Consider the following 72,089-nt stretch of genomic DNA (forward strand, 5'->3'; position numbering starts at 1 on the left):
TTATATAAGCATATATCATAGCTTTTACACATAAACATTTAAAAAGCGGTCATTACTCATCTGCATTCACCTGAAGGCCCTGGAACACTGGAGCACTGGATTGGAACTCCAACAGGAAGCATGAGAGAACTCGGAATCAAGGTCTCTTTACTGCTGGGACCTCAAAGCTGTTCTGTCTGAATTTAACTGCCATTCTCTCTGCACCTATGTGCTCTTGAAAGGCTCTCAGTACCGTATCCTCTACCTTTAACCCTACTTCAAGGAGTGACTGATGAACAGCTGAGAAAGATGTGTGATGCTCTCCATGGCTTTGACTTCTATGATCCCATCATTATTTTCTAGGTGAACAAGCAATAGCCATAAAATAGACCCACTAAATTTTTGTGCCAGCTAGTCTGGTGACAACAAATATTTACTGGGTGCCAAAGGTATAAAACATTTCAGGTGGCTGAGATACATATCAAAAAATAGACCTAGTTCCTGCTCTTAACACACAAGCACTGCCATTTCACTTCTGAGTGTTTCTGCTTACTTGTGATGTCAGAGATCAACCTAGAACAACAAAAAGAACAGACGCAGACCTTAATCTGAGGTGTATTTCTGCATAACTATCAAATAAAATTATCCCATAATCCCCTATACTATAATAAGTAATTTTACCCCAAAGCCTGGAAAAGTCCAGCATTTAACCATTAAATGCTCTTTGTATATAGAAAAATAACCGCCAAATAAATGCTCTCATCTTGATATGGGTTTGGTACATGTACGCTAAATGTCTAGGAGAGAATTATACTTATGTCTGCAATTTACTTTGGGGGAAAAAACAGGCTTTTCAATTGTCAAAACTTATTTAATGGTACACTTAAGATTTCTATTTCACTGTTATATAAATTTTATCTTTAAAAAAAGAACTGAGAACTATTAAACTTAATTACATGCATGACAAAAATCTAGAAGTAAAGTACACTTATGCCTGCAACTTACTTTGAAATACATCAAAAAAGAAGGTGGATGGATAGAAAATAAATACAATGTTAATAAACCCAGAGTCTAAGTAGTAGGCACTTTCAACAAACTTCCAAATTTTCTTCATATTGAAATTTTTCAAAGTTTATGGGGGGAAATGATCCTCTATAGCCAACCAATCACAGTTTGCAAATGGGCACTAATTCTGGGACAACATTGAGACACACAGATAAAGAATCCTAAGGTGGAAAAAACTTCAGTAGCAAATAATACAAATACAATAGATCATAGAAGGAAGTGGGGTTTATTTTCTAGACACACGGAAGCAAAAAGGGAGGAGTAAAGAACATTAAGAAACTCACTAATAACACCCTGGAAAGAAAACAACCCTGAGATCAGCAGCTAAAGAGGGTGATCACAGTTTTGCTTTGTTTTGTTTTGAATATCTGCAGGACATGTTTTAAAAAATATTTTTATTACACTGAAAAGAGAAAGATGTTTTGCTTTCTGTTTCAGGGTAATAAATGGCCATCACTGCCTTCTAGGGAGGGGGAATTGCACTGAATGAAGGGCCCCCTACTGTAGAGCAGGTTGGTGGGTTTGGGGGAGTGGGGAGAGGCAGAGAGAGAAAGACACAGAGGATATTGGAGAGGGAACAAGGGAAAGTGGAAGGAGATGGGAGGAGGAAGTAGAGAATCTAAAGTTCCAGGGCTAAGAAGGGGAAAGAGGAGCCAAACAGATAAAGAATGGAAACAAAATAATTCAGTAAAACTTACGATGGTGGGTGGTCAAAGGACATTTTGCCAACTGGGAGGCTGCCCGATTGATTCTAGGTTGTTTGCATAACCACTGTGAAAACTTTGTTGCTATCCCTTCCCCAAATCTCCACTAAAGGCTCTTAAACTCATGAATGTTTTATAAGAGTGGGCTTTTAGTGGACACCAAGCAGGGAACTCAGTTGTTTTTTTCTGGGTCAATGTAGTGCAGAAATCTTGAGAAGGGCTTCAGACTCCCACAGGCCTTTGAAATGAGAGGTGTCCAAGTCGATTTTCTACTGGAGATCTTGGACTCAGGAAGAATGGGGGAGGGAAGATGTTTCTCAGACATCGGTTTATTCAAGGAAAAGCTAGCCTGCATAGAAAAAAAGTTCAAACTCACTTTTTCTTATCCATTTTTAACCCAGAACACCCTCATTACCAGGTTTGGAAATTCAGAAAAGTAATTTTCAGCTTTTGTCATTCAGTTTTTTTTTTTCATGGGACAACACTGCCACCTACTGGTACTTGTAAAAAATACCTTTTATAATAGTTACAAACTTGTAATTGTTTGGCAAACTTAAGAGTCTTTTCATTTGCTGACAAATTCTCCCTTTGTGCTGGAACACAAAAGTATAAGATGAGGTGCTTTGTCCCCAAAGACTTTATATTATCTAATGGCACTTAACAAAAACACCTTCTCACCTTACAGGAGTCAGGCACCATTTCATGGGTAAAACCTTTCTTGACAGCAGCTCCCCATCCTTCTGAGGCAAAAACTGACCACTCCCTACCTTGGGCTCTACTCTACCCTGTACACATGTTGTTCTTAGCACATAAACTATAGTACCTCTTTTACTACAATGTCTGTCTCCCGCAACCAGTCCATAAGCTCCTTAAGATTCAGAAACTGTATCTTTTCTACATTTATATTCCCAGTAGCTGGAACAGAACCTGTATGTTGTAGCTAATAAGCATGCAATAAATAAGTGAATGACAATAAAAAGCACAGGCAAAGCAAATCTCACTCAATACAAACTTTTATTGATTCAAATAATGAGGATGATATAAAACAAGGTATTAATGAGTTGTCATAAGCTCTGAACAGGCAAAGAAGAGCAAACATTTAGCATAAGTTCATTTTTATTTATTTGATGAATCAGCAATGCTGAAGTACAAAGGAATATGAAACTTGTATTATCTGAATTCTCCATATTTGTTACATAACCCAGAATCACAACGTTAAAACTGACATCTACTGAGATCCTCATATCCATTCTGGGAAACTTCTGGGCACACAGACCTCTCTGTTAAATCTAATTCCGTATGAGGAAAAGATATTTGACCATCAGCAAAGTACGCATCTCAGTCAAACAAACAGAACTCCCCCAATCCAAGATGGCAACAAACTATGTGGAAGTTATACTCACGGCTTCCAGGACCAAACTGGAATTACAATTAAATTATAGAAAAATCAACTTGAATAACCAAATGAGGATAAGCTAAATAAAAGTCTTATAACCAAGGAAATTTCAGAAGCCATATCTAGACTGGTAGAAAGGGCAGAGATGTGGAAAGTGCTGGCCCCACTTCCACAGGCAGTGGCTAAAATTCCGGAAGGATATCTCAGCTGCAAAGGTTCCCCCTGAGGAATGTGGGGTCTCAATCCCATGCTGGACTCCCCAGCCCAGAGCACCAGAGCCAGGAAGAGGTGCCTGTACAACATTTGGCTATGAAAATCAGTGGGCATTCTGTCTGCCAGGAAGAGACAGGAGTGAACTAGAGACACCAGTGCCCTCCCAAAAGACCAACGCACAAAATCTCATTTGCAGACACTCACCCTGGGCTACAGTAAAGAGAGAGCAGAATGGACTGGAGTCATGTGAGTATAGAGACTGGGTTTGTGGCTCTGGAGAAAGAGCTGAGAAGATAGCCACTGGGACCCCCAAGGTGAATCACTCTCCCACATTAGAGATGCCACATTTCTTAGGGGGAGCACTCCCTTCCTCACTGTATCTACCTGGGCTCCTTGTCAACCAACAGTGGGTGGCGTCAGCGACCTGGGCTATGGTGTAGAGGTCTGGACAGACTCAATGTTGTCAGTGACTGACTAGTGTAACTTAGGGGTGGGGGCCTTTCCCCCTATTTTCCCATGAACATGCCAGCTACCTCCCCTTTATAGGAGATCCTCTAGCCAATCCTCAGGGCTCCAAGTGGTCCCAACCTTTCGATTTCTGCTGGCCCCACCTTGCCAATGTCTGGACAGAATCCAGGACAGACTGAGTGGGATGACTGTAGTGCACGGCTAACCCCCCACAGCCTTCCCACAAGCCTGACTGGCACCTCCCCCTCACAGGAGATGCACTAGCCCACCCTCCTGACTCCTGGCAGCTGTGACCCATTGAGCTCAGGCTCCTGACAGAATCTTGGACAGACCAAGTTGTGCGGCACTATGACAGTGGCCATTTCCCCTCACAAAACCTAGCAGTGCAGAGCCCTTCCTTTACACAGCCAAGTCTTGGTCTCTTTGGGCCTGATGAACTCTGCTGGCCTCACTCTGATAACTCCCTAAGACCCACCCCACCCCTGGTCTGAGGGCACCCAGCAGGGGGCAGCAAGATTTGGCATACCCTGGGATTTTGCCGAGTGGCCTCAAACCCAGCAGTGGCACTGAGTTTGAATGGGCATCAATTTGATGAACACCACTCACCCCTACCTGGTGACTCACTGAGAACCTGCCTCATGCAATTCGAGTACCTAGCAGAGGCTCATTCAGTGACTAAGCCTATCAGGCAGCCAACAGGCGGTGGCAGTCAGAGGCAAATTTCAGGGTACCTTGGGGCTTTTGCTGACCTGCCTCTGGGGCTGGTGCTGGTAAAAGATGGTGTTGGTGAGCAGCTTGATCTCTCCCACACACACCCAGGCCCAGCAGAGGCAGCCACAAATCATGGATCACTTTGTAGCTTCAAACAGGTTGCCCAGCAGCAGTCACAGGGAGCATCTAGAGTCCCTCCCAAGAGGCCCCAGAATAAACACACCCAGTGCCCAGCTTCAGACAACATCAGAGTAAGATCCACTTAGCATCACAAGCAGCACATCCAAAGGGAGATCTTGGCAGGCACCAGACCCTGCTGAGGAGAATCCCGCTTCTGGATGTCAACACCTGCATAGCAGCTCATACACAATGGTCAGGATCAACCCTCACGGTCGGACAGCCTGAGTGTCTACATCATGTACAAACAGGCAAGCAGCAATCACACTCCATTACAACACCAGGGCACATATAACCTACACAAGGGAAATGCCTGGAGGACCCAGCTCAGACGATCAAGGAGATTACAATCACTGGGTCCCACAGGGCACTAACTACATAAGGCCACCCTGCCAAGACTGGGAGTTATAACAGATCTACCTAATACATAGAAACAAACACACAGAAACACAGAGACAGACCAAATGGGGAGACAAAGAACCATGTCCAAAATGCAAGAACAGGAGAAATCTCCAGAAAAAGAGGTAAATGAAATGGAAGTAAGCAATTTACCAGATACAGAGTTCAAAAAGAGTTAAAAGGCTACTCAAGGAACTTAGTGAGAACTTCAACAAAGAGATGGTGAGCATTAAAAAAGGACATAGAAACCATTTTAAAAAGTCAGAAGTGAAAAATTTAATATCTGAAATGAAGAATACACTATAAGGAATAAACAGAAGGTTGGATGAAGCAGAGAATCAAATCAGTAATTGGAAAACAAGGTAGCAGTAAACACCCAATCAGAGCAGCAACATAAAAATTTAATGAGGATAATTTAAGGGAACTCTGACACAACATAAGTATAATAACATCCGTATCATAGGGGAACCAGAAGAAGGAGATGAGAGAAAGCAAGGGATTCAGAACCTATTTGCTAAAAAATCCCCTACCACGGTGAAGGAAAGACACACAAATCTAGGAAGTACAGACAGTTCCAAACAATATGAACTCAAAAGGCCCCACATAAGACACATCATAATTAAAACGGCAGTGGTTAAAAACAAAGAATTTTAAAAGACAGACAGTTACTTACCTACAAGGGAGCTCCCATAGACTGACAGCAAATTTCTCAACAGAAACATTTCAGGCCATAGGGATTGACATGAAATATTCAAAGTGATAAAAAAAATAAGGACCTACAACCAAGACTAGTTTACTCAGCAAGGCTATCCTTTAAAATTTAAGGTAAAATAAAGAGCTTCCCAGACAAGAAAAAACCAAAGGACTTTACCACCGCCAAACCATTATTACAAGTCTTCTTTAAGAAGAGGAAGAATAAAAAACAGTAGGAACAGTTACAAGAATAAAATGGCAATAAATATGTATCTATCAATAATCACTAAAATGTAAATGGCTTAAATGTCCCAATTAAAACACATAGGGCAGCTGAATGGATAAGAAAGTAAGACCTATATATATGCTGCCTCCAAGAGACACACCTCAGATCAAGAGATACACACAGACTAAACGTAAAGGGTTGGAAAAAGATATTGCATGCAAATGGAAAGAATAAAAAGCTAGGATAGCAATATTTATATCTGACAAAATAGATTTTTAAAACAAAGGCTATAGTAAGAAAATGAAGGACACTCCATAATGATAAAGGGAGCAATCCAACAAGTAAATAGAAACTTTGTAAACATTTATGTACCCAACATAGAAGCACCTAAATATGTAAAGCAAATCTTCATAAACGTAAATGGAGAAATACACAGTAATACAGTCAGAAAGGGATTTTAACATCCCACTGACACCAAAAAATAGATCTTCCAGACAGAAAATCAACGAGGAAAAAGTGACCTTAAATGACATACTAGATCAGGTGGATTTAACTGGTATCTTCAGAGAATTTCACCACAAAGCAGAATATAAATTCTTTTTCAAGTGCACAAGGGATATTTTTTAGGATAGACCACATTAGTTCACAAATCAAGTCTCAATAAATTTAAGAAGATTGAAATCATATCAACCATCTTCTCTGACTATAATAGTATGAAACCAGAAATCAATCGGAAGAAAAAAATGAACAACAAAAAACTAAGATATAGGCTAAAAACATGTTACTAAATAATGAATGGATGAACAAAAAGATTGAGAAAGAAATCAAAAGATACCTTGAGACAAATGAAAATGAGAGCACAACTACCCAAAATGTATGGGAAACAGCGAAAGCAGTACTAGGAGGGGAATTCATAGCATTACAGGCCTATCTCATAAAACAAGAAGAAACTCAAATAAACAATCTAACTTTACACTTAAATAAAATTTAAAAAAACAACAACAAACAAAACCCAAAATGACTAGAAGAAAGGAAATAATAACGATCAGAGCAGGAAGAAATGAAATAGAGTCCAAAAAAAAAAAAAACCAAAAGATCAAAAGCAACCAGCAGCTGGTTTTTTAAAAAGATAAACAAGACTGACAAACCTTTAACCAGACCTATAAAAAGAGAGAGAGTGTAAGAGAGAGAGAGGGAGAGAGTTACAGAGGGAGGGAGAGAGAGAAAGAACCCAAATAAATAAAATCAGAAATGAAAGAGGAGAGCTAACAACTGACACACACACAAAAAGGAATTGTAAGAGAAATATTATGAACAATATGCCAACAAATAGGACAATCTGGAAGAAATGGATAAATTTCTAGAAACATACAATCTTTCACACCTGAATCAGTGAAAAAGCAGATAATCTGAATAGACCAATTACAAGTAATGAAATTGAAGTAGTCAAAACCTCCCAACAAAGTTCTGGACTGAATAGCTTCACAGGTAAATTTTACCAAACATTCAAAAAGGAACTAACACCTATCCTTCTCAAACTATTCCAAAAAATTCAAATGTAGGGAAGACTCCCAAGCTCTTTTTATGAGGCCTGCATTATCCTAATTATAAAACGAGATAAAGACACTACAAAGAAAGGAAGTTATAGGCCAATTTCCCTGATGAATATAGGTGCTAAAATCCTCAACAAAATATTAGCAAACTGGACCCAGCAATACATTAAAAAGATCATACACCTTGATCAAGTGGGATTTATTCCAGGGATGCAAGATTAGTACAATATCTGCAAATCAATAAATGTAATACACTACATAAACAAAATGAAAGTTAAAAAAATCACATCATCATATCAATTGATGCCAGAAATAGCATTTGATAAAAACCCATTTAGGATAAAAACTCTGAAAAGTGAGAATAACGGGAACATTCCTCAATGTAACAAAGGCCAGCTTCATCAGGTGGCTCAGTATGTTGGGCATCATCCCACAAAGCAAAAGGTCACCAGCTCAATTCCTGGTCAGGGCACATGCCTAGATTGTGGGTTCAGTCCACAGTCAGGGTATGTGTAAGAGGCACTCGATAGATGTTTGTCTCTTACATCAATGTTTCCTCTCCCTCTCTTTCACCTTCTATTCCCCTCTCTCCAAAAATAAATAAATTTAAAATGTTTCGAAACTAATGGAAAAAAAAAAGGCCACATATGACAAACCCACAGCCAGCATCATACTCAAGGTGCAAAAACTAAAAGCATTTACCTTAAGATCAAACAAGACAGGGATGTCAGTTTTCACCACTTTTATTCAACACAGTGCTAGAAGTCCTAGCCACAGCAATTAGGCGAGAAGAAGAAATAAAAGGTATCCAAATTGGAAAGGAAGAAGCAAAACTGTCGTTATCTGCAGATGACGAGATATTGCATAGAGAGAACCCTGAAGATTCCACAAAGAAAACTACTAGAACTGATAAATGAATTCAGTAAAGTAGTAGGACATAAAGTAAATATCCAGAGGTAAGTTGCTTTTTTATACACCAACAATGAACTATTAAAAAGAGAAATTAAGATAACAATCCCATTTGCTAATGCATCAAAAGTATAAATAAAATACCCAGGGATAAATTTAACCGAGGATGTTAAAGACCTGCTTTCAGAAAATTATAAGACACTGAAGAAAGAAATTGAAGGAGATAAAATAAGTGGAAATATATTCTGTGGTCATGTATAGGTAGAATTAACATCATTAAAATGTCCATACTACCCAAAGGAATCTATAGATTGAATAGAATCCCTGTCAAAATAGCAATGGCATATTTGTCAGAACTAAAACAAATCATACAAAAATTTATATGGACTCAAAAAGAAAAACCGAGTAGCCTCAGCAATATTAAGAAAGAAGAACAAAGTTGAAGGTATCACACAACTCAATATCAAACTATACTAAAAGGTCATAGTAATCAAAACAGAATTGTACTGGCATAAAAGCATACATACAGATCAATGGAGCAGAATAGAGAGCCCAGAAAGAACCCCACACCTTTATGGTCAATTAAAATTTGACAAAGGAGACAAGAACATACAATGAGGTAAAGACAGTTTATTCAAAAACTGGTGCTGGAAAAATTGGACAGATACAAGCAAAAAAAAAAATGAAATTAGGCTACCTTATAACATACTTAAGAATAAACCCAAAATGGATTAAAGAGTTAAATGTAAGACTCAAAAACATAAAAATCCTAAAGTTAACATAGTCAGTAAAATCTCTGACATTTCTAGTAGGAATATCTTTTCTGATGTATCTCCTTGGGTAAGGGAAACAAAACAAGAAATAAAGTAATGGGACTACATCAAATTAAAAAGTTTTTGCACAGCAAAGAAATCATCAACAAAATGAAAAAACAACCCACTGAATGGGAGAACATATTCACCAGTGATACAACTGATAAGGGGTTAATATACAAAACTTACAAAGAATTTACACAACTCAACACCAAAAAACTAAACAAGCTAATTAAAGAACGGGCAAATGGACTCCCAGCCAAGATGGATGCATACATAGAAACACTTCACTTCCTTGCACAACCAAAAGGATAACAACCAGTTCAAAAACAATAAACAACCAGAAGTGCCAGAAAATCAAACTGCATGGAACTCCAACAACCAAGGAGTTAAAGTAACATTCATCTAGACTGGTAGGAGGGGAGGAGACAGGAGATGGGCAGCCAAGTGGAGTGGACACACGGCAAAGCTGTGGACCACATGGGCAAGGCTGGGCTGGCTGAACAGGAAACTAAAGACTCAAAAGTAGTTGTAAAATACTATGGGGGTTGCAATGGCGGGAGAAACTCCCAATCTCACGGGAGAGTTCATTGGAAAGTGGGGCTAGAGCAGAGCAAGCAAATGGCATTGTTCCCTCTCTGACCCCTCTCCCACAGACAGCGCCACAACACAGCAAAGAGACTTGCCCTGCCCTGGCGAATACCTAAGGCTCCACCCCCATACAACATAATAAGTGCACCAAGACAAAGAAATATGGCCCAAATGAAAGAACAGATCAAAACTCCAGAAAAAGAGCTAGGCAACAAGGAGATAGACAACCTATCTGATGCAGAGTTCGAAACACTGATAACCAGGATGTTCACAGAAGTGATTGAACTTGGTCACAAAATGAAGTCTACCCAAAGTGAAATAAAGCAAAATATTCAGGGAACCAAGAGTCACAGGAAGGAAACCAGAACTCAAATCAATGATTTGGAACAAAAGGAAGAAATAAACATCCAATCAGAACAGAATGAAGACACAAGAATTCAAAGAAATGAGAAGCTTAGGGCCCTTTGGGACAACTTGAAGTGCTCTAACATCCAAATCATAGGGATGCCAGAAGGAGAAGAACAATAGCAAGAAGTTGAAAACTTATTTGAACAAATAATGAAGGAAAACTTCCCCAATCTAGCAAACGAAATAGAGTTCCAGGATGCCCAGGAAGCCCAGAGAATCCCAAAGAAGTTGGACCCAAAGAGGAACACACCAAGGCACATCATAATTAAGTGACCCATGATTGAAGATATGGAAAGAATCTTAAAAGCAGCAAAAAGAAAGGAGAGGGTTACCTACAAAGGAGTGCCCATAAGACCATCAGCTGATTTCTCAAAAGACACCTTGCAGGCAAGAAGGGATTGGAAAGAAGTATTCCAAGACATGAAAGGCAAGGACCTACATCCAAGATTATTCTATCCAGCAAAGCTATCATTTAGAATGGAAGGGCAGATAAAGTGCTTCCCAGTTAAGGTCAAGTTAAACGAGTTCATCATTACCAAGTCCTTATTATATGAAATGTTAAAGGAACTTATCTAAGAAATATAAGATCAAAAACAAAGTCATAACTATCAACTGAACCTAAAAAACAAAACCAAAAACTAACCAAACTACTAGAACAAGAACAGAACCAGAGAAACGGAGATCACATGGAGGGTTTTCAGTGGGGAGGAGGAGGGAAAGAATGGATGGGGAAAGGTACAGAGAATAAGAAGCATAACTGGTTGGCATAAAACAGATGGGGGGATGTTAAGAATAGTATAGGAAACAGAGAAGCCAAAGAATTTATATGTATGACCCATGGACATGAACTAAGGGGGTGGGGGGATGATGGTTGGAAGGGGGGTGTAGGGCAGAGGGGGAATAAAGAGGAGAAAAAAATTGGGAAAACTGTAATAGCATAATCAATAAAATAAACTTTAAAAAAAAAGGCCCTGGCTTGTGTAGCTCAGTGGATTGTACACAGGCTGCGAACCAAAGGGTCACCAATTTGATTCCCAGTCAGGGCACATGCGTGGGTTGCAGGCCAGGTCCCCAGTAGGGGTCACCTGAGAGGCAACAACACATTGGCATTTCACTCCCTCTCTTTCTCCTTCCCTTCCCCTCACTCTAAAAATAAATAAATAAAATCTTAAAAAGAAAAAAAGAATGGGCAAATGAATAGGCACTTCTCCAATGAGGATATACAGATGGCGAATTGACATATGAAAAAATACTCAACATTACTAATCATCAGAGAAATGTAAATTAAAACCACGGTGGGATATCATCTCACATCTGTCAGAATGGCTATCCTCAATAAACCAACAAACAAGCGCTAGCAAGAATGTGGTAAAAAGAGAACCCTTTTGAACTGTGGGTGGGAATGCAGATTGGTGCAGCCGCTGTGTAAAGCAGTATGGAGTTACCTCAAAAATTTAAAAATGCAACTGCCTTATGACCTAGTGATTCCACTTCTGGGAATTTATCCAATAAAACCTGAAAACTCTAATTCAAAAAGATATACGCACCCTTATGCTCATTGCAGCATTATTTACAACCCAAGGTGAGTGGTTAAAAAGCCTATGGTACATTTAGACAATGGACTACTATTTGATCATACTACCTTTTGCAAGAGCATGGATGGAACTGGAGATTATTATGCTAAGTGAAATAAGGCAGTCAGAGAAAGACAAGTGCCATTGATCTCACTCATATGTGAAATCGAATGAACAAAACAAACTAACAAAATAGAAACAGATTCAGAGACAGAGAACAGACTGAAAGCTGTCAGAGGAGAGGGGGCCTGAGGGGCTGGGAAAAACCCGATGTAATTAAGAAAAAGAAACCCTCAAAGACACAGATAACAGTATGGTGACCACCAGAGGGAAAGGGAGTTGGGGGAGGTAGAAGATATCAAGGGGGGACAAATGGTGATGGAAGGAAACTTGACCTGGGTGGTGAACACACAATATAGAGGTGATGTGTTATAGAATTACAGATAAAGCATATATAATTTTAGGAATAAATAAATAAAGTTTAAAAATAAAAGAATATTAAATTCTGTAACTACAGATGACAATGTATTAGCAATGGATGTTAACTAGACTTACTGTGGTAATCATTTCACAAATATACAAATATTGAATCATTATGTTGCACATCCAAAATCAATATAATGTGTATCGATTATATTATACCTCAAAAAAATGGTTACAGTCTGGATATACATTATAAGAAATGTGATTTACAAATATTTTCTCCCAGATACAACCTGCCTTTTCATTGTCTTTTGTAGAGCACAAGCTTTTAATTTTGATAAAGTCCAATTTATTTTTTTCTTTCATAGATTGTTAAATGTTCCCCACTGGTTTTAACTTCTAGAATAAAATAAAAGCATGGAAGAGTTAACTATGACTACAGAATAATTAAGATAACACTAGTAATAGCCATTCATAGAGTATGTATTACCTACTAGGTCCTATTTTAAATACCTTACATATATTAAGTCACATAATCATCATAATCCTGTGAAATAAGTACATTACCCTCATTTCATGGCTGAAGAAGGTGAGGCACAGAGAATGTAAATAACTCGCCAAGTTCGCACACGGAGGATGTGGTACAGTTTGGAGCCGAACCTAGGCAGCCTGGCTCAAATGTCTTCATTCTTAGTAACCACCGTGTTATACTGCCTTCCTGAAGCAGAATATATTATCAACTTTGATCATTTTAACTCCTGTCAAATATTTGACAGAAATTAAAGGGCAGAAAGGATGTAAAAGAGTTGAAGAAAAGGGCATAAATAATAATATCCTCACTTTATAAAGGGGGAAATAAGAGATACTGCTTACAGTCAATGGAACATGAAATAGAGTTTTAGGTATACTGGAATTACAAAGACAGAGGAAATAACATCTATAAGATACAACCATATAAAATTTGAAGGAGGGTAGAGTAGCACAAGAGAAGTATAGATGAACTAAAGCCTGATCTGTAACGGCAGGTCATCATCAATAGTTACTGCCTTTGTTGATGAATCAAGAAATAGTGACATATTACCTAAAATTATAGAGGCATCCACCAGAAGACAAAAAGAAATAATTAAAATTGCCTTGCAACATTTCAAACAAGCTAGTATAGTACCATAGTTAAAAATACAAGCTCTGGGCCCCGGCCAGTGTGGCTCAGTTGGATCATCATCCCATACACCAGTCAGGGTACACGGTCAGGGCACATACCTGGGATGCACGTTCAGTCCTTGGTCTGAGCGTATACAGGAGGCAACCGATAGATATTTCTCACATCAATGCTTTCTCTCTCTCCCTCTCTCTCTGTCCTCTCTCTCTTTCTCCCTCCCTCCCCTACACACCCCTTCCTCTCTTCCTAAAAGCCATAAAAAAATGTCCTCTGGTGAGGATTTAAAAAAGAAAAAAAAAACCTCTGGCCCTGGCCAGGTAGCTCAGTTGGCTGGAGCATCTTCCCATACACCAAACAGGTTGTGGGTCCAGTCCCTGGTCAGGGCACACACCTAGGTTATGGGTTCGATCCCTGGTTGGGGTGTGCACATAAGGAGGCAACCAACCAATCAATGTTTGTTTCTCGCTCTCTCTCTCTCTCTCTCTCTCTCTTTCTGTGTGTGTTTGTCTCCCTCTCTCTCTAAAATCAATAAAACACACAATAATCCTCAGGTGAGGATTAAAGGTAAATATAAAAAAAAATATAAGCTCTGAATCAAAACTTCCTGAACTCAAACCCCATTCCTCCATTAAGTATTGATAGCAGTATTAAAGGAAGTTACTCAGTTTCTTTTCTTAGGTTTCTTATCTGAAAATAGTTATAAACTGAAAACAGTTAAATCATATTGACATCAGGAAAATTAAAAGAGTTAGTACATATTAGATCTGTGACTGGTCCACATTAAGCCCTAAATAAACATTGACAATTAACTATGAATTAGAGGCAAGAGAGCACACACACACCCATAGTAAGTTTACATTTGGCTCTTGACGCACTTAGCCAAGAATATTTTCAGTGGTGAGTTTGCACTCGGAGCAGAACAGACGTGGCATACCTCAGCCCAGCCTCCACTGGCCTCTAGAGACATGCACTACCAGTAAGTGGGCAACGTAAGGTCTTGCAATATGCGACAAGATCGATTGTTACGGTTCCATTTCTTTTTTATGCTCAGGGCTTTCATCACCAGTTTGGGAAGAAAAAGCCCTAAGAAGCTATGCTCTCTAATGGGAAGAAATTACAAACACCTGGGATGCTGCTGATTCTTGAGCCAAACCCAGTGCCAGAAAGATCATAACTCTATCTAAGGGAAGAAAGCAGAATCAGTGTCCAGATGTTTCTGAACAGCCATGCTTCTTCCCCCAGCTTTCTGGCATTTGGGAAAACTGTTTCTCCATATTGCCTCTGTGGAGTAGAACTGGGATTCTGATCACTGTGGAAGATGTTAAAAATCAGGGTCCCTACCACAAATCTCATTAGCTCTTTAGGAAAAAAACAACATATATAAAATTATGCTGAACTTTACAATAGACAAGATAAGGGGGAAGGTAAAATAAAGATGCAGAATTTTGCAAAATGAAACAGAACAATTAGTGTTTGAAAAAGAATTAGATCATTCTGTGATAAGATAAAGATGCTTAGAGAAAACTGGATTTAAGTTGGGTGGAAAGAATTTAAAAAGCATTCTAAGAAAAGAAGCAGAATGAGCAAAAATAGTAAAGCAGCAATGCAAAAGGAGAGGTTGGGCAACATGAGTGCTCCAGCGTGACTGAAGTAGAGAGTTACATGAAACTACACTGTGAAAGGCCATAGAGAACCTGGAGTCTTTGGGTGTACGCATAGGAAGGAATAAGATATTTTTAAAAGCTTAATCTCTTTTCTTTCTACACTTACTCTCTAGATGACTCAATCAGTCTCATGGTTTCCAATGTTATCTCTATTTTGATGACTCCTGAACTGCAGTCTAGTATACCCATGTGAACCTAACAGTCTCACTCCATTTGGATGTCAAGAAGGAATCACAAACTTAGCATATGCAAAGCTTAATTCCTGAAAAACCCTGCCAAACCTGTTCTCTCAAAGCCACCTTTGACTCGGTTGATGGTAACTTGATCTTATGTCTGCTCAGGCCAAAGGCCTTCAAATAATTCTTGAGTCTTCCTTCCCCCTCACATCTAATCCAACAGAAAGTTTTGTTGGCTCCAACTCAAATATACCCCAAACCAGAATACTTTTCACTGCTTTCACTGAGGTCTGAGCCACCACGATCTCTGAGCAAGATTTGTGCTGACGCTCTTAACTAATCCCTATTTCCTCTCACTTTCGATACAGTTGTCAGAGTAACTCTGTTACCATGTCAGATCATGTCACTTGTATATGAAAAACCCTCCAAAGGGTAGCCATCCCACTCAGAGTAAAAACCACACTCCTAATTGTGACCTATAAGGCCCTACTCAATCTATATTTTCCCACTCAAAAGCTGTCCCCCTAACACCTACCTTGTTACCTACTACTCATCTTCAAACTCACTCTGCCCCTCCCAATATCCATGCTTGCTCCCATGGTCCTCTGCACCTGCTGTTCCCTTTGCCTGGAACCCTCCTACCCCAGATATTCACCGACTTCCCCACCTCACTTCCTTCAAGTCTTTACTCAAATGCCACCTTTACAGAGGGCCTTCCTGGCCCCGTAACCCAAATGTCAGCCTTTCACCCTTGATACTCTCCATCTCTCTCCTTCATTTTTTTTTTCTCCTTTGCAGTTTATCACTTTCTCACACAGTATGTATTTTGCTAATTTGTTATTCCTCCACCTCACAGACTATAAACCACCAGAATTTATAAATTTGTTTATTTACTATACCTTTATGACCTAAAGAGCCCTTGGCACAAAATAAGTACTCAATAAATGTGTTAAATAAATGAAAGAACATGGCAATGCCGAACAAAATACATTGAAAAAGAAGAAATTATAGAATACCGCATTCTCAAAAACATTTGTTGAGTACCATGCATGTTGCAAGGTCTCTCAGGTACACTAAGATGAAAAAGACAATGGTGGGACAGAGAGACAAATATAATCCAAAATACATACTCACATTTTTCATGTGAGAGTTACAAAGAAAATGGTTATAAGGACTTGAGAAAAAATTCCATTGGTAGGGAACTACTGTAGCAATCTAGGCACAGGCCCTATATTGGATAAAATACAATAAAAATGGAAAAGGTCAGATGTGATGTGATGATGATCATAATAAAGGACAGAAATAGTTGGTAGGATTTTGTGGTTAGTTAAATAGGGAGAGGAAGACCACTAAGTGTCAAGCTTAGGGAATGACAAGAATGGCGGTGTTATTGAGAGAGAGAGAGAGAGAGAAGGTTTAAAGTGGATGGAAAAATGATAAGCCCAGCCTTAAATATGTTATGTCTGAGGTAACAGCAGACCATGTAAAAGAAAATTTCAGGACACAGTTCCAGACTCAGAACTGTGACCCAAGGATAAGAAATACAGACTTGTAAGTTATTTTTCCACAAAGAGGTAATTGAACTGAAAAAGGGGAGATTTCTAAGCAAAAGACTGAAGGCAAAAGCAAAGGGAAATAGTTAAACTTAGAGACACCTGAGGAACTGTCTTTAAAGGATATTAGGAAAGAGTTAAGAAGAATGGATAAGAACAGAGATTAATTGAATACAAAAACCTATGCCAATCAAATATGTTACCTCCACCTTCCTCCACCTACACAGCATACAAGGAGCCTAATATTCACCCTCAGCCAAAAGTAGTAAGAGGATAACTCTCCTTTGTGGCAAAGATGGCCAACTGTCAACCAAAATTCATACATCTCCTTCCACAGTATAGAGTTGTCCCCAAGAAGTAATTGCTTAGCCAAAAACATCATTTCTCAGACCCTCTTGTATCCAGGTGAGACCATGTGACTACTTTTAGCCAGTGGAATGTAAATAGAAGTGATGTGTCATTTCCTTGCCACAGAAATTAAAAAATGCCTTCTCCATTTTCTCTTCACTTTCCACTACCAGGAGACAGAGAATCACAAGGCATTTTAAGGAAGGCAGAATCACAAGACAGAAGGCATTCAGGCACTAAATAATCACTTGAAAGTAAGCTGCCTACTAAGTGGTAAAACCTCCACTGGACTATTAAACAAATAAAAAATAAATTGCTATTCTGTTAAGCCATTAAAATGTTCATGTTTACTTGTTCTAGCAACCAGCATCCTTATTAATTGGAGCCCTTTTATTAAAAGGAAAGAAAAAAGGGAGAGAGGGGAAAAAAATCGCCAGAAAATTTAATTTTATTCTACAGTTTTAGCAACCTAGAGACAGGCCTTCTTCTTTGCAGCATTTGGAAGACCAGCGCCCTGACAGTCAGCTTTCTGTCCACCCACACTAAAGGAAAGCCTGCCAGCAAGCATGTCCACCAGACAAACGTATTAAGATGAAGTACTAGGTAGTTAGAATGGGAGAAACATGAATAATTACTAACAAGAGGTCGGATATGGTAGACGAAACTATTCTTGTGGTACCTGGTCTTCTGCAGCGAGTAGCAACCAGCTCATGCTTTTAACTTTCTGCCTTGAAATTTCCTTACCCAATAGTACAGCTTCATTAGTTGCACTTTTGTCTCCCAGGTTGCCTCAGACAATTTTTATCCAATGTTTTGCTGCTACATAACAATTAACCATTTTTTTCAGCCTCCTCTATCATTTTCCTTGCTCACCACCTAGTCCCAAAGCCAAAGACATGTACCTTTAAGTTTTTGTTACAGCAGTCCCCCACTTCTAGGTACTCATTTTTATATTAATCAACTTTTTTGAAACATGAAACCACAACATATCAGTGGCATACAAAAATACGCACATATTCCTCACATAGAAATAAATTCTTTAGGTCAACCGGAGCAGCCCTGCTTTGAGCTGTAGATCTGACGTTTTCTCCATGTTTCTCACACCCGGGTCTTGATGGTGAGCAGCAGGTGCCCGGAACATGTTTTATTATGAAAAGGTTAGAAACTCCCCGAGGGGCAAGTGGAAACATTTAATGCCTCTTAAGGCCTGGGCTCAAAACTTGTGCACTGTCACTTCTGCCCACATTGTTTTGGCCAAAGCAAGTCCCCAAACCAAGCCCGACATTAAAGAGCAAGTCAGGGGTGGGAAGTACACTCCTCCCATAGAGGTGAGAGAGGGAAGTGAGTACTCACTGAACAGTTATATATCACTGAAGTTATATAACCTGTCATACTCCACCCTCTTGTACACAAAAGACTGCTTCTATGCAGCAAGTTAGTGTAAGAATCAAAAGAAAAACTAGAAATTATAATTAACTATCAAAAATTGGTAGAAAGATAGGAGAGGAACAGAGGAGTAATATAAATAAACTAAATCTTCATCTTTTATAAAAGGGAGTAAACAGATACTTAATCAGTCAGAGTGTAGGTTAAAGCATGTAATTTTAAATTACCTAAAAAACTAAATACCAAAATATTTCAAAATGTTTGTTTCTAGGGGAAGGCCTCACAATGGGAGGCAAGGAATGAGAAATTGTTGCTGTCCATCAAAGTAATTTAGTACTGTATCTTTTTATCTTATTTGTGTATTTCTCTAATTAAGAAAAATAAATTCCTACTGGAAACTTCTTGCTTAAAGGCTAGATTTTAGAGATGTATCTTCATGTATATAAATTGACTACTATTGGAGAAACTCTGTATCCTTCAAGTAAACAGAAAATTTGTTAGTTTCATTATAGTGTAAAAGCATGAGTCTCCCCTTTAATATTCAATATAAATGAAGTAGTTCATCTTCTAGAAAATCCAGTTGAGATATTCTTTTTTAATATATTTTATTGATTATGCTATTACAGTTGTCCCAATTATTCCCTTGTTCCGCCTCTACCTGGTAGCCCCATTCCCTCCAGCAATACCCACCTTAGTTCACATACATGGGTCATCCATATAAGTTCCTTCACTATTCCATTACCTATACTGTTCTAAACATCCCTTTTCTATTTTGTACCTACCAATTTGTGATTCTCAATCCTGCACCTTTCCCCCCATTTTCCCCCTTCCCCTCCCAACTGATAACACTCCAAATGATCTCTATATCTCTGATTCTGTTCATGTTCTGCTTGTTGCTTAGTTTGTTATTTGGATTCAATTATTGATAGTTGTGAATTTATTGTCATTTTAATCTTCATAGTTTTGATCTTTTTCTTACGTAATTCCCCTTAACATTTCATATAATAAGGGCTTGGTGATGATGAACTCCTTTAGCTTTTACCTTGTCTGGGAAGCACTTTATCTGCCCTTCCAGTCTAAATAGATTTAGAATAATCTTGTCTGTAGGTACTTGCTTTTCATCACTTTGAATACTTGTTGCCAGTCCTTTCTAGCCTGAAAAGTTTCTTTTGAGAAATCAGCCAACAATCTTATGGGAATTCCTTTGAATTACCTAATCAGAGGTAACTCTCTGATTTCCTCTTACTGCTTTTAAGATTCTCTATCTTTAGCCTTTGGCTTATTAATTATGATGTGTCTTGGTGTGGTTCTCCTTGGGTCCATCTTATTTTGGACTCTCTGTACTTCCTGGACTTGTATGTCTATTTCCTTTGCCAGATTGGGGAAGTTTTCTTTTATTACTTTTTCAAATAAGTTTTCAACTTCTTGCTCTTCCTCTTCTCCTTCCGGCACACCCATGATCCACATGTTGGTACATTAAAGATGTCCCAGGGGTTCATAGGCTTATCCTCATTTTGGGGAGATTCTTTTTTTTCCCCCGCTGTTGTACTGATTGAATGCTTTTTCCTTCCTTGTGTTCCAAATCATTGATTTGATTCTCAGGTTTATTCTCTCCACCGTTGGTTCCCTGTAGATTTTTCCTTATTTCACTTAACTTAACCTTCATTTCTGCCAGGGTCTTTTCTATGCTATTGAAGTAGCCAATGAATTCCTGTAGTAGCCTGATAACCAGTGTTTTGAACTGTGCATCTAATAGGTTGCTTATCTCCATTTCATTTAGTTCTTTTTCTGGAGTTTTGTTCTGTTCTTTCATTTGAGCTATATTTCATCTCCTCATTTTGGCAGCCTCCCTGTGTTTGTTTCTGTGTAGTAGGTAGAGCTGCTTTGACTCCCAGTCTCAGCGCACCTATTAAGTTGTATGGGGCAAGTCTTAGGTAATTGCCAGGGTGGGGCAACCTGTGTTACTGCTCTGTTGCTCTGTGTGAGGGAAGGCTCACAGAGGGGACAATGCTGCTGCCTGGCCTCTGGAATTGTGCCCGGGAGTAAGCTGTGCCCCGACTCGCACTTCACTTTCTCCCCATGTGCCACACTGGTACGCTTCCAGCTGTTGCTCTGGTGCTAAATCCCAGAGGGGGTCGGTCTGCATGAGTCCTAAGTCCATTGTGGGCCCTATAAGAGGATGCAGTTTCTTCCACCACCCCAACTCCCACTGGTTTTCACAGCCAGAAGTTATGGGGACTTATCTTCCTGGTGCTGGGACTCTAGGCTGGGTGGTCTGGACTGGGGCTGGGATCCTTCTCTCCTGAGGTATCCCTCCTGTTTTTTATCCATCACACGTGTGTGTGTGGAACCACCTGCTCCCATCTCCCTGCCTCTCTGTACCACTCCATATCTCCACACCTCTCTGTACCTCTGCCCATCCTACCTATCTGGATGAGTGTAGCTTCCTTAAATCCTTGGTTGTCAGACTTCCACACAGCTCACTTTTCTGACTCTTCTGGGTGATATTTGCTTTGTAGTGTAGCTGTATTTTTTGGCTGTAGTTGTGCACAGAGGTGAGGCGTGTTTACTATGCCTCCAACTTGACCTAGTGAAGGTAAGTTCTTCTATTCAGAAATTTACTCAACATCATTGTAGCTTTAAAAAATTTTTTATCTCATAAAACATACTTATAAAATTTAATACTTAAGTGATCTGCTGCTCACAAACAAAGGCCTTGTCATGAATACAATCCAGTGAAAAGTGTGTAAGTACAAAAAAAGGAAAGTAGAAAACAAACATTAATAGATTATATCATTTAGAAAACAATTCACGCAGACTAAGGATAGAAAATACAGGTCATTCAGGTCTATGGTTCCTTCAGGCCACGGCAGACACCACAGGACTCGTTCTTCCCAGGAGAACAAGGGAACAATCTGAAAATCCTTTTAACACAGTACCGCTCGGCCTCCAACCGACTAGAGCTAGCATATTTAGTGAAACCCCTTTGCCTTAGAGCACAGGTGGCAAACACAAGGCCCTCGGGCCAGCGGCTCTCCACCTCGTTTTATCCGGCCCAGCACCTTGTTTCTACCCGGCAGCAGCACCAAGCTCCTTGCCCCTAGTTAAGGAGTAGTTACATTTATACAGTCCTAAAATTCGGCCCTTTGAAGGCAACCACGAGGCTGATGTGGCCCCCAGTGAAAATGAGTTTGATACCCCTGCCTTAGAGCAAAGCAACACTCCAGTTAATGTTTATTGTATGAAAGTGTGCCTCATTTCTCCTGTTCAGCTAAAAAGAGCTAAAGAGAGCTACCAATAAACATGCAATTTTTAGTGAGGTAAAAAGTTTTCCAAAGGATTAAATCAAATTAAATATTATATTCTGCAATGAGAATATTGTAGTAATTGAATATGAAATATACCAAAGTATTATGGCTCTTCAACTAGTATGACCAGGAAGCGTTTGATGGATATTCCAGTAGGAGGGGAAGCCTGAGACTATCAGAAGACTATTCGACACCTATCTAAAAGATCAGCTATCACTTAGGCCACTTTTGTTCAATACAGAGTTCTAGGCATCTCTGGATAAAAAGTCACTGGGCCATGGTATCTACTGTATAGATAAATTTCAGAGTGGTTGCTGGCCCACACCGTGTTCTGAAGAAAGCGCCCTGCTCTCATCCTAACCTCCATAACAATCAGTCCAAAGCATTTAGCACATTAGTCCATCCTTGTGAATTCAGTTAATTGGATTAGGGCAGGAACACTTGGCTTTAAAGCAGCCAATCAATAGGAATGTCATCAACTTCTGTGGCCTATCTTCCAAAAATAACCCAATCAAATTCTCTCAAAAATTTCAATTGGAGACAAAGAACAAATTTGCAAATGAAAGTGAATACTGGAGCTAGAAGATATTTGCAAATGAAAGTGAATACTGGAGCTAGAAGATATTGTCAACTAGTAAGGGCCAGCAGTTTGGGACCCTATATAAAATTAAAAACAAAACAAAACAAAAAAACCAAGGAAGCCTGCTGAAAGGAGGCAAGAAAGACTAGGGTATTTTGAGAGGTGAAAAGCCCTTACTCCCTGTTTTTGGTTCCCCTTTCTTACTCCTGTGAAACTCAGGTATGCTCTGATGCATGTTGACGGATGTTCTCAAAACTCCATGCAGTTATCTGTAAAAAAAACAAGAAAAAGTCCCCTCATTTAGTTAAGCTAGTTAAGGAACCCATTTAAAATAATTACTTAGAGATTGTGCCCCTTGAGTAACAGTGCTTGTGAGCCTACCGTGGGATAATGCCTAATGTAAACTGTACAACTCCAACCAAGATAATTAAAATCAACTAATTCCTGATTTTAACTAAAAGTCAAGGAAACTTATTGGCTGAATGAACTGCATCAAAGATAGCAACACACAGTCTGTACTATATTTTTAGCAACAAAGTTACATCTAAAAACACCCATCCTCTTGAATAAAAGGCAAGATATTAGTAATTCAAGTTAATGGTAAACCTTTTTTTTCTTTAAACTCTAAATGGGATGAATGAAAAAAAATAGTTCTGGGAGTGGACTTAAAACACAGAAATTAGATAATAGGGCTAGCTATTAGAACACAAAGTGACCCAGTCCACATGTATGAGAGTTCCTTGGTAACCTGATGTCCTGCAAACTAAATCTGGTTTTGTTTTGTCCATAGAAAATTTGTAATGTGAATGAACAAGCAATCAAGGCATTTTATCTTTTAAAAAAACAGTATTTTAGCTCCTCTTGAAAATCTAGGAAATCTGGAAACACAGAGTCTGCTTTCCCATTGGGGGAAGTTTCCTCTGGTAAGTCAAAATTCTCCTCATTCTCTATTACATTGCTCTTCTTCTTTCACTGTTCCTGTCTTCTTTAGGAAATAAACTATCAATCCCCACTTTGTTGATATAAATCTTCCAATTCATAAACTTGCACAATCAACTTGTGAGTGGCTTGGTTAGGAAAAGTTCTGGTATCAGCAACATAGTACACCTAGGGAAAAGACCAATGACTTGGTCCTTTGTCCTGCACCCAAGCTCACCAGTGCAGACTTACCCTACCCTAAAGACAAGCTTCCGTCAGTCCCTTATTTTTTTCTTTGTAATATCATCTCACTAGGAATCATTCCAATCCATCACACAAGGGAGGAGAGAAGGGATCATGTTCCCAGTCAAATTCTCCCAGGAAGCTCCTGTGCCTCTAAATAAATTTCTGGATGCCTGATAACAGATAACTAGAAGAAAGTTATGTCATCTCTACCTGCCAACAGTGTCTGAAACCCAGATCTTACTCAGAAAAACACGTTTTTTTTTCAAGAAATGTTTGAATTTAGGCAATTTGCATGTTTATTGGTAGCTGTAAAAACCTTCTCATGATGTAGCTAATAATAAAAGTTATATTTTTAAAACTATTGTTTGTCAAGCTGCAAAGCAATAATGAAGAGAAAGCTACAGTAAAAATATATTTAACAACCTAACTGGAAAAGGCACTAAGTTTAGCATGTTAGAAAAGGAGGTTTATAAGAATACTGAACGTTTAATTTTCCTCCAGAAAAATACATGAACAAGAATAAAGACATCTCTATATAAGAATCAACCGCAATAAACATAAGAAAAACAGAACAAACCTTTTACTATCAACAGGCACATGTATCAAACCACCAGAACACATATCCATCTTGACATTATAGTCTTGTCCGTTTGTTGCCTGGGTTTCAAATCCAAATAAGCACGGGTAGTTGCTATAGTGACAATATGCCAGTTTGGAACCAGGAGCTTGGTAATACTGAGTACTTATGAGCTTCGTAATGTCAGTACTTCCTCCCACACTTTGAATCACAGCTCAGACATTATAACTTCACAAAATGTGATTTGATTCTGTCCTTTAAAAGTCAATTTTGTTACTACACCAAAAATAGTTTATACTTTATCAAGTATAAGTAAATGTCATGACAAATAATCTAACTCATCTAACATGCTAAGAATATACAAATTCAATAAATATTTAATTAATATTAAAGATGTTGACTTAAAAAAATTAGATGACATCATTGGGATATTTTATTATTGTAACTGGACAATACCATATCTTATTAACTCATGTCCTAGCTCATTGTCATTAATTACATTCCTACCATCCTTCATTTAAAAGTTAAAGTTATACCCTGGCTCGTGTGTCTCAGTGGATTGGGTGACGGCCTGAGAACCAAAGGGTTGCCAGTTTGATTCACAGTCACGGCACATGCCTGGGTTGCAGGCCAGGTCCCCAGTAAGGGACGTGCAAGAGGCAAGCACACATTGATGTTTCTCTCCCTCTCTTTCTCCTTCCCTTCCCTTCTGACTAAAAATAAATAAATAAAATGTTTTTTTTTAATAATAAAAAAATAAAAGTGAAAGTTAAGTGCTGGAAACAGTCTAAGTGCCAATCAGTAAATGAGTGGATCAAAAAACTGTGGTACATTTACACAACGGAATTCTGTGCAGAAGAAAGAAGGAGCTCCTACCCTTCCCAACAGCATGGATGGAACTGGAGAGCATTATGCTAAGTGAAACAGGCCAGGCAGTGAAAGACAAATATCATATGATCTCACCTATAAGTGGAACTAAACAACAAAACAAGTGAGCAAAATATAACCAGAGACAAAGAAATAAAGAATAAACTGACAGTAACCAGAGGGGAGAAGGAGAAGGATAACAGGGCAAAGAAGGGGAAGGTTCGTCAAGGAACATGTATAAAGGACCCACGGACAAAGACAACAGAAGTAGGGGGATTGGAGACTGAATGTGGGAGGTGGGGGTGGGTAGGGCAGGGGAGAGTAATGGGGGGAAAATGGGGACAACTGTAGTTGAACAACAATAAAACTAAATAAATAAATATTAAAATTGTTAAAGAATCAGAAAAAATAAGTTAAAATTCAAAAACATTAAGAATTTTATTGTATAGCAGATTAATGCATTTTTCTTTCTTTTCAGAACTATTCCTGGCCCTAGCTGGCCTGTGAACCAAAGGGTCACCAGTTCAATTCCCAGTCAGGGCATATGCCTGGGTTTTGGGCCAGGTCTCCAGTAGGGGGTGCATGAGAAGCAACCACACACTGATGTTTCTCTCCCTTTCTCTTTCTCTTCCCCTCTGTCTAAAATTAAATTTAAAAAAATTTTTAAAAGAACTATTCCTAATAATTAAAGACTAATTATTAATGATGTCCAGAGAAGGTAATTTGTTGCTATTAAAATGCAAAAATTATGAAAAAAAAATCCGTCTCAAATCAATCAGAATAGTTTCAGATCATCAAAAAATCAGAGACTGGAAACCATTATATAGGATGTGATAAAAGTAAGTTTATAATTATTTATATGAAAAATAGTACAATAATAAGTAATAATCTAAGAATAAACACTGTGTCGTGTACTCACAACTCTGTAAACCTACTTTTGCTACATTCTGTATATTGCTGATGGGAATGGAAAATGGTGTAGCCACTTTGGAAAATAGTTTGGCAGTTTCTCAAAAAGTTAGACATACAACCTATCTCTTTCACTCCTGTGTATATATCCAAGAGAAATGAAAACACATGTCCACAAAAGACTTGTACATGAAAGTTCATAGACATGTTATTCATAGTAACTAAAAATGGTAAACTAAATGTCCATCAACTGGTGAATGGGTAGACAAAAAGAAATCCACACAGTGGAATACTCGGCAAGAAAAAAGGAATGGATTACTGGCACATGCTACATCGTGGACGAACCCCAAGAACATGAAGTCAGATACAAGAGATAACATAATGTACGATTCCACTTATATAAAAGGTTCATGAAAGGCAAATTTAACCGCACACTGATGTTTCTCTTCCTCTCTTTCTCCCTCCCTTCCCCTAAAAATAAATTTAAAAAATCTTTTTTTAAAAGGCAAATTTATAGAAACAAAGTGTATTAGTAGTCGCCGGGGGGTAAAAGTGGGGATTACCTGTAAATGGGCCTGGGGAATCTTATTAAATGAATGAAAATATTCTAAAACCGATTTAAAGTGATGGCTGCACCATTTTGTAAAATTACTAAAAATCACCGAATTGTGTACTTGAAATGAGCGAATTTTATGATATGCAAGGTGTTTCTCATAAAATCATTTGTTTTTTTCTTTAAAGTTAGAGAACATCAGAGCTGTCAAAACTCTCTATTTGTATAGATGAAAAAAGTGAGGCCCCAAAGATTTAGCAACTTGGTTAAAAGTCACCAGCTAGATCATGGCAAAAGCAAAAAAGAAAAAAGATCAAAATCCGGCCTCACCCTCTCACCTGTCCAATATTACATCTACTAAAAAATGTTCAAAGAATTTTTAAAATTATAATTATGATGTAGAACTCTTTGAGAGGTGTTGTAGGAGCATCCAAACTTGAAAACAAAACGATGATTGAAACATACCCAAAATCCATGAGTACATAATGATGCTCAAAAAATAAAAATAAAAGCTAGAAAAACTCACTTGTCACTCTTTGGAGCAATGTTACTTTCAAAATTGGTAAGAAAAGAAACAGAATTAAACATTTTTTTTCTGTCTTTCCAATAGCAGCTGTATTTCAGGGTAACTAAATGTTGCCGGTTTATGAAATAAAACTTCTCTACAGAAGAATACAAACTCTTAAATATAGATGGAATGAAAGAATTAGAAAATATCATTTTGAAACTCAATAAATGATGATTCAGACAAGAATTATTAATCAGTGTTAAGGCCATTAAGTGAATGAATGATGGAGGCTGGACATTAGTTAAGAAACCAAAATAGCACCTCAGGGTACTTTGTCTTAAGGAAAAAAACAAAACATAGAACGTTACATGAGAGAGATCAAGATGTCACAAATCTAGTCAAGTGTTTAGCATTCTGTCCAGGTTTATTAGAAATGCAAGGACTAGAGGAGTAAGCTAAACAATAGAAAGTAGTCAAACAATTACAGAAGGTGAGATATTCTACAGGAAAATAAGCCTAGCCTGTTTAGCTAATCAGAGAAAGAAAAAGACTGGGGAGCAGGGGACTATTTTAGCTTAAAAGTCTTGAAATACATAACCAAAAACAAGTGTGGTCCCTAACTGGATCCTGTTTTGGACAAAACAGCAGGTCAAAGGACATCTAGGAGATAACTGGATAAATTTAAAGATGTAATATTAGATAACATTAAGAAATGATTTATTTTAAATGTGGTATTGTTATATAGTAATATGCTTTTACAGATATGCACACTAAAGTAGGTGGAAGTGGCAGATTTAGATGTCTAAGGCTCACTGCAAAATACATCAATGAGTTTAAGACATAAAAAATTAAAATGCCAAGTCTTAACTTCCTAATACACTGCTGTTTCCATCGTGCTCATTAATTTATGTATAAGATATAATAATTACATAAAGAATTCTTGCAGACAGGTTCAGAGAAGTGACCTACCATGAATGTTAGCTTTTTTAAAAAACACGTACTGAACTGAAAAGAACTGAGGTAATTAACACAATTGCTGGCAACACGGCACATGCAAGGTACCAAAAAGCATCAAAGCAGCATGAACAGAGAGAGCTTTGCCCTCAAAGAACTAAGATTATCTAACAGAACAGCTTCTTGGTGTACCACAAGAGAACAAGGGCTCTTACAAGATCACAGTTAAGGCTTTGAAGTGGCTGCCTTACTAAAGCAATCCTCAATTATTACATAAAGTCATATTCCTTTCTGACTTCACCGCCCATTAAAACCAATTAACTACTTCCCAGATTATGATGAAGTTAAGGGACACTGTCTGGAAAATCCTTCTCTCAAGCTAAAGAAAATGTTTACTATAACCACCAGTTTCATTTCTACTAGGGCCCTATAAATCTCACAACTGGGAATTGAGAGTCTCCTTCAAACCCTGGAGAACAGACTTACATCCAGCCAGCCGACCTCATTAGCCTCATTGACCCCAATCCCTCTAAACCCAAAGGGTGGCGCTGTCCTCACTCCTTCCCCACACATCCAGGTGTTCGCTAAGGTCTATTCACCCGGCCCGACCCAGCGGGAAGGTCCACGTGCGACTTCATCCAACACACGTGCAACTCTCCCGACACAGCCTGTCCGGGTACGCACACGAGTGGGCCCGGTCCCCGTTCTTGGGGGCTCTCTCTGAAACTCTTAAAAATACTCTGAGCAGGTGGGGCGGCTGAGAAAGACTGCTGGCACTTCGGCTGAGTCTTCAGCCCAGCAACTGAGAAACGAATAATAAGAGAAGCGTCATGACCCCTCGCACTAACCCGAGTTCTATCACTTCCATCGCCTGAACGCCCAAATTAACCGACTGCCAAACGCGACCGAACTCGGCAGCCACAGCGAGGCGGGAAGGGCTGCTCAGAACAAGCACCACCCACACTTCCCGCACCGCCCGGCCGGCGTGCGTCAGGGGTCACGTGCCGCGTCCCCCTCCCTACCGGCAACTGGGAGCTTCCTTCTTCCGGAAGTCGCTCCCATCAGCGCCGAGTCCCTCCCACCACGGACGACGTCAAACTAAGCTTCTACCACTATGCTGACTCTGGCTCCAGGCGCGGGGAGGGCCGCCGCCTTTTTACAATAAATCTTGCTGCTTCTGGGCCCTTAAACATTACAGATGACGGTTTTGAAGTTCCTGCGTGTGCAAGTCTCAGAGACGCGTGAATAGAGTTTGAGAGGTCAGAAGCTGGTTACCTGGGGATCGTCTCCACAGAAGATTCTCCCCCCCTCCGCAACTTGTGCCGCACTTGGTTCTGCCGAGACCCACGACGGTTCCGCCCCCTTCTTCCTTGTCATTGATGTTGTTGTTCTTGTCAGTGCCGCAGCCCCGACCGCCGGGAGCTCGAACTCGAGCCGGGGCCGCCCGGGCGGCGCGGTGGCGGCGGCGGCAGTGGCTGCGGCTGCAGCAGCTGCAACGGCTGCGGGGGCTGCTCCGGAGTCTGCGGGGGCGACCGGGGACCGGCAGCCATCGGCGGGGCCGGATGGCTCTGTGCGGGCAGGCGGCTGGGGCCGCGTCGCTGCCTAGCGAGCTGATCGTGCACATCTTCTCCTTCCTTCCCGCGCCCGACCGGCTGCGGGCCTCGGCCTCTTGCTCGCACTGGCGCGAGTGCCTCTTCTACCCGGCTCTCTGGCCCCAGCTCCGCATCTGCCTCCGGGTCTCACCCACGGAGCAGCCTCGGCTCGAATTCCTCATGCGCAAGTGCGGCTGGTTCGTGCGAGAGCTGCGCGTTGAGTTCGCCGCTGAGAATTACCTGAGCGGAGGCGGCGGCCCGGGCGACAGAGGAGGCGCGGACACCGGGACAGGCGGGGAAGAAGTCGAGGCCATGCAGCTCTCAAACCGGTGGCTGGAAGTGCTGCGCACCTACTTGGAGCTGGTGCTGTGCGTGCTGGTCAGCATTCGGAACAACAGGTAGGCTCGTCGTGACCCGTCCATCCACCCTCCTTTCCTTCCGTCCCCTTCCGCGGGACTCAGAGTCGCTCCTGGCTCTCACCCAGAAATAGATTCAGCAAGGATATGCCCGGCCCGCTTCGAAGCTTTCTTCAGTGTCTGGGGGGTGTCAGTTATAACTGGGCGATTTCATTGAGGCGGGAGGGCCTAACGGGACTCACCGTACTACTTTATAAACAGTGATGCACTTGGTGTTTATCAGACATCCCTCCTGGCGCCTTCCAGACAATGTCTCATTCATCCTCTCGGTGGCGTTGCGATGGAGCTGACAGGCGCCGTCGATATTCATTTTACAGATGGGAGAGCTGAAGCTTGGAGGATGAGGCCTGTGAATCTTGGGAGAAATAAAAACATAACTCGCTTTTTCTGACTCTGAACCTGTCCATTCAGAATAAATAGATCGTGGTGAGGGAGACAGGGGAGTGTGCTACTGATACGTTACTGGTGTCGTGATTACAAGACTCCCTAAAAGAAATTGTTGACAGCCCTTTTCTCACCAAGAACAGTTTTGATTAACTGGGCCAGGCACAAAGAGTAGGAGAAGTGCGTGTTAAACGTAGGGATCGGAGAAGAGTCTGATCATCAGGGTTGGAAGTTCTTCCCCTAACACCTCCAGACCCAACTTGTTCCCACCGATTCACCTGTATCACAGTTCAGCATGGTGGTTGCGTGTGTTGGGTGAATTGGCCTGTGTCTGCAAAGGGTAAGGACTCTTAATGGTCCTCGTTTTACATTAGGATTTGACTCTAATTCTGGGATTAACTTCTTGTGTTCTGTGTTCTAACCGATTATGCTAATAAATATTTCCTTATTTCTATTATCTATTGCTCTCTCCAAACCCATCGCTTTTGGTTTTCTGTATCTGGATATTCTAACTAACCTTACAATTAATGAGTTGGAAGAAAGTTCAAAAGATCAAAAGAGCAATGTACATAGTAATAACAGCTGAGCAGTTCCTAAGTACTTTGACATTCACTATCTTAGTCATCCTTTCAATGACCCTGTGAGTTAGGCAGGAGGGCTACTATTATCCCTATTTTATAGAAAGAAAAGGGAAACTCAACAATGTCAAGTGATATGCACATTGTTACACAGCATTGTTTTTCTCCAAGAGCCGTGTCTTTACTTTTGCAGTAAATACAACACTTTGAACATTAAGCACTGATGTTGAAGAGAATTGGGAGAAGGTCCTGGTTTAATGCTAGGCCATATGAATGTATGTGTGTATATATGTATATGTGATAAATATATCTTATTAAAGATATATATTTAATAAAAACATATACATATTTTTTTATTAAATCCTCTGAATCAAAAGTGAAGGAGATAGGCATTTAGTTCCAAGTCGAATCTGGAGCATGGCTCCGATATTCCAGTGGCCTGTGTATTTGCAGTTTTTCACACCAAGCCGTTCCATTTCCTTACTTTGATTTAATGTGGTAGGAAAGGCTTTTGAGGGCTTGATCAGGTTGAAAACTCTTTGTCAGAGTTGACCATATGGCCAGAGGACCTATTGATCCCAGAGTTGAAAAGATTCAGTCAGTGAGCACTTAACTACTGATGAGACTAAGGGGGGGGCGGTGAATTCAATGAGTACCAATTAGATTTTTATGTTTTGAGATCCAATAGCACTTCTGAGCAGCCATCCAAAAAATGTGTGCCTTTGGTCTAAGTAAGAACAAGTCTTGCATAGTGCTTACTTTCAGGTGTTTTAATAACTGGTTGGTTAGTTGGATGGATGGATAACATTATGTAGGCAAAATTGTGGTATATCACATCTTCCCTTTTTTGTTTATTTCTTATATCCCTCCCTTCATCACCTATCACTTTTGTTTTCAGGTTTATTGAGTTATAATTGACAAATAAAAGTATATCTTCCATTTTTATTAGCATCCTAATCTACCTGTCTATGAGGCCACCCTGTGCCTGTCCTTCGTGGTTAACTTTCACCTTTACACAAATATAACACACTGCCATTCCTGATTTTAAGGTTTTGTCATTTACCTTACGGTGCTGTGTTGCGCTGTATTGTGTGTGTCTAAAATTAAAGTGTAGTGTCAATTCAGGCATTACTTCTAATGCTATTTCAAAGGGTTTTTTAAAAAAATAAATTATGTTTAGAAATAACTTAATCTCACCTTTATTTTTGAAAATGTCTTGAGATACTATAGCAATATTGGCAGTGTTAATATGAATGTTAAAAACATAAATGAAACTAGTTTTCTTTAAATTTTAACAAATTTGAAAATATTTTAAACCCAAGTTTTTATTTGGGTCCTCTGGTGAAGGCTTTTCGCATTTCCTTCCATAATCACTTAACTTATAGACTGAAGTTCAATAAAGACCCACACCAACTTCATTTACCACTTTTGGTTTTCTAAAAATATAAAATTTCATGACTAATGAGAACATTTGACATTTTTCTATATATTTCTGAGTTAAATTTACAGTGGTTTTGTTTTATGAGTTCTGCCATTTTATAAGTAGAAGAAGAGGGTATGAAACCTATCAGGTTACAGGCTTTATGCTTCCAGGCTGTGCTAAATTCCTTTATATGATACAGACAACTCACTCTTATCTTGTTGTGTTCCAGTTATTTTCATGCCCCCGGGAAAAGAACTGAAACACCCTGGAAATGTGGGAACTTGTCAAGCGTAACGTTCTGAAAGGATATGTGGCATTTTGTTTTGCTTGATTTCTGGGTTTCATATGCACATGTAATTTCAGAGTGACTATAGCCACCTTACTGATACCTTACGTATTAGGAACAACTGATGAGGATTGAGGAGGTACAGAAACACCTGTCAAAGGATACAGTCCTCCAGCTTTCAGAGCTCCCCTTCTTTACCACTAGGATACCAGCTGTCTTGATGAACAGTAAGAAGAGAAATACAGTATGTACTCATTTGACTATAAGTTAAGTAGGCTGAATTTCCTGTAATTGTCCTACAAGAAATTGTACACAGAAGTTCAAAACAATAAATTTAGGTATGTATTTTTAGGATTTAATCTGGTTGTTGAGTACTGCCTTTTGAAATATGTATTTCAGACTTCTTAGGAAAAGTGAGAGCTCCTGGACAATATGATTTTTGACAATAGCTAACAGCTCAGTCTTTACAAATACTTAAACAGCCCTGGCTGGTGTGGCTCAGTGTTGAGTGCCTGCGAACCAAGAGATCATGGGTTGGATTCCCAATCAGGGCACATGCCTGGGTTGCAGGCCAGGTCCCCAGTTGACGGTACATGCTAGATGCAACCAATTCTCTCTCACATCGATGTTTCTCTCCCTCTCTTTCTCCCTCTCTTCCCCTCTGTCTAAAAAAAATTAAATATTTTTAAAAGTACTTAAACAGTAGGCATAAGTACATTTCATCATCTGGTTTATTTTCTGGACTATATAAATATTTTTACATAAGCTTTTTGGGGGGTGAAATGCCATATTGGGGGCAGTCCAGTTTTTTAAAGATGAATACTGCAACAGATTGGAAAGATTTTTTTATGAGGTTGACTTTCTTTTTAAAATTCTGCCTTACAGCTCTAGATATATGTAGATTGACCATTTTATAACTATGCCAGCTTATGTGCCCTCTAAGTAGTAGAAGTATGTCTGTTAATAATTCTTAGATTTGGTCTTGGTGATGTGGCATACAGACTGAAGGAGAGTCTTAACCTTTATATAGTTTTCTCAACATCAGTCTACCAAGACCCAAGAACTGATAAGCCCAATTAAACATACATTTTTAAATAGGTTAAAAATTCCTTAGACATTTTATATTACTATCTAAGATGGTAGGAAATGCCTTGAAGGTAGTATTGCCAACAACCCTCAGCCTTATTTTTCCCATCATAGTGTAAAAAATACATGTAATAATAGCTGTTCATTTTTTAGAGCTTACCTTTATTATTTACTTAAAGGAGCACATTTACAGGATACATATATTAAAATATATTGGGACTCTGACCAGTCTATAGTACCAAGAGGTAGTTGCCTGTAGAGAAGAGAGATGAGATGATGCATTACCCAGCAGACACCTTACCTTAAAATTGACAAATTAAAGTGGTTCCATAGGGATAGCCTCAAGGTCATTGAGAAGGGATGAGACTCTAGCATGCTAAAGAAACTAACCTCTTGGGAGGGCTGCTGAGAGGTCTTAGGGCTCTCTTTAGTCCATGTATACATTCTTACAATGATTAATAAATGATATGGGTGGTGAACACACAATACAATACACAAATGATATATTATAGAATTGTACAACTGAAACCTGTGTAATTTATTAACCAATGTCAGCCCAATATATTTAATAAAAAAGAATTGATAAATGGAGGATAAGTAAAACTCAATAAAAGGTTGTCAAAGTAAAATATTTTTTCTGTATCAAATGAAGCTTTCTAGCAGCTTTTGAGTGGTGATTAAGTTATTTCCATTTTTATGTGTTAATTCTGAAGCAGGCTTGGAAGAGTTCACCTAAGTTTATATAGGACCCAAGAGAACAGTTCTAAAAAAAAATCTGTATTTTTCCTCCAAATTTTGAGAACTATGTGCCAAGCAGTGAAGCTCCACATTCGCGTAGAATCAATATTCTAGAGGGGAAAGGCTGACAGAAACAAGTAAACAAATTAAAGAACATTTATTTCAATTGTGAAAATAAAAGAAAATCTGAAAATACAAAAGGACTATGTAATAGTAACTAGGTAGCAACATTATATAGACTGGTAAGAGAACACCTCTTTAAGCTGCAACATGAATGACAGGAGTCGCCCATCTGAAGATCTGAGCAAATAATATTCCAAGTAGAAAACAATGGTAAAAACCCAGGCCTTAGGCCAGACAAAAGTTTTGGCCTGTCGGAGCAGTCGGAAAGTGCCATGACAATGAGGCTAAGAGTGGTGTCATGATGAACTCGGAGAGGAAGGAATAGGTTAGGTTATGTGGGCTTCAGAATGGTATTTCAACCATTCTAAGAATAGAAGAATTAATTGAAAAATTGTTTTTTAATATACTTTACTGATTATGCTATTATAGTTGTTCCATTCCTTTTCTCCCCTTTATTCCCCTCTGCCCTGCAACCCCTCACCAGCACTTCCCCACCTTAGTTCATGTCCATGGGTCACACATATAAGTTCTTTGGCTTCTCCGTTTCCTTAATGTACCCCTGTCTATTTTGTGCTCCCTGTACCGTTTCCCCTACTCTCCCCTCTCCCCCTCCCCACTGCTAACCCTCCATATAATCTCCATTTCTGTGATTCTGTTCCTGTTCTAGTTGTTTGCTTATTTTGTTTAGTTTTGTTTTTTAGTTTCAGTTGTTAGTAATGAGTTTGTTGTCATTTTACTGTTCATACTTTTGATCATCATCTTTTTCTTAGATAGGTCCCTTTAACATTTCATATAATAAGGGCTTAGTGATGATGAACTCCTTTAACCTGACCCTATCTGGGAAGCACTTTATCTGCCCTTCCATCCTAAATGATAGCTTTGCTGGATAGAGTAATATTGGATATAGGTCCGTGCCTTTCATGACTTGGAATACTTCTTTCCAGCCCCTTGTTGCCTGGAAGGTTTCTTTTGAGAAATCAGCTGATAGTCTTAAGGGAACTCCTTTGAAGTTAACTGTCTCCTTTTCTCTTGCTGCTTTTAAGATTCTCTCTTTATCTTTAATCTTGGGTAATATAATTATGATGTGCCTTGGTGTGTGCTTCCTTGGGTCCAACTTCTTTGGGACTCTGAGCTTCCTGGACTTCCTGGAAGTCTATTTCTTTTTCCAGATCAGGGAACTTCTCCTTCATTATTTTTTCAAATAAGTTTTCAATTTCTTGTTCATATTCTTCTCCCTCTGGCACCTCTATGATTCAGCTATTGGAACATTTAAAGTTATCCCAGAGGTTCCTAAGCCTCTCCTCATTTTTTTGAATTCTTGTTTCTTCATTCTGTTCTGGTTGAATGTTTATTTCTTCCTTCTCCAAATTGTTGATTTGAGTTCCAGAGTCCTTCCTTTCACTGTTGGCTTCCTGTACATTTTCCTTTATTTCACTTTGCATATTTCACTTCTTCCTCTATTTTGCGACCATACTCAACCTTTTCTGTGAGCATCCTCATTACCAGTGTTTTGAACTGTGCATCTGATAGATTGGCTATCTCTTCACCGACTAGTTGTATTTTTTCTGGAGCTTTGATCTGTTCTTTCATTTGGGCCATACTTCTTTGTCTGGGTGCACCTGTTATGTAGTAAGGGGAGGAGCTGTAGGTATTCTCCAGGGCAGGGCAACATGGCTCTCTGTGGGGGAGGGGTCAGAGAGAAAACAATGCAGTTTGCTCACTCTTTGCTGGCTTTCAGTCACTTCCTCCACTACGCACAAGCAAATTGGGCCCTTCTGGTGCTGATTTTCCAGGTTGGTGGTTTTGTGTACATTCTAGGACCCTGTGGGTCACTCCAATGAACTCTCCTGTGAGTCTGGGAGTTCCTCCCACTGCCCCATCCCCCACAGGTTTTTTCAGTCAGAGGTTTTTGAGGCTTTATTTCCCAGTGCTGGAACCCTGAGTTGCCCTGTCTGTCTTGCTCCCCAGTTGTTCCTCCCAGTTTATCCTCATGCAAATGTGGGGCCACACGGTCTGCCAGCTGCCACCTCACCCACTGCAGTCCTCCAGCTGCCCCCTTGCCCAGAGTCCTGTTTACCCCGGCTACCCATCTCCTTCCTACCAGTCTAGATAAATGATTCTTCTTTAATTCCTTGGTTGTCAGACTTCTATACAGTTCAATTTTCTGGCAGTTCTGGTTATTTTTTGTTTTTAAATTTGTTGTTGTCCTTGTTTTGGTTGTGCAAGGAGGCAGAGTGTATCTACCTACACCTCCATCTTGGCCAGAAATCTCAGGAAGATTAAAATCTGATTGAAAAATTGTTAAGACGAGTAATGTGATCTAATTTGCATTTTAAGACAATCACTCTGGTTGCTGTGGAATAATGAATTGTAAGAGGACACAAGAAAGGAAGGAAGCAGGGAGATTATTTGGAAATGATCTGTTGCAATGATCTAAGCAAGAGATGATAGAGACAGTTGAGATGAAGAAACATGGATTCATTTGGAATATATCTTACAAGTAGAGCCAAGAAGACATGCTGATTGGATGTAGATTTTTAAAAAAGGAAGGATCAAACATTTTTTATTATTTATCTTTTAAGAGTCATTCAGTTTTCTTGTTCTTAATACTGTTAAAATTATATTTTAATAGTATTTTAAATAGCAATTTTGTATGTCAATCTTATTTTTAAAAATCTTTTTTGTGTTACCTCTGGGATTTGATGATAGCAATTCTGAGATGATAGTGGAATAAATGAATGTGTTAATGATTTGTCCTCTCTTCAAAAAAAATAAATAACCTAGGATTGAGACATAGTTTATTTTCTGAAAGTATGGTTTTAGTATTTGCTCCTCTGCTACCAAGTAACTTTCAAGTAAGGCCCTATTCATATAGGCCTGACATAAATTTAAATTAATCTTTTGAACTGCCCCCAGTAACTTCCCAGTTTTCCTTACTGCAGTCACTTAGAATTTTCTTTTCTCTGTTTTCTCATCTTTCATTTTCTTTCTTCATGTAAAACCATTCTACTTGGGCCCTGGCTGGTGTGGCTCAGGGGATTGAGTCCCGGCCTGCAAACCAAAGTGTTGCCAGTTTGATTGCCAGCCAGGGCACATGCCTGGGTTGCGGGCTGGGTCCCCATTTAGAGATGTGCAAGAGGCAACCACACACTGATGTTTCTCTCCCTCTCTTTCTTTCTCCCATCCCCTCCCTCTAAAGATAAAATAAATAAAATCTTAAAAAAAAAAAACAAAAAACATTACTACTTGGAATTTGCCTAAGTCTGGACCTAGTATGAGCTATGGGTTCAAGATGATGGGGCTGAATGGAAAGGAAGAAGCAGATGGTACTCTGCACAGAGAATTTCCTTCCCTTACCCCCATATCACTGGTGTCATCGCCTACACCACTAAGTCCAAGTAAACCTGTTTTTCTACCCACTCAAAATGTGTACCCTTCTATTACCTCTCTTAAGTGGACAAGAAAAGGGAGGAAACAGAGGACAAAGTTGAGCTACCTTTTAACCTTTTTTGTTAGTCAGATGTTTCTAGTAACTTGAAAAGATTCTCACTCTTAGAAATCTCAAAAGAACAATTTAGAATCAAGGCAGAGAAGAAAGGTAAAAGTTTTAGATCTTCTGTAGCTTAGACCCACTTTCTCAAGCCACACCCCCTCTCCATACAAAAGTCCTATTAGAGTCACCACCAGGATCGTGGAACTGGGTAAGGCCTATTCCTAGTTCCAATGGAAGAGAGCTGAGTAGGCATGTTCTGGACAGGCTTTTAAAATCCTAAGCTAGTTTTCGTGGAGCAACAGCAGCTTTCAACAACTGTATAATGTAGGCAGTATTATTTTACAGGTGGTGAAACTGAGGCACAAAGTAGTTAAACGAATTTGCCAGTTACATAATTAAAGAACTGACTGCCTTGTTTTCTAATTTTTAAGTAAAATTTTCAAACACACACAAAAACTAGACACAATGAACCTATTGTCCAGTTTCACCAATTTAAGGATTTTTCCATATTTGTTTTCTTTTATCTTTACTGAAATATTTTAAAGCCAATCCAAGATATTTGTGTCATTTTACACTACTTACTTGAGTGTAAACTGTGAAAATTACGGACATTTTTATACATAACCACAATGCCATTAATACCCTTAACAAAGTTATCAATAATTACTTAGTCTCACCTGATTTTTTACATGAAACAGTTTATTCTTGTATTATTATTTTTTTATTCTTATTTCTTCTATTATAGTTGTCCCAACTTTCCCCCCTTTGTCTTCTTCTGCCAGCCCATCCCCCCTCCTACAATCAATCCCCATTCCCATTGTTCATGTCTCTGGTTCATTCATACATGTTCTTTGACTAATTCCTTCTCCTTTTTTCCACCATTATCCCCTCCTCCCTCCCTCTGGCAGTGGTTAGTCTGTTCTATGTTTCCATGTCTCTGGTTCTGTTTTGCTCAGTTTATTTTATTCATTAGAATCTTCTTATAAGTGAGAGACAAATAGCATATCACCTGATTTTTAAAAAGTTGAGTCTTTTAAAAAAACTTTATTTCTACTCTAAGATTCTAAACTCATGTACACTTGAAATGTAGCCAGCATAACTTTTCACATCATTGGCACACAATACATATTTTAATAATTGAATAAACAAAGAGCAGGGGAGCAGTCTCTTAGCTAAGTTTCTAAGTTATGAGTACTTAATGATCTGATTTAGCTCTGTACTGGAATTGATGACTTTTTAAAATAGAATTAAAGAAAAAGGCAATTAAGTTGATAATTCATTCTCTTCTGGCAATAATATGTATGGCCTTCTGCATGTTTTAGAAAAATTGATTATCAAACACATTTTAGGATTTTCAGAAGTCATTCTCTTCTGGCAATTTTATTGTTATATCCTATTAATATTACCATAGGGACAGAGCTAAATTAATTTGAAGAATTAAAATGAAAGAAATGTTGTTTAACCAACTGTGATGTTTTCCCAGTATGTTTTAGTTATATGCTTTTTGAACTTATATGTTTAGTTTATATGCTTTCCTGTATTTGCATGTACAGGAAAGAACCCTGTTTGCTTCATTAGTTCATTTGTTGGTTCAACAACAAATGAGTGAATGTATAAATAAGTAAATAAAACTCAGGTCACAGATTTCATCTTTAAATAAAAGGATTATGTGGTACGATTCCCAAGTTACTAGTATAAGTGAAGTATCTATTTATTGCCATGGTTCAGTAGGTTATATGCTAGTATTGTTACCTAGATGTTCTTTTCAGTCCTTTTTTATCATCTGAGACAATAATGAACCACTTGGGGGCTATATACAGTCTCCTTGGCTTCACCATATGATCTGTAATCTAATTTCAACCTGATATATGTGAAAGTTGCCCTCGAGTTACGAGGGTTTGTGTGTGTGTATGTGTGTGTGTTTTAAAGTGAGTTATTGTTTTCTGCGTGACTCAATAAATAAAATTTCACTTTGAATGGAAAAGTAGGTACCTAAAATTTTTCCACAAATGTCTCTTATATACTACTATAAAATATGCCCCTTACAGTTTTTCTAAAAACTTCCCATTTTTTTAAAGATTTTATTTATTTATTTTTAGTGAAAGGGGAAGGGAGAGAGAAAGAGAGGGAGAGAAACATCAGTGTGTGGTTGCCTCTCCCACACCATGCACAGGGACACCTGGCCTGCATGCAACTCAGGCATGTGACCTGACTGGGAACCGAATCAGTGACCCTTCAGTTCGCAGGTCAGCACTCAATCCACACCAACCAACACCAGTCCTCATCAGCACTCAAGCCACACCAACCAGGGTAATTTTTCTAATCACTTTCAATAAGACCATTGTATTCAAGGACACGGTTTAATTATAAGAAACAATATGAACTAAGTAGGAGTCAGAACCCAGGTTCTCTACCTCGTTCTGCCCTAACTAGTATTGCAGTCTTACAGAAGTCACTTCAATTTCCTCCATCTATAAAGACAAAGGAATTAAACCCTGGCTGGTGTGGCTCAGTGGATTGAGTGCCAGCCCGTGAACCAAAGGGTCACTGATTAGATTCCCGGTCAGGGCACATGCCTGGGTTCTGGGCCAGGACCCCAGTGAGGGGTTGCATGGGAGGCAACCACACACTGATATTTCTCTCCTTCTCTTCTCCCTCCTTTTCCCTCTGTCTAAAAATAAATAAGTAAAATCTTAAAAAAATAAATTAATTAATTAGATGATTCCACAAATCATTTCAGCTTCCAAAGTGTATCAGTGATGCATCTGTAAAGAAAGGTTGTATATGCATTATTGGTTATACTGTAACAAGATTATTACCATTTTATTGCTGCAGATAAAAAGAATTTTAGTTAAATTGCCTTTGAGTGGCATGTCTAACATTGCTGGGATATTTAAATATATTGTATAACTTTAACTAAAACAGAAATCTCCCAGGGAGCCTCCTTATATTAACTTGCTAAATTTGAATAATGCAGGTTTTTAATTTTAAAATGATTTTATGTAAATTAAGTTTATATACAGATGGAAAAGCTATGTAATTTAAATTTCTTTTCTGAATTCCTCAATAGTTTGCATTTGTAAAAATAAAATATTGGAAAAATACAGAAAAAGTAAAAAATTCATCAGAGATAATAGCTGGTAAATGTAATACATCTTTTCGCAAAATAGGAATAATTAAGTGTAGTTTTCCCTTAATATGTCTTGTACATTTTTTCACATCATCAAAAATCCTATCATGCACTATTAGAAAGATCAAAATCCAAAAACACCACCATCAAATGCTGCCAAAATATGGAAGGCATGCAAAATGGTAGTCACTATGAAATATGGCTTAGCACTTTCGTATATAACTAAACATGCTCTTATGATACAACCTGGCAATCATGTTCCTTGGTGTTTGAAAGGAGTTGAAAACATAGGTCCTAACAAAATCCTGCATATCGACATTTATAGTAGCCTTATTCATAAATTGCCAGAATTGGAACCAACCAAGATGTCCTTCAGTAGATGAATGTATACATTAACCGTGGTACATTCAGACAGTGGAATTAGTATTCAGTGCTTAAAAGAAATCAAGCCATAAAAAGACACGGAGGAACCTTAAATAAATATTTTTAGCTGAAAGAAGACAATCTGAAAAGGCTACACACTGAATAATTATAATTATATGAGAATCTAGGAAGCAAAACTATGGAGACAATTTAAAAAAGATAGGTGGTTCCCAGGAGTGGGGCAGAGAGAGATCTGAATAGGCAGAGCGCAGAGGACTTTTAGGGCAGTGAAAGACTACATGATATGATGATGGACATATGTCAGTATATATGGGTCCAAACCCATAGAATGTAAAACACCAGGAGTGAACTCTAAGGTAAACTGTGGACTTTGGACAGTTATGATCTGCCTGTCAGTGTGGGTTCATCCTTGGAAAAAATGTATCATTCTGGTGAGTGATTTTGATAATGAGGGAGGATATGCATGTGGAGGTAGGGGTAAATAATTCCTCTCAATTTTGTTGTAAACCTAAAACTATTCTTCAAAAAAATGAAGTCATTTAAAAATTGTATTATGATAATATATGAGGTCTCTCTGGAACAAGTACAGCCTTTGTTACTATAACAACAACAGTTTGCACAACACTGATGTAATGGCAGCCAAGGATAATGGACTGGAATGCACATGTGTGAACAATCGCGACTTCACTGTACTTGTCAGTGGGGGAGGTAGGTATAGTTGATGAGCATGTGTACTGTGTGGCCGTTGCATTCAGAATGAACAAGTAGAGCAATGTATCTGCATCAAAGATTGAATTAAGCTGGAACATTCCTCCATGGAAACTAACTATTCAGATGATTCAGAAGGCCACAGCTATGGGTGATTGGCAGCTTCATCACAACAACATGCTGCTGATGCATCACATCTTGTGCAGAGTTTTTTGGTGAAACGTCAAATCATGCAGGTGACTCAGGCCCCTAGAGCCCAGATTTGGTGCCCTGCGACTCCTGGCTTTTCCCAAAACTAAAATCACCTTTAAAAGGAAAGAGATTTCAGACCATCAATAAGATTCAAGAAAATACGATGGGGCAGCTGATGGCCATTGGGAGAACTGTGAGGTCTCAAGGTGCCTAGTTTGCAGGGGACTGAGGCATCATTTCCTATGTACAGTGTTTCTTGTGTCTTATATCTTCTTCAACAAATGCCTCTATTTCATATTACATGGTTGGATACTTTCTGGACAGACCTCATATATTGGTTATACACTATTTAAAATAAATGATTTTTACACCCTAATTTGGACATTCCGTTTGTGGAACATTTTAAGCCCCCTACAAACTCAGAGTATATGTAATTTACTCATTAAAAATATATATATATATCCTGGTCAACAGGGTAACTGAACATGGAATTTGCATTTAAAAAAACTCACCCAGCCGCCTCACTCCCTTCTGGCCCCAGCAGTGCTCTGATGGGCACAAGGGCGGCTGACACATGGTGATGTGCCAGGTCTGTGCTCCTTGGCGAGCCCAGGGAGGACACGTGGTTGGCATCCCACAGCCAGTCTGTGAAGGGATGTGATTGCGGGAGGGTGGTATCTGGTTCTGATCTGACTTTCATGCTGAGACCTCTGTTTGGGAGTGGGGGGTGGGAATCTATCAGCCCTGACTGGCATGGCTCAGTCGGTTTATTGGCATCCCGCAAAGGGAGCAGTCGCAGGTTTGATTCCCAGTTAGAGCACGTGCCTGGGTTGCAGGCCAGGTCCCGTGTCCTGGCATGTGCAAGTGGCAACTGATCTGTGTTTCTCTCATAGATCAATGTTTCTCTCCCCCTCTCTCTTCCTCCTTTCCCCTCTCTCTAAGAATAAATAAAATCTTTTTAAAAACCTATCAATTCCCACCATCATTTCTTTTTAAGTTAAATTGAATTATAATTGACATACATTATATTAATTTCTTGTGTACAACATAATGATTTAATACTTGTAAGTGTTGCAAAATGACCACAGTAAGTCTAGTTAACCCCCAACCCCACCTTAAACCCATTGCATTTATTGTTTCATTTCTATGGTACCTGTAAGACAGTAAATTTCAATTGGAAAGCACAACTCCCCCTCTTCCCCTAACTTATGCTGAAAATCATTTGCAAAGAAAAGTGTTACTGATAGAAGTGGGTTGTATATGTAAACACAGAGAAAAAAATTTAAAGGATATGTTATTTACCTACACATATGCATATATGACAACTGATTCTAAAGTTTATAAGGAGAAGCAAAAGACCCAGAAGAGCCGACAGTATTGAAAGAGGCCAACAAAGACTGAGAGGACTGATACTACCTGACTTCAAGACTTACTACAAAGCCACAGTAATGAAGACAGTATGGTTTTGGTGAAAGAATAGACAAATAGGTGGAACAGAATAACCCAGATGTAGACCCATGTAAATATAATCAACTGATCTTTGACAAAGGAACAAAGGCAGTACGATGGAGAAGTGATAGTCTTTACAACAAACAATGTTGGGACAGTAGGACGTCCAGTAGACACAAAACTTACACACTTCACAAAAATTACCTCAAATCAGATCCCAGACCTAAATGTAAAACACAAAACTATAAAACTCCTAGAAGATAACAGGAGAAAATTGAGATGATCTGGGGTTTGGTGATGACTTTTTAGATAAAAGATCAAAGGCACAATCCATGAAAAGAATTAGTAAGCTGGACTTCATTAAAATTAAAATTTTCAGCTCGGTGAAAGACACTGTCAAGAAGTAAAAAGAGAAGCCACAGACTGGGAGAAAACATTTGCAAAGGACATATCTCATAAAGGACTGTTAAGCAAAATATACAAAAAGTCTGAAATTCAGCCATAAGAAAGCAAACAACTCTACTAAAAAGTGGGCCAAAGACCTTAACAGACATCTGTATATCTTCATCACATAGGTGGCAAATATGCACTTGAAAAGATGCTCCACATGGTATGTCATCAGAGAAATGCAAATAAAAACAACAGTTAGACATCCCTACACTTCTGTGGCCAAAATCTAGAACACTAACAGCACCAAACGCTGACAAAGATGTGGAACAACAGAAACTCTCATTCATTGCTGGTGTGAATGCAAAATGATACAGTCATTTTGTAAGATAGTTTGGCAGTTTTTTACAAAACTAAACCTACTCTATATGATCCCAAAATCCTCCTCCTTGGTATTTACCCAAAAGAGTTGAAAACTTTTTTTTTGTTCACACAAAACCCTGCACACAGATGTTTATAGCAACTTTATTCTTAACTGACAAAATTGGAAACAACCAAGATGATTTTCAGTAGGTGAATGGATAAATAAACCAGACAGTGGAATATTACTCAATGGTTTCTTTTTTTAAATGAGCTATCAAGCCATGTAAAGTCATGGAAAAACCTTGAAAGTATATTACTAAGTGAAAGTAGCCAACCTGAAATGGCTAAATTCTGTATGAATCCAACTATATGACATGCTGGAAAACACAAAACTATGGAAAAAGTAAAAAGGTCAGTGGATGCCAAGAGTCAGCACTAGGAAAAAACAAAAAAATATCAAGCCATAAAAGTACGAAACTTAAATGCATATTACTAAGTGAAAGAAGCCAGTCTGAGAACACTACTTAATGGTTTCAAAGTCTATATTTTATTGCATTCCCAGCAACATGTGTAAAGTAATTGCTCTATATACTTTATAACACTTAGTATTATCAGACTTTTCTAACTTTAGACATTATCCTGTGTGTGAGTGGTATCTCACTGAGGTTTTCATTTTCATTTCCCTAATAAACGGGATGAACATCTTTTCATTAATCAATTCTTTTCTTTAATGATTTGTGCTTTCTGTGTCCTATCTAAAAAATATTTGCTTAATCCAAACAAGATTTTTCTCCTGTATTTTCTTAAGCAGTATTATAGTTTTAGCTGTCAGGCTTAGGCATATGATCCATTTCAAGTTAATTTTTCTAGATTGTGTGAACTAAGGATCCAGTTGTCGTAGCACCATATTTTTAAAGACTATCCTTTCTGACATTGAATTGACTTTCCAAATTTGTCAAAATTGCTAATTTTTATTTTATTTATCCTTATCTTATAAAAATTAAACATGTGGATATACAATGACCATATATGAATGAATCTAGTCTGCTGTCCATTTCCATTGATCACTATATCTGTGCTTAAGCCAGTACCACCATGTCTGTGATTTATTACTTAGTCTTGAATTCAGATAGTGTATGTAATCTAACTTTGTTCTTTTCAAAATTGTTTTGGCTATTCTAATTTATTTGCTTTTTAAAACAGCCTGCTGGATTTTGATCGGGATTGTGTTGAATCGATTGATAATTTTGGGAGAACCAATATGTTACTAATACTCTAACATGTTAATAGTCTTCCAGTAAACAAATGTAGTATATTTCTCCATTTTTTTTAAGTATTTGGTTTCTCTGAACAATGTTATATAGTTTCCAGTGTATTTTTGTAAGATTTATTCCTAAATATTTCATATTTTTGATGCAACTGTAACTAGTACTGTTTTTTTACATTTCAATTTCCAGATGTTCATTGCTGATTTATAGAAGAGAATTTTTATATTTTGACCTTACTAATAAACTAACTTATGAGTTCTAGTAGCTTTTTTTAGATTTCTTAGATTTTTTTGTGTGAATGATGAAATAATTGGCAACTAAAGATCATTTTACTTTTTTCACTTTCCAATCCATGTGCCTTTTTTTTGATGGGTAATATTATGGAGTATATTTTTAATAGTTGGTTTAAGTTTCTTGTCTGCTAATTTCTCCACCTGTCATTTCTGGGTACGTTTGTTGATTAATTTTTTTCTAGTGGTGAGTAATTTTTTCTTTTTCTTTATGTCTGATGATTTTGATTAGATACCAGACGTTGTTATTCTTTACATTGTTGAGTCCTAAATTCTTTAATTATATTTATTCCTTTAAAGAGTGTTGGGTTTTAATCTGACACATAGTTAATTTATGTGAAATCGGTTTGATCCTTTTGAACTTTGCTTTTAAGGTTTGTCAGGGCAGATCCAAAACATCCTTTATTTAGGGCTAATGAATCACTACTAAGGCACAGAGTTTCTGAGAACCCTACCCAGTGCCCCTGTACTGCATGCAGTATCTCTCAACTTTTGCCGGTAGGAACATCAACTCTTCCCACCACTGTGTGTGCTCTACTACTTTCCAGTAGTACTTTGCCCAGCCTTGTGTGGTTTTACCCCACATATTTGCAGATCATTACTCAACCAAAGACTTGGCTGATGCCTGGGCAGTCCTCTCTGCAGATTGGTGACACACTCTGTAACTCCCTTAGCTCTGGTACTCTGCCCTCCAAATCCTAGACACTTTGGGCTCCTCAAAATCTTTCTCCTCAACTTAGGGAGACTGCTAGACTCTGTTTGGGTTTTCCCATCCTGTGATACAGCCTGGAAACTCTCCAGGTCATTATCTGAAGCAAGGATAGTTCTCATCTCATTTTTCCCCCTTCCAGGGATCAGTCCTATATTGATTATTGTCCAGTGTTTCAAACAATTGTTTCATAGGTTTTGTCCTGTTTTCTAGTTGTTTATAGTGGGAAGGTGCGTGCATGGCTGTTTAATCCTTTATGGAAGAAGTAAAAGTTTCTCCCATATGTGCTTTAATACCACAAGGACCACTAGTGTTATGGATATACAGTAGTAATCAATGGAAGCTGGGTTGAAGGGAGAAAAATATTGAGACTGTGAACTAGTATAGGACTCTTTTCTCTGAATATTATTAGAAATTGAATGTAATTTCTAATAATACATTCTTTAGAAATTATCTTTTTTCTACATTACATAAAAACTCATTCTCAAAAAATATTCACTTTTTTAGAAGTCTTTAAATTTATTTTTCTTCCTAGAAGAGGTTACAAGAAGGAGATTAACCTCTTTATAATTCATAGATGTAGTGGCAACTTTAGAATAAAGAAAGGATAAAAGAGAAAGTACTTTAAAGGTAACCATAGTTACATGTGCGTCTATTGTAGTCATGTGTCCCTTAGAGTCTGATATGGCAGCTATCTTCTCAAGAATTGTTACAGGTCCTTTTTTTTAATGGGGAAAAAACATTTTAAGTTCATGTCTTCCTTTGAAATATTTTTAAGAATATAATTTTTCTGGTAGTCACGTGGAAAGTTGATTAAATCTACTAGAGTGACTAATTTAAAAATTTTTAGAAGAAAAACACATTAGATTTATACTATTAGTAATCTTCACAATATTTTCCTTAACGTGTTCTACATTGGCTGTTTTATAACCTTTTCCTATTTACCAGTTAGATTCCTAATCGATTTATTTTTTATCTATGTGGTATTCTTTTTTTTAATTTTAATTTTTTATTATTCAATTACAGTTGTGTGCCTTTTCTCCCCATCCCTCCACCCCACATTAAAAAAATAAGTAATACCTGTTACAAACGTTTTTCTCACCATGTTGGTTTTCCCTTTTTAGTGAGGTATGCTATTAAATAAAAGTGTTTCGTTTTTATATGGTAAAATATTTCTCTTTCTAATTTATTCTATTATCTCTAAGCTTAGAAGGTCTTATCCCTCAGAAATTAGATCACTTTCATACCAGTTTGTTTTAGTATGTAATGATATCTCTGCAGATTATTTTGCTCTATTGAGAAGTGCCTTCCATTTCTCTTTGTCATGGCAATTTTTAAAAAGATTTGTCTGCATTCGTGGTCACTCTTTCCTCCCATCCAGTCTGACCTTCTATCATCATACCACATAAAATGACTTCCATTCTGATCACCATGTCGTTAAGCCAAAAGGACATGTTAGTCCTTACAAGACCTCAAGGCAGTATTTGACACTGCCGTTGATCACTTTATTCTTTGCAAAAAGTTTTCCCTTGGCTCTGATTTCCGACTTCTCTCCGACTTCTGACCTGTCCTTTGCAGCCTCATCTTTCTGTGATTTAATTATTGAAGTTCCTCACAACATAACTTTTTGCCTGCTATTCTTCTCATTCATACTCTTACCCTAAGCCCTATTGCTCCCATCCATGACTTCAGGTATCACCCAGATACCTGCTTGTTCTAGACATGGAACTGCCTTCTTGATGTCTTGACTATCTTCATGATTATTCTTCAAGTTCAATTTTAGAATCATCAGGTGTTTTAGTGAAACTAAGGTTATTCATTTGGGAAAATGAGACATACTTTCAAGTGTTTTCATTTACTTAAATTTGTTATCACTCTAGCAGACTACATGTTTCTTACTAAATTTATTCTAAGTGGAATCTCTAGTTGGTTATTACTGGCATTTACACCAATAATTTGTATTCAGTTATTAGTTTTCTCCTACTTTATTTAACTTTTACTATTAGAAAAGTATGTTTTTAATTTTTATTGTTATTCAATTAGAGTTGTCTGCATTTTCTCCCCATTCCTCCACCCCCACCCCATCTGAACCCACTTCCCTCCCCCGCCTCCACCCTCCCCCTTGATTTTGTCCATGTGTCCTTTATAGTAGCTCCTGTAAAGAAAAGTATATGTTTTATAGATAAAATTATCTAAAACAAAGATTTTTACATAGTTTTTTACCTCTCTTGATCATAAGCTATACTTTTGATCATAGAACTGGGAATGTTCTCTAGATTTTAGTCAAACAATATTTCTTACTGAGAAGATATCTTCAGGGCAGTGCCCCACCCTTTGAGCATTAAAGGTGTTGACTGGTTTAGAAAAATTTTATGTTATAATTACATTTATATAAAACTGTAAGATTATACAGTTCTTTCATATGTCATTTTATTATTTATTCATCTCAACCTTTTTAGGTACATATTATTAATGGAAAACAATTGAGTTGCAGGGACATTAAGAGATTTTTCCATGATCATTAAAATATTGAGTTCCTGAACTAATGTTATACCGCAGTCCTCATTCTATAGAGCTCATGCTGTTTGTACTGTATCACATTGCTTTTCATGGTATGTAGAAAGCAATCTGAAAGTACTTAATTGGATTCTAAGTGAGTTACGAGGTAGAAACTTTGCTAGGATATCCATTCTGAGTACTTTTTAAAATTTATATTTTTATATATGAATCACTTAGACAATCATTTAAATTTTTTTATAGGAACCTCCAGAAGTTTAGCCTTTTTGGAGACATAAGCGTTCTACAACAGCAAGGAAATTTGTCAAATACATACCTCAGCAAGGTGGACCCTGGCGGCAAAAAAATTAAGCAGTAAGTTATATAGTTAGAGGAAAGGGGCTTATATAATTATTATTTTATTTTATTTTTTTGAGAAATTGTAAGATACCATCAGAAGAGTAATGATTTTTTTTCTAAAAAGGACATATGTCCTGGAAATGTCTTAACTATGAAATACAGAGATCATTATATGCCATTTCGTGTCAAATTTTGTCATAAATTTTAAGACAAATCAAAGAAATTTCTGGGTAATTAATGTTTTGTAAAACTTACTTCTCTACTTGCTTTTGCTATAATATAAATTGTATGTCACCAGTCTTCTGCCATACTGGTATAAAGTGCTGCTTTCCTTGAATATATCTCTATATGTTTAACAGATCCGTAAGTTTAATACATCTTATTCATAATATTTTAATGTGAATTTTAATGGTATTTATGATAATACTTGTGGGTTGAATTAAAACTAACTGAGAGAAAATGGATCTCAACATTGCATGCCATTTTACTGCCTATTCTCAAAAGACAGTTAAAAGATTAGAGCTAAATGTTAAGAGGATCATTGTGGCCTGTGTTTCCCTTACAGAATTCAGCAGCTGTTTGAAGAAATACTGAGTAATAGTAGGCAATTGAAATGGCTGTCCTGTGGGTTTATGCTGGAAATAGTAACCCCAGCATCACTGTCATCTCTCTCAAACTCTATTGCCAACACTATGGAGCACCTGAGTTTACTGGATAACAATATCCCTGGTAACAGCACTCTCATCACTGCAGTGGAACTAGAGCGATTTGTCAATCTGCGCTCACTTGCCCTGGATTTCTGCGACTTTACAGCTGAGATGGCAAGAGTCTTAACCGATAACAACCATGTGCCTTTGCAGCGACTGTCTCTCCTGGTCCACAATGTTTCCGTGATGCACAAGTCTCTGGACAACATGCCAAATGATGAGCATTGGAAAGCCTTGTCACGAAAGAGCACCAGCCTTCGGGTCTATATAATGGCTTTTGATATCAAGAGTGAAGATATGTTAAAGATTCTGAAGCCCAGTATACCACTAGAGAGGATTCATTTTGACAGCTACATCACTTGTGTTTCGGGAGCTATTGTCGATCTCATATCTAGACAGTATGACAAGTTCCTCACTCATTTTATATTAATGAATGATGTGATCGACACATCTGGATTTCCAGATCTTAGTGACAACAGAAACGAAGATCCATTGGTTTTACTAGCGTGGAGGTGCACAAAGCTCTCTCTTTTGGCAATTCATGGTAGGTGATTTTTGTTCACTATAATTTGATATGAATATTACATCTAAAATGTTTTATGCTAATAAAAAGCATTGGCATTTATAGTATTAAAATCTTATAACAGTCTTGGCCAGTGTGTGGGGGTTGCTAGGAGCATCGTTTCCATAAACCAAAAGGTCACAGGTTCAATTCCTGGTCAAGGAAAATGCCTAGGTTGCAGGTTAGGTCCAGTCCAGTGCATACAGTGCAAATAACCAATGGATGTTTCTCGTTCACATTGATGCTCCTCTCCCTCTCTCTCTCCCTCCCTTCCCTTCTCTCTAAAATCAATAAGCATGTTCTCCAGTGAGAATTTTTAAAAATCTTGTAACAAATTACTATGCAGATTTTTATACTTTTTAAGGTTTACAAAATATACCAACAAATGGAAAGTCACGTCTCTGTGTGGGGAACTGTTCCACGCGTGGGAAATGTGGCTCAGTCCCCACTCGGAAAAGCCAGTGGGGAGCGAGGTTGGCAAGCAGGACCCACATCCATGGACAGGTTATCCCGTGGGAAATCAGGCCTGCATTGTACATAGGCTGCTATGAGACTTGCTCTTGCTAAAACTCCTTCACCCTGAATTAAGGCAGCAAATGTTTACTGAGTATCTTTAACTTCCTAAAGTCTGTGCTAAACCACCCAAGTATGGAGTGTGAGCAGTTTTCCCCTCCAGCTGTAACATCCTTCTCTTTGAAGTAATTAGCAGCATTCTGTCCTTTGTTGTCCTTAAAAGGTAATCACCTGTGGTGAACCTGTGCATAGTAAATGAGGACCATCCTCCACGTAATGTGCCCAGAAAAACAATAAAAGCCTGTCCAGGCGGAGGTCAGCTCTCACTCTCTTGGGCTCTCTCATGCCCTCTCGCCCTCTCTCACTTAGAAAGTGGCCATGCCATCCCTTTTCCTCCACAGGATTTCTGTAGTCATGTGTATTTGTATATTGCAGCCACAACACCAGATCCTGCGGGCCGGGATCTGCGTCATCTCTGCCCTAAGTGTTCTGCTCCAAGTTCCCTGTTACATTTTTCTTCTACCTGTAATTGATGGTATTTTATAAAAATGGCCTTTGAAGTTAATTTTTCTAAGAAAACATACATTTTTACCTGTAGTAGAAATATTTCCTCTAATCACAAATCTCTTAAAAGATAACATGGAAGAGAAAGTGTGATTTCTTTCATGCCCATTGCCGTCTAGATTCTAGGTATTAACGTGAATTTATACATTTTTTTAACGGTAGTTCCATTGATTGGGTATATTCTTATTTCATACTAGGGCCTTTCATCTTAATTTGAACTGAGGGAGACAGTTTCTATTCTAACAAGTTAGAGAAATATTTTACTTCCTTTTTTTGATACTTATAAGACATTTACAGAATACAAATTAAGAAGTCTCTATGAACATCTTAAGCTCTCTTTATTAGCTCTGTTTCATTGTTTTTGAAATTATTTTTTTAGCCTGCATTTGTGTCTTGCTTTTCAAGTTGTTTTGTAATTTAGTCAGCCAGCAGAGGTAGTGGCAAAGACTAGACCAATGTTGAAGGTAATAAATGAGGATTTTGTATCAGATACAGAAATGTCAGTTTATTCAAAAGTTAAATTAACCCAGTCCTTTTAAAAGCTTTTTTCTTCTTTTAAGAAATAAGGTGTTAGACACAGCTAAAGCCCCTCCATCCATTCTCCTTTTATTCCTTCCCAGAGGTAATTATTATTCTGAAATTAGTATATACTATTCCCATGACTGTTTTATACTTTATATATTTGCTACTACAATGAACTATTTATCTTTAAAGTTTAAAGTATCACTTCACAACTTTGGACTATGAATGATTCTTCATGAATGAAAAATATCAGTTTAACTATGTATTGTTAATGGATAACTTACTTTTGAAATATAAAATTTGTTCTTTATGATGCATTACTATCCAAAGCTATAAAATTGTATTTTAAATATATTTGATTTTAGTAAATGCGGTGGTATGAGAATAGGATTATAGCACCTTCCATTTCACTACCCACAGTAATGTTCTTGGAGATAATATCAAACCTGTCATTTTTCTTTTTCTGGCTAATCATACTTCCTTCTGGAACCTCAGTATATTTTTAAAAGAAAAGGACCAAAGTGGTGAGATACAAACATGGAAAAGACTAACTTATATAGACAAAATAAAATGCAGGGAAATTACAGTGCTTGTGTTTTGCTTATTTTTAAGGTTACACAGTGTGGGCACACAATCTCATTGCCATTGCTCGTCTTCGTGGCTCTGATCTGAAAGTACTTGAAGTCACTGAAGAAAGCATTGATTTCGACCAAGGTGAACTTGCCGACCAGGATGTGGACCCAGTACATAACCTTATTGAGCAGGTATCCCTGGGCTTGGGCCAGCCTTGGCATGCAGTCATGGACATCGAATCACTCAGTGTCTTCACTGAACCAAATCGTCATTTTTACAGAGAGATGCAAAGCTTCAGCGAAGACATTTAGCTTTTTTTTTTTAATGTACAATTCCTGTGGTTAAATATGCAAGTAGGGTCCCATTATGTTTTTTTTTTTCAGTAGTGTGAATTAATCCCTTTGTGCTGTGTTTAATCAGTATTAGCTTCATAGAGTTATATATGTATATTCTACTTCTTGATCAAAGAACGTACTCGGGTATTGGTTTAGAAGTTCAAAGTGACTACGTATAGGGCTTTCACGGTTAATGAACTTGTTACCAAACCTTAAGGATATACAACCGAAGGTTGTCTGAGGTTGCTGGCTAACTTTGTTTTTCACTGAGTTACTCTGCCTTTTTGATGTTTTTATTCTTTGTGTGTCAGAGTTCAGAACTCAGGAGCCAAAATATTTTTATACATATATAGAAATATATCCATAGCCTGGTAGATTTGTATGCAATGCGCTGCATTCACATATTCTAATAGCATTTCATTAATTTTTATTTGAAATGGAAGGGAGGATAATGTCCCAAATGATTTATCCTTAACAGAAAAACCAAGACTAACTTTCATTACATATATAAAATTGATATCACCAATTAGCATTCTGAATTTTGTATAGTACTAGGTTAGAACATTGCTTAACCCTTTTTTTAAATGCATTTACATAAACAAAATACTCAAATTGTTGGATTTTTAAAAACTAGATATGACATGATTTTATTTATCAATTATATTACACATTTAAGTTAGCTTTTAAGCCCAGATTTCAAGTAGTGGAGGAAGAAAGAAACTATATTCCAGGGTAAAACCTCCTAAAGAAAATCAAAAAACAGAATTGTAAACACACATGCTTGCAAACATTAGTCGTGAAATCCCTAGCAACAAGTCACTGGATTTTTCTCTGTCAGCACGCGTGTCAGCTGCCAAAGAATAGACTTAACTGAAGAAGTGCCCACATGCTGGCAGGGGCCGGCCCGCTCTGGCCAGCCAGATACTGCTAGATTGTAATATTTAAGGTCGAATTTCGACCTGTGGTACACAGCTGTGCTGTGGCTCAGTCAGCAACCTCAGAACTCTGAAAAACAAAACAAAAAAGAAAAAAGAAAAAAAAAACCATGCACCTGTTTCACTGTGAATAGTGAATGTAAAGGAAGAAAGGAAAAACTGAAGGCTTGTTCTATCACAGGTATGAGCTGCTATGATACATGAAGAACATTCCATGAAGTATGTTTTAAAACCTTGTTATATCTGAGAGGCTTTAAAAGCCGATTTAACTGTTTCAGGGCAACCGCGGTACAGACGTGGTCTCTGTGAGACTTCCACCTGACCCCAGTTTTAAGTGGTACGAATGTTGTGCATTTAATGTTAAAGGACAGTCTGCAATAATAAAGTAGCCAACGTGGGTGCCCAGCAGTGCTGAGACCTGGCTGCTCTATTGTAAGCTTTGGAAACACAATTTATGCAACAGATGTCCAGATATGATTCTATTTATGGAAAAAGTTTATATGTGTTTTACAAATGGTTTTACCATCTTATATTAAAATGACCTTTTGACAGGTGTGCACTGTTTTGTCTCCAGTGGGCACATACCATGCGGATTTTATATGTACATCAGTAGTGTGAATCCACTGGCACAGTGTGTGTAAATGCCAGATGTGGTGAGATTTTATCTTATAAATGTGATCAGATAAAATAACTCCTGACAGAAACTGTAAGGAAGCCAGCTGAATGTTTGACCTGATGACTGATGTTATATGGTTTATGTTAAATGTATATTCTTTTAATCAATGAATAAAGCATTAAAAAGTTATCATTGAAATATATTTTATTGTATATGAGGCATGAAAACTTTTATTAGTGTTAAATAAACTGCAGTAATCCTTATATTGTGTATAATCATATGTTAGCTCCTATTGTAACTTGGCTAGTGAAGCTCAAATTTGAGAACCTATCATAAAAAGTCTTAGGCTGAAGGATTTTAATTTTTTAACTCATTTTAGCAAAATACAAGCATAAAAGCAAACAATACACTGGTTAACACAAAGTCCAAGTGTGGCTACTTACTTCAGTATGCCAGTATTAAATACTTCCTAAACCCCTGTGTCCTGCTTTAGTTTGGCTTTGCAATCTTACATTCTTGGTTATTGAAGCAAACAGCTGTCATTTATGAGAAAGAAAAGCACTTTGACATCTTTCCTTCCTTAATCATTCCAGCTACTGACTCTTCTAGACATTGCCTTATGTTAGAGTCATCTGGTGTTCACAAAGAACTGCCATCACACCTGCTGCTTCCTTGTTAGAGACATCGAACTCCTTTGACTAAACCAACATGTTTATGTACTTAAAATACCAAATAGTATTCAAAGTGTATGGAAAAAGGAAGCCTATTTAAAGTGAAGGTTGGTATAGTAAGGCACTACACTGGCAGGCTCGACATCTGTTTTCTACTCTAAGCTCTGGCTCTAGTGCTACATGGGTAGACTCTTCATTGAGCTTATAGACATGTACAAGATCATCTTTGAACAAATGTATTAAATATTCTCAAAACCTGGCTTACTAAATTATATGAAATGTACATATCTAAAATTACTTTCACAATCCCTCCACCACCCTAGGAATTAAAAAGTTAGCGATTTGGAGGAGCAGGGCTTGGGAAGGAAGTGTGCCTACGGTTGAACACACAGACTAAGAAAATAAATTGCTCGGGGCTTATAGCATGAATCAGACTGGAACTTTATGAAGCCAGTAATAAAATGGTGCTAAATGGAGCCAACACACAAGAAGGTGTGGAAACCCAGTGGCCACACTGCATTGTCTACATCAGTGCTTCCCAGCATTTCCATGTCCTGACACAAAAAATACTAGACAGCAAACTGGTAAAAACTGGAAGGAATTAGAGCAAAAAAAATTTAAATCATCTTACTATATAAGTGATAAGAAAAATAAAATACAGATTCAGAAATAGTAAATTTGTATAGAACTTTCAAATAAAATCTTGTCAAGTGTTTTAACTAATAACCTCTTAAAAACTTTACTATTGCCATCAATGAAAATCCCCCCCACAAATAAGTGGTGTTTAAGCCTTTTTTTCCCACAACCATTCAGAACTTATGCAGCTGAATTATACTTAAGAAATTAAGTGTTCTAAATGTAATGGTAAATGTAATGTTGAGATTTCTTGCAATGTGAATATTTTCATTACAAGTATTTCAAATAGTATACTCTGGTTTCTCTTCAGAACGCACAAATCTTTCGCCTTTTACAAGTATTTCAAATAGTGATGAAGCTCTAATTTGTAGTCACCTATACTTAATCATGCCACTACTTTAGCTACCACAGACAGTACATATTAGCCACCAAAAGACAAGTTATCTGATTTATAAGAAGGCAATTTGAGGCCTGTAGGGCGCCCTCTCACCTCCAGCTCCCAATGCCCTCACTCCTCTGGGGCTTCATGCTTGGGTTTTCCTATCTTCTCTTAGGACATCTGGAACATACTTCTCTCACAGCGCCATAGACCACACACCCGCCCCCCACCCCACCTTGCCCATGATGGACAGTGGAACATTCTACCTGTGGCAGGGGAGTGGTGAGTGACTGAGTTCGGGGCATACTATCAGACCCAGCTCCACTCCCTGCTCTCCAACAAGAGACTGAAAGCAACCAGCCAGGGCTCCCAGCCACTCAAGAATTCGGGTAGCCTGGAGGGGTATGACCTGGTATAATCTCTGTACTAACTCGGCTTGTTGGTTGTGGAAAGAAATGGAAGGTATACTGTGAATAAATTTTCAGGACACTTGAATCATCCTTTGTAAAAGATTAAAAAAAAAAAAACAATGAAGGCAAGATAATACAAAACTTTGGCAAGGAAACAGGAAACACTGACAGTTGGAACTTGAATTCAAATATCCACTTTAGAGAGCAAAACTGCAGTATCTTAAAGCTAAAGTTGTCTGTGCCATATGACCCAGCAATTTCACTCCTAGATGTATTCTCTTAACACCAGGTCTTTTGATCGTTTTTGTTCTCATAGTCCCTAAAAATCCTAAAGGAATTTTGAAAAACCAGGTAGTCCTTTGCACAGCTAGACATATATAAAACACTGGCCATAATCTTAACAGATATTATTAATAGTTTAAATGAACTGTAAACATCATTTTTAAAATATATATATAATGATAAGTCGTGACACCATTAAAGTCCTAGAGGAGAACATAGGACAATCTCAGATATTCCACGCAGCAATATTTTCACTGATATATCCCCTACAGCAAGGGACATAAAGGAAAGAATAAACAAATGGGGTCTCATCAAAATAAAAACCTTCTGCACAGCTAAAGAAAACAGCATTAAAATGAAAAAGAGAACCAGCCATATGGGAAAACATATTTGCCAATATACCTCAGACAAGAGTTTGATCTCCAAAATATATAAAGAACTCACATGACTCCACTCTAAAAAGACAAGTAACCCCATTAAAAAATGGGCAAAGGACTTGAACAGACATTTCTCCAAGGAGGACATACAGAGTGTCCAGAGACATATGAAAGGATGCTCAGCATCACTAGCCATCAGAGAGCTGCAAATTAAAATCACAATGAGATACCACTTCATACTGGTCAGAATGGCCATCATAAACAAAGCAACAAAGAACAAATGTTGGAGAGGATACGGAGAAAAGGGAACCCTAGTATATTGTTGGTGAGAATGCAGACTCGTGTGGCCACTGTGGAAAACAGTATGGAATTTCCTCAGAAAACTAAAAATGGAACTGCCTTTTGACCCAGCAATTCCGCTGCTAGGATTATACTCTAAGAGCCCTGAAACACCAATTCAAAAGAACCTATGCACCCCAATGTTCATAGCAGCACAATTTACAATAGCCAAGTCCTGGAAGCAACCTAAGTGCCCATCAGCAAATGAGTGGATCAAAAAATTATGATACATTTACACAATGAAATTCTACGCAGCAGAGAGAAAGAAGGAGCTTATACCCTTTGTGACAACATGGATAGAACTGGAGAGCATTATGCTAAGTGAAATAAGCCAGGCAGTGAGGGACAAATACCATATGATCTCACCTTTAACTGGAACATAATCAACAAAAGAGAAAAGCAAACAAAATATAACCAGAGTCATTGAAGTTAAGAACAATCTGACAATAGCCAGGGGGAGGGGGGAGGGGATGGGACTGGGGAGAAGGGTTTTCAGGAACTACTATAAAGGACACGGACAAAACCAAGGGGGAGGGTGGAAGCAAGGGAGGGAGGTGGGTTTGGATGGGGTGGGGGGGAGGAGTGGGGAGAAAATGCAAACAACTGTAATTGAACGATAAAATAATTTTTAAAATGTATATAATGAGATCTAAATGCCACAGTAATTTGGTAGCTCCTACCATCCATTCATTTAAAAAATGGTGTAAACTCTTGATCATTTGGAAATTTTATATCATTCATTTTCCTCCTTAAACCCATATATTGTGTCAGTTATCAATTTATTGCCTCACTTCTGAATGCACCCTTCAGTATTTCCTCTCCAATAATGTAACTACTTTCAGTACTGCACCTTTAAAGTCAGCACAATGTTAAGTTTTCTCAGTAAGAGGCATGCAGGACATGGTAGAAAGAAGAGGCTCTCCCGCAGTTCCCGTGGCAGGGCAGGGTAGGCAGCCTCAGTGTAAAGACTTGCAGTGGAGCCTGCCCCAGCCATGGGTCCCACTGTGACCTTTCAGCCTCGGCCTGACCTTCAGCTCTCTTGACACAGAAACAAGCTGCTGCACAGCCCACATGCTTTGAGAGCCTCCTGCTTGCAATGGCTCATAGATTGCTACTGTCCTGAGTACCTGTATACTGTGCATGTGATCCCGACAGTCCCAGTGGGGCTTAACCACTGCCTGGCCCACTCACTGCTCCGAAGGCCTCTGCACGTCCAGTACCCATGCTCCCACTGCACACCCATGCCACTGGTTGCTTTTTGCCTGCCCCCCACCTGAAATGAGGCAGGTCCAATATAAATCTTCCAATTTTTTTTTCATTTTTTCATTTTTCAAGTGTCAAAAAAATCTTTTCAACATAAATAAGTAGATGAGAAGAAAGTCTGTTATAATGATGTTATTCATTCTTCAACCTCCTGAGCTTATGAGGTACCCTCCCCCCCCAAAAAAACACTGGTCTATCAAAAATTATTTTTGGTAACTTGGTTGATGCAAATGGAATTATTCACTTTCTCAGCACCAACATCAATATTTCAAATTGTCTCTTTGGCGCTCCAGAGGTTAGTATTCCTTAATATAAGGCATTATAGTAAGATCAGGAGTGGGTAAAAGTTATGTTCCTTTTGTAACATGGGAGTAGGGTAACTGCAAAAGAAAGGTTAGGAAAGGAGAACCTGTGTCTTCTTAAGTTCATCCTTCAGCAAAACAGCTGTGGAAAAGAATACACATAGAAGGTGAAATTCTGTGAATTTCCCTAAAAGCATACCTGGAATTGCTTGTAAATTTTTTGTATACTGTTTCAAAATTTGATGTACCCCAAGTTTCAAAATTATAGCTGTAGAGAAGTATTGCTTATGTGATAAACAAATACTTAGATGCTTATTTCCACATTATAATGAAAAAACAGCAGCAACTGAATGTCCATCAACAACAGAATGAATTTATTGTTGCATAGCCCACAGTGGAATGCTATACAGCAGTCAAAATTAACTTGACCTCCATTTATTAAAATGGATGAATCTCAAAGTCGAGTGGAAAAAGCCAATTTCTAAGGGATATCATGATACCATTGATGTACATTTTTAAAAGGCAGATAAAATAAACCTACATATTGTACATAAATATTTAACTGGAAAACAAAAAACATTTCCAACTTCTGCACAGGAGTGTTTACCTCTACAGCATGAGGACAACTGTATCTGTTACATTTTTTCTTGAAAAAAAGGCAAATATTAAATTTGCTCTATCTAGGTAGTAAGTAAATTTATTGTATTATTTGGTTCTTTCATATATTTTCAAAATATCTGTCACTTAAAATGTCAGTACAATACAAGTCACCAATAAATGCATGTTTCTGGAGTGACTTGGTTAATGATCGTGGCTGAGTCTAAACCACGACAAAGCAAGACAGAATATTGGCTCCCCTCACTCACGGAGGACTGTGTCACAGAAAACTGAGAGGGGCTCAAAGACCGCCTGAGAGTTTAACAACTACTTTCATTGTGAGTAAGGAAGTTCTGAATAATGTTTTCACATATCATTGCAGTTGACTGACTATATATTTCAATTAAAAGCATTATTGTCATTAGAGTAATAATTCAATATGAACACCATATAAAACAAACTCAGCTATTTTGAGTGTAGCCGATGATCCAAAAGTAAGTGTAAAAAAATGTGTGGAGCCACCAAAGACCCCAGGTAGACATAGCAATTTTGAAAAAAAGAACAAAGTTGGAAGTATGCTGCCTGATATCAAATTATACAACAAGGCTATAGAAATCAAAACAGCATGGTACTGGCATAACAATAGACACATAGAGAGGCTGAACAGAATAGAGAGCTCAGAAATAAACCCAGCCCTACCTGTTCAATATATATATGACAAAAGAGGAAAGTGGGTATTATGCTAAGTGAAATATGTCAGTCAGAGAAAGACGAATATATGATTTCACTTACACGTGGAATCTAAAGAACAAAATAAAATAAACAGAAACAGACTTAGAATAGACTGAGGGTTGCCAGAGGGAAGGGGGGTGTTCAGGGACTGGGTGAAGAGGTGAAGGGATTAAGAAGTACAAATTGGTAGTTGAAGAACTGTTATGGATGTAAAGTACAGCATAGGGAATGTAGTCAATACTGTAATAACTATGTATGGTGTCAGGTGGGTACTGGAAATATTGGGGGGAACACTTTGTAAAGTGTATGCCTGGCTAACCACTACGCTGTATACCTGAAACTACTACAAAATAATGCTGAATGTTAACTGTGATTGAAAAATAAAATTTAAAACACTTGTGGGGCCAGATTATTGCCTGCACTAATACTTAAAGGTATCACATTCAGAAGAGCCACTGCCACTTCCTTTTAACTCACTCTTCTTACTTTCAGCATAATTCTAACAAGCCTGTTTGCTGATTTCTCAATCCACAGTAGTTGGATGTGGAGGGAAGGAGTGATTGTAAAAGGCATAGAAATTTACGAACTTGAAAAAGAATATAATTAATCTTAAACCATTTATTTTGGAACTTGAAACAGACTTAAACACCCCTATAACAAAAATGAATGTATAGATATATTTGTAATGGCCCTGTATCAGTAGGAAAATACATTACCTTCAGAATACCTGTGTAATTAATGAATAGAACTTTTAATACATTTTAGAAATATTTTCACACGAGATGGTTAGAAGGGTTGGTATTTAAAAAAATAACTTGAGTTAATCAAGAAATATTCACTTAAACAAGATTTTCTGAGAAAACGCTAAGAATATGGCATGCATTGAATATTTACTGTGTGCCAAGCACTATTTTAACCACTGCAAGCATACTTTATTTAATTCTCACAGCAACCCTGCAGGACATAATCATACGCATTCCATATATGAGGAAACTGAGACACAGAAAGGTTAAGGATCTTGTCCAAGGTTGCCCTGGCCCGGTGGCTCAGTTGGCTGGGGCGTTGTTCCGTGCACCAGAAGGCTGCAGGTTTGACTCCTGGTCAGGGCACAGACCAACCAGTCATTGCATAGGGGAGGCACCCGATCGATGTTCTCTCTCAAATTGGTTTCTCCACCCCTCCTTTGCCCCTTCCCAGTTCCTTTCTCTCTCTCCCCCTCCCTCTCTCTCTAAAATCAATGAAAATATCCTCAGGTGAGAATTAAAGAAAGAAAAAAAAACCTTGTCCAAGGTCATAAAACTAGTAAGTGTTCAAGCAAGATAAAATAGGACCCCTATATTATATAACCTCTATCCTGCCCCTCTTAAATACAGCTATACTGTTATTAGGCAAATAATACTTTCTTTTTTTTAGTTTTTCAAATGTATAGATTTTCAATTTTGAACTCACATACTCTCCAGGTACCAGTATCCTCGCTGTATTTCTCAAATTGCATGAACTGCCCTTGGTATATTCCTCTGTGTGTGACCAATTTAATTGAACACAAAGCAACAGAAAGATCATTAAGTATATGAATTTGTATGACACATAAAAGTGTGTATGTGGAAACACTGAAAATATAAATGGACTACATAATCTAACATATGTAATTTAATTTTTAATAAACAAATTTTACAGTTGGTATATGTTTAACCTACCTAATAACAAGAGACAGGCAAGTTAACTGTAAAATTAGAATAGTCACCACTTTGTTGTAATTATTTCTGGAAGCTAAGAACTCTACTTACCTGGGATGATATGTTGTTTGAGATTTTCAAGTGATTGAAATACATGTAATTTTGGTCCTTTGTGGTTCTTATCTATGTTTATGGACCCAACAAACAAAAAACTTTTAAAAGGCTGGTTGACCAAGATGGAGTTTTGTTAACATATTAGTTGACTGACTTGATCACGTTTTCACTAAATTAATAAAATCTAGTTTGACACCTTGTTATTCAAAGGGCCATCAAATTAACAGATCCAAATAGTTCAGACCTAGGTAGTCACTAATCTCCTTTCAGCAATATCAGGAAATTAAACTCTCTTTTGATCATGTGGATTCTTTGATTATACTTCCTATTATACTAGTACATATAATTTTATTAAAGTACCAAATAGTTAAATGAAACTTTCACATATCTTTATGTAAAGACTAAAATAAATACATACTCTGATGGCAAATCATTTCAAAATAGAAAGTTAACATAAATATTTACTAATTTCAAAAAAATTTTAGACTTCCAGCCAAGATAGAGGCATGGGTTGACACTTGACACACTGTACCTCCTCGTACAACCAAAAGAAGGACCACAACAATTTAAAAACAAAAAACAACCAGAACTGACAGAAAATCAAACTGGAAGTCCGACAACCAAGGCATTAAAGAAGACACATTCATCCTGACCTGTAGGAGGGGTGGAGACGGGCAGCTGGGCAGAGAGGACTCATGGCAAAATGGTGGCTGGCGGACCCTGCAGTCCCACATTTGCTCGCAGATAAACCGGGAGGAACATAGAGGAAGCAAAACAGACTTCGCAATCCCAGGGCTCCAGCACGGGCAAATAAAGCCTCAAACCACTGATTGAAAACCCCTTGGGGGTTGAGGTGGCAGTGGGAGAAACTCCCAGCCTCACAGGAGAGGTCGTTGGAGAGACCCACAGGGGCCTAGAGTGTGCACAAGCCCACCGACCTAGGAATCAGCACCAGAAACGCCCACTTTGCTTGTGGGTAGCAGGGGAAGTGACTGAAATCCAGTAGAGAGTAGAACAAGTGCCATTGTTCCCTCTCGGACCCCTCCCCCACATACAGCAGCACAGCAGAGCGCCATGGGTTGCCCCACCCTGGTGATTACCTAAGGCTCCGCCCCTTTGCAGAACAGGCACGCCAAGGCAAAAAAAAGGTCCAAAGAACAGATCAAAGCTCCAGAAAAAATACAACTAAGCAACAAAGAGATAGCCAACCTATCAGATGCACAGTTCAAAACACTGGTAATCAGGAAGCTCATAGAATTGGTTGAATTTGGTCGCAAATTAGATGAAAAAATGAAGGTTATGCTAAGTGAAATAAAAGAAAATGTACAGGGAACCAATAGCGATGGGAAGGAAACCAGGACTCAATATCAATGGTGTGGTCCAGAAGGAAGAAAGAAACATCCAACCAGAAAAGAATGAAGAAACAAGAATTCAAAAAAATGAGGAGAGGCTGAGACCTCCAGGACATCTTTAAATGTTCAAACATCTGAATTATAGGGGTACCAGAAGGAGAAGGGGAAGATCAAGAAACTGAAAACTTATTTGAACAAATAATGAAGGAGAACTTCCCCAAGTTGGCAAAGGAAATAGACTTCCAGGAAGTCCAGGAAGCTGAGAGACTCCCAAAGAAGTTGGACCCAAGGAGGAACACACCAAGGCACATCATAATTGCATTACCCAAGATTAAAGAGGAGAGAATCTTAGAAGCAGCAAGAGAAAAGGACACAGTTACCTACAAAGGAGTTCCCATAAGACTGTCAACTGATTTCTCAAAAGAGACCTTACAGGCAAGAAGGGGCTGGAAAGAATTATTCCAAGTCATGAAAGGCAAGGACCTACATCCAAGATTGCTCTATCCAGCAAAGCTTTCATTTAGAATGGAAGGGCAGATAAAGTGCTTCTCAGAAAAGGTCAAGTTAAAGGAGTTCATCATCACCAAGCCTTATTATATGAAATGTTAAAGGGATTTAAGAAAAAAAAGATAAAAAATATGAACAGTAAAATGACAACAAACTCATAGTTATTAACAACCACACCTAAAACAAAAGCAAACTAAGCAAACAACTAGAACAGGAACTGAATCACAGAAATGGAGATCACATGGAGGGTTATCAACAGGGGAGTGGGAGGGGGAGAGAGGGGGGAAAGGTACAGAGAATAAGTAGCATAAATAGTAGGTAGAAAATAGGCAGGGGGAGGGTAAGAATAGTATAGGATATGTAGAACCCAAAGAACTTATACGTATGACCCATGGACATGAACTATAGGGGGGGAATGTGGGCAGGAGGGGGTGTGCAGGGAGGAGGGGAGTGAAGGGGGGGAAATGGGATAACTGTAATAACATAATCAATAAAATATATATTTTTTAAAAGTACAAATAGGTAGTTACAGAATAGCCATGGGGATGTAAAGTACAGTATAGGAAATGGAGTGGCCAAAAAGAAAACTTATACGCATGACCTAGGGACATGAACAATGGTGGGGGGATTGCCTCAGGGAGTGGGGGTGCTGGGTGGAGGGAGACAAAGGAGGAAAAAGTGGGAAAACTGTAATAGCATAATCAATAAAATATAATGAGAAGATAAAAAAATTTTTTAAAAGACTTGAGCACAAGTTCACAGAAAATGAATTCTATTTGGTTGAAATAAACATAATTCAAGAGAGAAATAAAGAGCTCCTACCCTTTACAACAGCATGGATGGAACTGTAAAGCATTATGCTAAGTGAAATAAGCCAGGCAGTGAGGAACAAATACCATATGATCTCACCTTTAACTGGAACATAATCAATAAAAGAAAAAAGCAAACAAAATATAACCAGAGACATTGAAGTTAAGAACAATCTAACAATAGCCAGAGGGGAGGCGGGAGGGGACAGTGGGGAGAGAGGATTACAGGAACTACTATAAAGGACACATGGACAGAACCAAGGGGGAGGGTGGAGGTGGGGGAGGGAGGTGGGTTCGGATGGGATGGGGTGGAGGGATAGGGAGAAAATGCAGATAACTGTAATTGAACAACAATAAAAATTAAATTAAAAAAAGAAATAAACATAATTCAAAATGACAAGTTCCAAAAAGGAAATGGTAATAGAAATTTTAAAGCACCATTTATATCATTTGAAAACAAAAGAGAGGCAGTGTAATTATGGTTTAATAAAATAACAGATCCCAAAATTTTGGAAAAAAGTGAAAATAGAGGGAACGTACCTCAGTATAATAAAGGCCACATACGGCAAGCCCGCAGCTACCGCTGTGCTCAATCATGAAAAGCTGCAAGGTTTTCCTTTAGGGTCAAGAACATGAAAATGGTGCCGACTCTCACCCTTTCTATGCAACATCGTGTTGCAGTTCCTAGCTGAACTGTTATTTCGTGTTGGAATTCCTAGCCGAAGCGAAAAGGAAAGGAAGAGGATGGGAGGGGAGGGGAGTGGGGGAGAGGAGAGGAGAGAAAAAAAGGACAGGAGAAAGGAAAGAACAAAAAAAGGAAAGGACAGGAGAAAGGAAAGGAGAGGGAGAAGAGCAGGGAGGGGAGGGGAGGGAAGGGGTTGGGAGGGGAGGAGCCAAAGAAAAGAAAGGAAAAGAAAAAAAAAGAGAAAGAAAAGGTATCCAAATCACAGAAAGAAGAACAGTTTCCTTGACATGATATTATACAGATAATTCTTGACCTATGATGGGGTTATGTCCTGATAAATCCCATCCTAAATTGAAAATATTCTAATTCAAAAATGCACTTAATACACCTATCCTATGCAAATATCATAGCTTAGCCTGCCCGACCTTAATTGTGCTCAGACCACTAATAATATTTAGCCTACAGTTGTGTAATTATCTTGAATTTCATCTCAAGAGTAATTGCCTTCCTTGTCTTCTAACCAGAAACAGGAGACACAGGTGGGCGTTCTGTAAACATGACGGGATGTGAAAACAAAATACACAAAACATAATATGCAAAAAGTGCTGGCAACACAGTACACTGTACAGTATGGACTGTTAACCCTCGTGATCATGTGGCTGCCTGGGAGCTGTGGCTTGTGGCCACAGGAGAGTATGGTACCACATATCACTTGCCCGGGAAAAAAAAAAAATTCAAAGTACAGTTTCTATTGAAGGCATACCACTTTTACATGATAGTAAAGTTGAAAAATCTTAGGTTGAGGACTGTCTGTATGTATCGTCATGCAGCGCTTAACAACAGGGATACATTCTGAAAAATGCATTGTCAGGTAATTTTGTCACTGTACAAACATTATATAGAATGTAGTTACACAAACCTAGATGATACTTTATACAACTAACAGTGCAGGTGATTCATTTACACCAACATCACTATAAACATGAAAATGATGTATCACTATGGTGTCAGGATGGCTATGAGGTCACTAGGTGATAGAAATAAACTTAGAAAATGAATTCAGCAGAGTTGCAGGTACAAAATTAATATACAAAATCAGTTGCATTTCCAAACACTAATGACAATTGATCCAAAAGGAAATTAAGAAAGCAATCCCATTTACAATGGTATCGAATAGTATAAAATACTTAGAAATAAATTTAACCAAGGAGGTAGAAGATCTGTACACTGAAAATTTTAAGAAATCAATGAAAGAAATTAATTGACTTCCAAACCAGGGACTGGTTTGGACATGGAACTTTACCTCAAATCAAAAGAGTAAGAGCCACTCCCAGGAATTTTTCTGGAATTTTCAAAATAATGGCTCTCCCCCCTCCTGCGATTGTAAACACTAAATACTATGTAAGTCTGGAAATGCTTTAACTGTATGGGGAGATAATATACCTGAGAATGAAACTAACAGAGAAAAGCAGAGCTAAGAGATTAGAAGAGAAAGACCATGTATTGATGTTATAATTTAAACCACACTATGTATGACTCTAACTGTGAAACCCTGAAATTCCTAGTTACACCAACCACTATTATTCCATTTATTGTTATCAAACTGGTTTGAGCTGCATTTTTGTCTTGCAAGCAAGAAACCTAATACAATATAATAAACGTAACTGCTCTTCATGTACAATTATCAGAGAGCTCTCATATACCAGCAAAAAACCCACCCTCTCTTTTGTTGCACTCATATCAAATTCTGTCAAAGTAGCTGCTACTCTTAAAGAAAAAGGAGGCTTAGTTTGCAAAGGTAACAAGGCTAGATGCTTTTCTAAATAGACTTCATGGTGAATCCTGAACCACACCTCCAGAAGCAGACTAAAAATCACCAACCATACTCACAAAATAATTTCATAGCATCTAAGCATGTGTACAAATTGTCTGACTTAAAAAAAAAATTTATTGTTTCAACCAACCTGGTTCCAAAGAATGTGATCTCCTTCCCTCTTAACAACCTTTTCTCCTCTGCCCCAAATTCTGGCCCCCTAATATATTTTAGGCATATATCACTAAAAAATCATCCTAAAGCCAGGATGGAGAGAGGAGTATATGCAGAGATATTATACTCTCATATATAACTCTTTAAAAATGCTTTTAAAAAATGAAAAGAGCTTAAGTGTTCGGCAAGAAAAGAATAGTCAAGTAAACCATAATTACAGAAGGAAAAGTTATGCAACCATTAAAAATGAAGTCTGGCTGCCTCTGGTTCTTCGCCAGATGCTCCGGAATGTCCCCTGAGGGTCCTTCCAGAACCATATGCTCTGCAGGGGGGCTGGAGTCAGCCCCAGTGCATTTCTATGGCAACCTTAATAATTTTTATTTGCTAATTTTAATTTTTTGTCAATCACAGTTGACATTCAATCTTATTTTGCAACCTTAATGACTAAGGGGCACTGTGACTGGGTGGTTCAGTTTTTTGGAGCATCACCCATACACCAAAAGGTGGCAGGTTCCATCCCCAGTCAGGGCACACATCCCTCAGTTGTAGGTTTGATCCCTGGTGAGGCATGTACAGGAAGCAACTGATCGATGCTTCTCTCACATCCTTGCCTCTCTCTTTCTAAAATCAGTAAAAATACAGCCTCGGGTAAGGATAAAAAAAGAAACACAGTCAGTTTCATGCACATGTGCTCAAACAAAAACCTGCTTTAGAAGGAAAGGACTAGAACAGCATGTAGCAAGGCTGTTAATAGAGAAACCATATTTGAATGGATATCACACATCCGTTAAATACAATACCTCAACTTTGTTTCTCCTGGACAGAAATAATAGTTGTAAGTTTGTTTTTATTTTTTTACCTAACTCCCTACAAGGAAACACCCGTGGCCGCAGTCTGTGTATGGTGCAAAGGGTCGGTATGATATGTTTACCTTTTTATCATCTATTTTGCAGTTAAAGGGAAAACGGTAAATATTTGAATGATTTCTAAAAATTAAAATTTAAAAAATGAAGTTTACAAAGACTACATAAAAATTATTTATGTTAGGAGATTAGGTTTAAAACTATGAAATTATAGACACATAATTACAAGACAAAAGACAGATGAAGGAGAAAAGGCTGGAAGGAAGTGCAACATGAAATGCAAAAAGTGATTTTGTTTGGGTGATGACGACCTGGGATGATTGTTTTTCCTTCTGTTTTTGACCATCTTCTTATAGGACCATGTATTACTTTTCTATTTAAAAAAGTGTAAGATCAAAGTAAAAAGAAAACTGTCAACCAAAACAAAGAAGTACTCTTTCCTGAAATGTCCAAGTCTGCTGCGTATCAGTCCAAAGTGATGCTCAGTTCTAAGTCCTGAGCTTTGACATATCCCTTTCGCTATCCCTTTAGATGGTGGTAAGAGTTATAATAGAAAACTTAAGCTTCCAGATAGCACAGCAAACACAAGCACTTACCACCTGCCCCTCGAGGCCCCATTGAAATAAACACCAGTAAGAGCCCAGGGAAATAAACTCCGTTAATACTGAAAAGAATAAAAGAGGTCACCAACAAATGAGATCTCCAAATTTTATAAGGGACAGAAGAAGCAGATGGGATTAGGGTAAAGGATAAAACAGGTAGAGAAAGCTGCAGCCTAAAATCTGTTGCCAGGCGCTGGAAGTCAGGGTGCCAGATAGAACCTGAAGCTGGGCTCAGAGGTAAAAATAGGGAGCTGACTTGAAACTCTGCATACAGAATAACCACCATTCCCCCATCACAACCTCAAGCACACAGAAGTGAGCCAGGATTTGCCTCCAGCTAAAATACTGAATAGATATTCCCTAAAGAAATCAAACTGTTTGGAACAAGCAATAGCTTTGAGTATGAATGGCTGTGTCCTAGATGAAGCCCTTGTCATTCTGGTATCTGGAGGGCTGATAGCCAGTCAGCCAGCTCCCTATGGGCTCCTCGTAACGCAAAGCCTGCCAGTCACCTTTCCACCTCCAACCCTACTCCCCACCTATCCACACATAAAGATTTCCCAGTCTGAATCCTCACTCAAGAAAGAGATCTAACAGGAAAACTGTCCTTCTTGCACAGGAAAAGCTATAAACTATTTCATTATTATGATTTGGTCTGATAGTGAATAATATTTAAATAATAATGATGATGTAAATGTTATCTGATTTTCAAATTTTAGATCAACTCTGGACCAAATATAGAAAATAGTTTATGCTTTTAGGCATAATATAATTATTAGCAACCTTGAAAATACAAAAGTGTAATTAAGAAAATATAACTTTGATTTTGTAAGGAAAAAGGGAGTTGGAATAAAGGGAAGAGGGTATAATAGAGGTTTAAATATATCAAAATTACAAACAATACAAACCTTTATTTGGATGAATATCAAACATGACGAGGAAAGGAAAATAGGGGTGGAAGTAGTATAGGTGTGCTAAGTCTTCATTTTTCATCAATACACAGATAGTTAACAAAACAAGCTGATAAATCAGAGACTAGGAATTATAAGCATATCTTCTAAAATTCTAAAGTCACCAAAAATAAACAGGTAAAGAGAGGTAAAAGAGAAACTAACATGAAAGTGTAACTGGGGAGAAGTAAAATGGGAAAAACTTGTCATTCATCCTAAAATACTATTATTTGACACATTCCCATTTAGTTACATTATATCAATAAAAATATTTTGAAGATAAATGTTAATTCATTAATACTTTAACCCCAAAGTATTTCACAACACTCGGCCCACATCAGCTCTTCTTGTCTGCCACCCTGCTTTCAGCCAACACTCAGCCTGCCTCCGCTACGACTTCTCTTCCACAACACGTTACCACTCTATCATGTTTGATTCGCCTTCTCCTCTCTCTTTTCTGCCTTAGGCCAAGACAGGTCTCCCCTATCCCAGGGCAAACAAAAAAATTTCACTTGATTGGTTGGAATGGTTTGCATCATTTCTCTTCTTCCTTTAACTTTCCCACTTTAAAGAAGTAGGCTTTATTTTCCCCTGAAATCCAGTTTTTAAGCACCAAGTGTAATGATGCTTTTACAGTCCTCATTCTACTTAATATTTTATTCAAGCATTTCTCAGGAAACCTTTCTTTTTACCTTTTCGGTTTTTTCCTAAGGAAGGGACGAAAATGGGGAAGGAGTGGAGATACCTCACAAGAACACTGTTCCGAGAACATTGGGGAAATGCTGGCATGAAGTGTTCCAATTACAAATGCACCATTGCTTTGGTCAGGAATATTAATCTCTGTCTTTTGGCAGTGAGGAAAACAATCCAAGTAAATAACCAGAAACAACCAATCTCTCAATAGAAGTATTATAATATCAGCCTTTCATCACCATATCGATGTGCAATAAGACTAACAGAATACAAACCTTAGTTAGGGAAACGTTCTCAATATATTGAATCCAAAGCTCAAAAATGATGATATATTGCCTCAATATAGTTATCCTGTATTAAATGTCAACATTCCCCACAAAAAGCAGTGACTTACAAATGAAGAGAAAAATAAGAAACAAAATAAGACAACCGATGAATGAACTAAGAAGATCGAAAATCTGAAATTTACCATTAGACAATACTCTCATTTTCTAAAAAATATAAGGAATTTTGATGTTTTAAAGTATATTAATTTGTTGCACTGGGTCAGTCACATCTGATTGCAAGAAATAGGGCATAAATAATATTCAGAAATCATGGCATTCTTGTAGTCCAACAATGATTATCAGAAAGAGAAACTAAAAAAAATACCATTTACTACAGCACAAGAAAAA

The 72,089-nt window shown here is 38.2% G+C and overlaps 1 protein-coding gene and 1 non-coding gene across 2 annotated transcripts; both read left to right on the forward strand.

Moving 5' to 3' along the window:
* The first annotated feature begins 29,046 nt into the window (after positions 1-29,046).
* Positions 29,047-55,452, forward strand: FBXO33 (F-box protein 33). The gene is made up of 4 exons (XM_053928471.1): positions 29,047-29,997; positions 49,767-49,877; positions 50,428-51,113; positions 53,343-55,452. The coding sequence occupies exons 1-4, from the start codon at positions 29,387-29,389 to the stop codon at positions 53,612-53,614; spliced, it is 1,680 nt and encodes a 559-aa protein (XP_053784446.1). The 5' UTR covers positions 29,047-29,386; the 3' UTR covers positions 53,615-55,452.
* Positions 43,006-43,249, forward strand: LOC112296631 (small Cajal body-specific RNA 6). Its single transcript, XR_002973953.2, has one exon. It is a non-coding gene; the product is annotated as a small Cajal body-specific RNA 6 (non-coding RNA).
* Positions 55,453-72,089: the final 16,637 nt, after the last annotated feature.

Source organism: Desmodus rotundus, chromosome 7 (genome assembly GCF_022682495.2).
Source record: "Desmodus rotundus isolate HL8 chromosome 7, HLdesRot8A.1, whole genome shotgun sequence".
NCBI lineage: Eukaryota > Metazoa > Chordata > Mammalia > Chiroptera > Phyllostomidae > Desmodus > Desmodus rotundus.

Bases quoted from the DNA above. Each gene is read 5' to 3' on its own strand.
- FBXO33 (XM_053928471.1), top strand. From the start codon at position 29,387: ATGTTGTTGTTCTTGTCAGTGCCGCAGCCCCGACCGCCGGGAGCTCGA. The intron at 49,878-50,427 runs GTAAGTTATATA...TTTCCCTTACAG, and splicing joins GGCGGCAAAAAAATTAAGCA to AATTCAGCAGCTGTTTGAAG. The intron at 51,114-53,342 runs GTAGGTGATTTT...CTTATTTTTAAG, and splicing joins CTCTCTTTTGGCAATTCATG to GTTACACAGTGTGGGCACAC.